The 72,089-nt window shown below is 42.0% G+C and overlaps 3 non-coding genes across 3 annotated transcripts; 2 read left to right on the plus strand and 1 right to left on the minus strand.

Moving 5' to 3' along the window:
- Nucleotides 1-19,401: 19,401 nt before the first annotated feature.
- On the plus strand, nt 19,402-19,508 carry LOC120267136. Its single transcript, XR_005538408.1, has one exon. It is a non-coding gene; the product is annotated as a small nucleolar RNA R71 (small nucleolar RNA).
- A 3,593-nt stretch (nt 19,509-23,101) lies between these two features.
- LOC120266805 lies at nt 23,102-23,208 on the plus strand. The gene has a single exon (XR_005538285.1). It is a non-coding gene; the product is annotated as a small nucleolar RNA R71 (small nucleolar RNA).
- A 21,964-nt stretch (nt 23,209-45,172) lies between these two features.
- LOC120266844 lies at nt 45,173-45,279 on the minus strand. The gene has a single exon (XR_005538291.1). It is a non-coding gene; the product is annotated as a small nucleolar RNA R71 (small nucleolar RNA).
- Between the last annotated feature and the right edge of the window lie 26,810 nt (nt 45,280-72,089).

The raw sequence follows: 72,089 nt of genomic DNA on the forward strand, positions 1-72,089 counted from the left end.
GCCACTCCACAAGACCATCGACATAAATATCGAGGGGGTTTTCTTATGGAACCCTTATTTTTACTTTTGATTTCATTGTTGATTGTATTGTGCTCCATGGAGATCTAAACCCCCTAGTGGTTACTTGGATTTTGTAAAGCCTAGGATGTTATTATTTCTTTGACCTTTTATTATGCTTTTCTTAATTGATGTCTTTAATTGAGTTCCAATCTTGAAGGCTTGTTGAATGGTTTTTCCCTTAGAGTGACACTAGGGTTAAGAGTCCATCTTGGTAGCCTTTGTGGATGAGTGACACACCATGAGGTTTAGACAGTGCTAGATTAGAAAGGGTTGAGAGGGTGAGTCAAGAGGTAGCGGAGTGTCCCCTTTCCCCTCCGGTGTGATTTATCCTATCTTCTTTTCCTATAGTTTTTTGTGGTCACAATAGAGTGAAGTGCTAAAGGATGAACTCCGTTGGGGCTTAGTTGCACGAGCAACAAAGTGAAGTGTTGAAGTGACTTTAGTATCTGGGCCTTAATTATAAATAGGGGCCTTTTGCCTGGACCAAAGGGTTAGGTATATACGTAGGAAGAGGGTTTATCACTTGGACTCCCTAGAAATCCATCCAACTTTACACTGTGTGAGGTGTTGAGACTGAGTGATTTCTCTGCCGGGACATAGTGTAGAGTTAATCATGGTTGACCTTAGATTTGGGATCGTGTGCTTAAGGATTTCCACAACTCATTGAGCATTGATTAGGAAGTATAATAGTTAGTCTTGTACTTGAAATATTAATTCTAGGGGGAGTATTATCAGAGTACCCCACTTCTATCGATTGCCTTACCTCTCAATTTCATTGTGCCTCTCGTTCTTATTTGTTTTATCTCTTTTTATATAAATCTCATTCATCATAGCATCGATTTATTCTCATAATAGTTAGATAGCAATCGTTGTGTTTCTATTCACTATTCACTATGGATATGATACCCACTCATCTCGGATTTATTACTTGGACATTTGTGCACTTGCGGTTTGCACGCATATTCAGGAGTTGTCACATACTCATGAACATTCATTTCTGCAGAAATGAAAATCTAAACTAGAAAACATGTACAAACTTGGGTTGCCTCCCAAGAAGCGCTTGTTTTACCTTCTGGATGCTTCAAAAGAGTGTGTTCCTCCCGACTAGACATTGCATAGCTACTTCCTTTAAACCAAAAATCTAGTTGTTGGGGTGTAATATTTATTGGAGAGTCCAACCATTTTACCTTTGGCCTCCAAGGAAACAATTTGGGTTGGGAATTGTCCAAGCTTAGCATAGGTGGGTTATTGGATGGCTTCAATCTCCTACTCACATCTTCTTTCCTTCCCAAAACCTCTTTCTTGCATTGTATTAGTTGATCAATCCCAAAGAGAAGTGCTTGTTCAATTACCTTAGGGTTTGCTTCTTCTTGTGTGTTTTCAACTTGAAAGGAGCATGACACTAGCAAATCCCTTTGAAAATTTTCTCGCTCACAAGAACAATCTTCATTCACACAATCCAAAATCTCAAAATAGTTTCAACTTCTTTTTTTTCATTTTTTGCACCAATGTAATTAATTTGCCCAACTTCTTCAATGTTGTTCATGGCCTCATCATGTCCCAGAGACACTTGCCTTGCTTGTTTAAATTCTTCTTTTTTCCTTAGCAAGCATGTCCAAGATCTCTAGTATTTGATGCTCAAGGTTTTTTATTGAGATCTCGTGACAACTTAATGTGGCCTCAATATTTTTGAAACGACCATTGGTTGCTTTAACGAATCTAGGTAGTACTCTTTCCAACCGAAGTACATCCTCTTCAATCTTCTCATCCTATTGAAATTCTTGTTGACGTGCTTGCCAATGTTGTCCATCAATATCCCATAAGAGATCATGGTAGCTCCTTTGAGTTGGATGATATGTGGTGTGATATGGATTGTATTTTTGATAAACACTAACAAATTGATCAATTTTTCTAGTGACAGCATCAACCTATAAACATAAATCTATAAGTGGATCAATCATCATTCATGTTCAATGCAAGAAAAAGTAACACAAGACAAAATAAAACAAATGTGAACGGAGGAAGAAGATAGAGTGAAATAGACAAAAACAAAAAAAATACTGATGAGAATGATGGAAGAAAAAGAAAGTGTAAAATAGACAAAACAAAGAAAAAGATAAATGTCTAGAGCAACGAAGTCCTAGCGTTCGCAGTATCCTTCTCCCTGCCAACGGCACCAAAATCTTGACACTTCCGAATAAGCATGTGTGTACCACAAGAGCACTGGAGTTGAAGTAATAAAATACCCGGTGAGTCGAGTAATTGAATCTATAGGGGATAGGGCTATTAGTAATAACTTCTTCTCTACTATCTAGCCTAATGATAAATGGAAAGGTGTGGTAATATAATGTGCGAATAAATGAATACCGGAGACGAATATGCAAGTATAAAATAGAGGGAGATGTCAATTAATAAAGATGAGGTACCCGGGCAATGCTCCCCCTAGGATCTAACATGAAGTTCAAGACTTGATAAATGCCTCTAAAACAAGTCTAATGTCGAGGTAATCTAAGAACAATCAGTCCGAGTCTCCAAGCAACCGGTACTAGTCCCCTACAACGTCTCGGTGGAGAAATCACTAGATCTCAACACCTCACACCCAATATGACTGCAATAAGCTCTAGGGATATGACACGTCCGAATATGCATGTAAACCGCAAGTGCACGGGTGTCGAAGTAATAAAATACCCGGTGAGTCGGGTAGTTGAATCCACAGGGAAGAGGGCTACTAGTAATGACTTCTTCTCTTCTTTCTAGCCTAATGATTAATGGAAAGGTGTGGTGATCTAATGTGCGAAGAAATGAATACCTTAGACGAATATTAAAGGATGAAATGGAGGGAGATCTCAATCAGTAAAAGTGGGGTATTCGGGCAATGCTCCCCCTAGGATTCAGGTATTAGGTACTGAATGAGCAAAGTGTTTCTATGACGAGTAAGTTAAGTCATGGAAATCCAAATATAATTAGATCTGGCCTCCCGATCACCGATACTAGTCCCCTACGAGGTTCCGCTGGAGAAATCACTCAATCTCAACACCTCACACCATATATGACCGCAAAGCACTCTAGGGATTCCAAGAGGTGTATCCAATTCCTAAAGATTGATCCAACCCTAATTCCCGGCTAAGGATCTTAACCCCCTACAAGGTCTCGGCGGAGAAATCTCTCAATTTCACGCCTCACACCAAATATGGTTGCATAGATCTCAGAGAACGGAGATAAAATACACCAATCGGAGGAGAAAGGGGATGCTCACTATCTCATGACTCGCCCTCTCAACCCTCTACAATCTTGAGATTCTAACCCTAATGGAGACCTCTCCCTCACCAAGGTAACAAATCATGCAAACTAAATAACCAAAAGATCAATAAGGCAAGCAAGCATTAGACAATCAAGATTAAAACTTAATCAAACTCGGATTAAATAGAAACACTAAGCAAATCCACAAAAGATGATAATCCTAGGATTCACAAGCCCAAATACCCTCTAGGGTTTTAGCTATCCATGGAGTAACATACAAAACACACCCTCAATGAATGAAAGTACATTAAAACCATAGAAATAAACCCCCTTATATATGAACTGATGGCCTTAATGGAGAGCTTCGACGTCTTGAAGGACCCACTCCGAAGCTAGGTTCACCGGTGGTTTCCTTGATGCTATGACGGAGGAGGAATCGATCAAAGTTGGTGACGAAGTGCCTCTAAAGCCGCAAAGACCTCCTCTACAAATCCTAGCCGTCTCACCCCTCAAGAGCCGCAGAAAAGATGAGAAAGAATACAGCAAAACGGCTATTTATAGGCCTTAGACCGCGTCTATCACGTGCCCCCACGGGTCCATGTGGATTTTCCACGCGCCCACGCGGGCACGAGGAATTTCCACGTGGGCGTGTGAACAGTAATTTGGATACAGTAAAGTTGCTACAATACTTTTCACAAAATGCGGTCCAAACACTCTTCACTTTAGGCCACATGTCCGGGCACACGTTCATGTTGTAGGCTATAAAACTTCTCTTCATCGACGTATCTTTGAGAGGTCTTGCAATCTTCACAAAGAGAAGGAACATGAAGATGTTGCTGCCTTTGTGCCCTCCCAACTAGTGAATTGACTTGAATCTTCTTGGAAGTTGGTACACATGTCCACGTTTATGAACTCCTCTCATGTCTTGGTCCTTGAATTGAACAAGAACTCCCAACATTGTGTCTTTATAGCCTATCTTTGCTTCCTTTTTACTCTTCAGGGCATTCACAACCTATATGCATAAAAGAACACCAAATACACAATATTAGACATAAACCATGGTAAAAATGATGATCAATGCATGTAAAACATATATAAAAATATGTCTACTCAAGTACTTATCAGGATACCTAAGAGTAAAACCAATTCCTAAAGATAGATCCAACCCTAATTCCCGGTGAAGGATCCCTAACCCCTTACAAGGCCCGGTGGAGAAATCTCTCAATCTCCTGCCTCACACCAAATATGGTTGCATAGAGTCTAGGGAATACGGAGATAGGAAACACTTAATTGGAAGGGAAAAAGGATGCTCCACTATCTCATGACTCACTCTGTCAACCCTTTTTAACCTTGAAGTTCTAACTCTAATGGAGACCTCTCACATCAAAGTAATAAATCATGCAATGTAGATCAATCACAAAGATCAATAACACATGCAAGCAATGAAATCACAATATTAAAACTCAAATTAACCCGGATTAACTAAAAACATAAAGCAAATCACTACAAAAGAATAGATATTAGGGTTCACATACCCAAGTACCTACTAAGGTTTAGCCCTCAATGGGGCAAGTTACAAAATAATGATTAATACAATGAAAAGTAACAAAAGCCATAGAGAGAACCGCCTCGAATTTGTGATGATTGGCCTTGATGGGTAGTTTAACGTCATGAAGGATTCCTCTCCGAGCTAGGTTGTCGGTGGCTTCCCAAGTGCTATCACGACAAAAGAAACTATCAAAGTTGATGAAGAATACCCTCCAAATTGGCAAAGACCTCCTCTCCAAACCCTAGCCATCTCAGTCCTCAAGAGCCACACAAAAGATGATAAAAATAGGGCAAAATGGCTATTTATAGGCCTTAGACCGCGTCAGTCACGTGCCCCCACACGACCAAGTGGATTTTCCACGTGCCCTTGGGCTGTAGGAATTTACATGCGGTCACCTGGAATTTCCACGCGGGCACGTTAAATAGTAACTTTGATATAGTACTACTGCAGTAAAATTGCTACATTGTTTTCCACAGTCCTGTGCTACTTTGTTTTTTACAAAACACGGTCCAATCATTCTTCTCTTGAGAGCACATGGTCTGGCACACATCCATGTGGTAGTTTATAAGACTTTTCTTCATCGATGTGTCTTTGAAAGATCTTGCAATCTTCACAAAGAAAAAGAACATGAAGACGTGACTGCCTTTATGTCCTTCCAACTAGTGAATTGACTTGAATTTTCTTGAAAGTTGGCACACGTCTCCATGTTCATGAACTCCTCTCGTGTCTTGGTCTTTAAATTGTACAAAAACTCCTAACCTTGCGTCTTTATAGCCTATCTTAGCTTCTTTTCAATTCTTCAAGGCATCCACAACCTAGGTACACAAAAGAACACCCAATACATGATTTGAGACATAAACCATATATAAAATGATGGTCAATGCATGTAAAACACATCTAAAAACTTGTTCACTCAAGCACTTATCACTAATCACTTCACAAGCAAAGAGTAATGAGTCTTAAAATGCAAAGTGCTGCTCTAATGAACAAGTAAGATCCTTCTAATTCTTAAACTTGAACTAGCATCCATTTTTCTGCTCAGAACCTCTAATAGGCAGTCAAAAAGATCACTAGGGTTTTTATTTTCATTTCATTTCATTTCATTTATTTTTTTTTGAGTCCGACTAACATAGACTGCACAAAAAATCTTTCTGGAGGGTGCACATGCTAGTTAGGCACAAGAGACACACAACTACTCGATTACAGTCTTCATAGACACATTCATGCATCATTAGCAAAGTAATACTGACATAGACTCCTTTTTCTTTATCTCTTTTCATCATTTTTTTTCACATTCATCCTTGATCACATCTTCAAACTACTCTACAAGCCACAAAACTAGGGCTAGCTCAACAAGACTTTGAAGTTCTTAAGAGTTCATTCAAAGATAGAACTTAGTGTTCTAAGGCCAAGTACTCAATGTTGTGTGTTAAGCATACAAGAGTGATAGAGTAGTCAAGTTGGCTATTCCCAGGGCATTAATAAAAAATTCAATGCACAAGACAATATTAGAGCTGAAACAAGATTCAATAAAGGACAACAACAAATATGTAACTCAAACCAATCATTAATCCATGCTAGAGAGTCTTACAATAATGAACAAGTCATCATGGGTAGCATTAGCATGCAAATAATGACCCTAATACATGAAAGACACCCATCCCCACACCTAGTGTTGTACATTGTCCCCAATGTACACTAATAATGAAAGTCATGGTAATATATGCAATGAAAATAATAGATGAGGGTGAAAACGAATTTCCCAAGTTTATCTTGTGCAATTGGGAAAGAGTGACCCGAGCACAAAGTATGGCGAGCTATACATGTCGGGTCTGGCTCCCATGGTATGTGGAGAGGCTCACCAAGCTTCCTTAATGGCCTACAAGGCAAAAAGGGACATCATCATTCCAAATAAAAATTTTAATTCAAAAAAACTAAAAACTAGGGAGCAATCAAACACACAAACTAAAGAAAGCAAATAAGGTCTTACACAAGTTTGGTAGGGCATCACCTTTCCCAACTTATTAGAATCAAACAAAGACACATGGAGAAAGTAAAGATAAACAACAGGTACAAAAATAAAACAAATGTCTATGCTCAAAAGCATAACAGATCATCAAAAGCTGCAGAAGATGGGGCAATGGAATCGGAAGCGGTGGTAGTCTGTGAGGATAATCCACGGGAGAAGATGGCATACTGATTGAAGTGCTCTATGAGCTATTGTTGTCTCTCTAGGATTTGGTAGATCTGACCTCACATTTCACATTGCTCATAACGTATAGCATGAATGCAATCCTCCATAGTCTTGAAATGAGAGTCGAAGTCTGATGGAAATGAAGTTCCAGGAGTAACATGAGTAGGTGGCTCATCATAATCGGACTCCGACTCATCTGGTTCAAGCTGATTAGATTCTCTCGTAGTCAAGTCTTTAGCAAGTCTGTATGTGCCACCATTCTTTTCCAATAACCCAATTGCTCGCAAGATAGGCGCTCCAAGATGTGCCACATCACCGACTATAGTCATACCTCCAGTGCGGTACAATAAGATCATACCACGAATCAATCTAGTAATTTAGGGTCATACAAAGGTGGCTCCCAGACGAACACACTGATCCTGATGAATGAATGCTTCATCTACAAGAAGCCCAAGATGGATGGGGTGTTGCTCAAGAATGCCATACATGGCGAACAAGTCAGATTGTGTAACCACTCCAGTGCTATCCTTCCAACCCCCAATAAAATGTGTAATGAGAGCATGAACATATCCGTCTACATAGTTCAACATATGAGTTGCTTTCTTTGTATTTTTTGTGTCACTAGGTGCTAATGAAGTCCAATACTGGCCTGCACTCATGCATGGTGGATAATCAATGCGGGGTCGATTAACTAGCGATATGACAATCAATTCATCATCATAAATACCCAAATATTTTGCAAATTCCAAGTGATTCATTTCATGAGACCTTCCAAAAGCTTGAAACATTATGGCATCTTTTCTTCGAGTAATGACACTCCTTTCATCTTGCTTCGCCTCAAAGGTGCTCAACACCTCCAATGTAAGTTGGCAAAAAGTAGGATCATCTATTGAGAACAAATTCGCCCAACCATTATGAGATAATAATTCCTTCACTTGTTCATCAAACCCATAATCCCCTAGAATACTCCAGTAAATATGATGAAAGGTACCGAAAGGTTTGGTCTTCAAAATGTCTTATCTTGCTTTGTGGATTGATAAACGCCTAAATGTATGTATTTTATATGTATTAATCGTGTATTATTTGTGAACATGTTAATGAATTGATGCCCGTTTTATGTCTAAATTGGTTATTTCGAGTGTTGCGGGTCTTAAATGAGTCAAACGATGCTCAAAAAAATGTAAATCGGATGAATTCGACATCAAAAAGCGGCATTTTTTTGGGGTCCCGACGATCATGTAGCGGACTGTAGCAGGCCATTGTTCTTCTTTGCGGGCATTTGGTCGGGAGTTTTCACGGGCTCCATGCGCCCGCATGGATGCCCGTGAGGTTCTTCGGAAATTCTCAAGGCTCGGTATTGTAGAAAAAAACACCGTAGTATAAATCCGTAGTAAATTCAGTGGTGAGTCTTTGTAGCACCGACATGTTTTTCACGGGCGTTTGGGTCGTGAGCTTCACGGGCTCCATGCGCCCGCATGGAGCCCGCATGGACTGACGGAATTTAAATAGAACATGATTTTTTAGGGCAAAGGGAGAGCTTTTTTTGGGGAGGTTTTTCTCTTGGGCCTCTAGGGCCGCCGCCCCACTCTTCCCACCGGCGATCTACTGCGCAAGGCTTCACCAAGAGGGAGACAAACTTTGAAGGAGAAGATAGGGAGAAGATCCTAGGTATCAAAAAGTATCATTTGAGGGGAGATCTCTTCAAATCTTCAAGATCTTCACCATCTAAGGGGATCTAAAGCTAGAGGGAGTAGTTCTTACTTCTTTTCTTCTTTATTTGTTCCTTGGATTTGTATGAGTGGTCCTCTTTCATGAGGCACTAACTTATTTGTGATTTGGATATGATGAACTCTAGGGTTGATTGTTTGTAATTTGGATGATCATCTTTATTGATGTATTGTTGGATGTTGTATTTCTTTTTATGGAAACTTGTAGTTTGTGGTTCAAGTCTTGTGTACTTTGATGTGTTGATTTGCATGAGAACTACGTATTTCAACTTCTAGGTTGTACTTGGTTGCGTGACCATCGCCCTTGTACTAGACACACTTGGCTTGGAAGGGATCCATGTACAAATACACCGTGACCATCGGGTATTTTTGTACCCCTCCGAGCAATTAGGGTTGGACCTAGTTTGAGTATCGACCACGATTAGAGATTTCCACGAGTGTAATGCAATCATAAGAGGATTTTGGGGCGGAGCGATTCGACCCAATACTTGTATGGGATTAGGGTTCAATTGCCGTGACCATCGGGTTGAGCTAATTTAGGATTCTCTTGGCCCCAACTACCATCTCGCATTTCATCCTAAATTCAGGGACCTAATGACAACCCTAGGGGATTCGTTGTCCAAATCACTCCCTTAAGCTGTTTGATTCTCCCTTGAGTTCGTATTGTGTGTAGTAGTACCCCGGATTTCATTGTAGTTAATTCTTTCTCTTTTTATAATTACTATTCATCTTTCGGAGTGTTAGGCTAGGAAATAGACGAAAGGGAAGTAATAGTAGCTCCTTGGGCCCAGGGAATACGACCCTCTCGTGCTCGCACGAGAGGTATTACTTGACGACTCCGTGCACTTGCGGATCGCACTCATCATGGATAGCACTAGAGAAATAGGATTCTTCAGGGGTGTGAGAATCATTTCTTAGTCGTTTGGAGGCGAGTTTCTTGATGTTCGGCGTTCCTACATAAAGAATAAATCATATAAGGCTTAATGGAATTCAAGAGAATGCAAAATGTGGTATGAAAAGGGTAAGACAAATGAGAAAATAAATTGAATATGATCCATACGGCGGTATGGAGGCCATATGGATACTATTCAACTTGCAAGAGGTTCCCATCATCATGAAAATCGAAAATTGTACATAAAAGCAAGAAATTCCATAACCATGCTGTTCATACCACACAAGACAAGCTAAAATCTTGAAACATTCCACAAACAAACCCAAGAAATCAAGAAGAAATGGAGAAAATAAAACTAGGTCATCAAAGTTCTTATCGACAAAAACTTGAGAAAACTTGAGTGAAGCTTGGAGAAAACCACTAGATCAACTTTTGAAAGTGATTAGGAGATGATCTAAAACAAGAGAGGAGAAGATTTGTCCAAGGTTTGATGGAGAAAGAAGAAAGAAATTCGGTTGGAGAAGAAGAATAGTGAAGAGAGAGAAAAGGTGGCAAAGATCACATGGAAAACCCGACTTCATACGGCCTTAATAAGGGCCTCATTGAGGCCGTATGAAGTAGCTTGACATCTTGATTTAGGGCAGACAACCTCAATGAGGGCCTCATTGAGGTCGTATGCCCTAAGTATTTCTATCTGAAAGGGGCAGACGGCCTCAATGTGGCCCTCATTGAGGCCGTATGCCCCGTGAATTAATTTTTAGGGTTTTAAACAATTCTCCAAATGCATGGGAATGGCCATAAGGTGTTCTAAAACATCTCCAACATGAAATAGTTGTTTAAAAGTTTGATCTAATGCATGAAATGACAACCAAAACACATGTTTCTCATTAAGATAAAGCGAGTAAAAACAACATAGACGATAATAATGAAGCACAAAGCAATGTGAGATTGGACTTATTTAAATTCAAAAATCTAAGAAAATATGACAAGAACATTAACATGAACACATGAAAATAAACTCCCGAATGCTTAGGTTGCCTCCCAAAAAGCGATTGTTTAATGTTACGAGCCTAACTTACCTTGTCACTTACCATACGGAGGTCAGATACTTTGAAATTACCCCCGGTCATTTTTAAATTGTTGTTGTTTCTCCCCAGTAAATTCAATGACATCAATGAATGAACTACACATTTTTCAAGAATAAAGAGAGGTGAGAAATGTATCTTCTTTCCTTGAGATGTTGGATGAGAAGGGGTAATACCTTTCTTCTTATTCCCACGGACCGTCCTCCAAATTTTTTTCAACATTGAATCTTTTTTCTTTTTTTCTTTGGCATTAGTGCATATAACTTTCTCCTTTGGTTGCTTCAAGTTGTGACTTGGAAGAGGAGGGTGAGGTTCTTCTTGATCTTCATTTTCTTTCTCTTCCAGGTACTCGTCCAATGGGTTCAATCATAGTATCTCCCGCACACAATCAGAAATTAAAAGTTCAGTTTGATCAATAAAATAAAGCATGTCATAATGGCTTAATGAGTGTTTTATTGCCGTCGGTAGAGTGTACACTGCTTCTTCTTCTCCGACCCTTATTGTTAATTTTCCTCATTCAAGGTCGATTTGTGCACCGGAGGTAGTGAGAAATGGTCAACAAAGAATCAATGGTGTCTCCACATCTTCATCATTATCCATGATGACAAAATCCACACGAAATACGAATTTGTCCACTTGGACAATCACATCCTCCATAATCCCACGAGGTTTCCTTGTCGATCGATTTGCCAATTGTAAAATCATCCATGTGGGTCTAAGTTCATCAAGACCAAGTTTCAAATACATGGTGTAGGGCATAACATTAATGCTCGCCTCTGAGTCTACTATGGCATTTTCTTGAACTCCACCCTTAAGTACACATGAAATTCTGAAGCTTCCCGGATTTTTCAATTTTTGTGAGAGCTTCTTCTTTAAAATAGCTAAGCAATTTCCCGTGAGTCCAACTATGCCTTATTCTTCTAATTTCCTCTTGTTTGTGAGTAGTTCTTTTAAAAACTTTGCATATTTGGGCATTTGAGTTAAAGCTTCCTAACAAGGTCCCCTTGCATATATCCCGCAAGTGCACGGGTTTGTCGAAGTAATAATCCCGGATGAGCGGGTATCGAATCCACAAGGAGAGGGAATAAAAACACTTAATACACTTCTTAGCTATGTGAAAGATTAGGAGTGATAAGTGTGACAATGATTCAATTCTCAAAAGTAAAAACAACAAGTAAGAGAGCACGAGTAAAGGAGGAGGTAAGGCAATCGATAAAGATGGGGTACTCGGATAATGCTCCACCTAGGACAATCATTCAAGTGCAAGAACCCTCTATTATGCTTCCTAATCAATGCAATGGTGAGTCATGTAAATCCTTAAATACATAGTCCCAAATCTAAGGTCAACTATGCCTAACTCTATACATGTCCCGGAGGAGAGATTACATAACCTCTCAACCTCGCACTCGAATAGAGTTGCAATGAGCTCTAGGGATTCCAAGTGATAAATCTCTTCCTAATTATAGACCTAACCCTTTGGTCCAGGTGGAAGGTCCCTAACCACGATTAAGCCTTGGATACTAAGATCACCTTAACGCTTTACTCCGTTGCACGCGCAATTAAGCCCCAGCGGAGGGTCATCCCTTAGACCATTCACTCTATTATGGCCGCAAAGAACTCGAGGAATGGAGGTAGAATCTATCACGTTAGAGGGGAAAGCAGACGCTCCTATACCTCTCGACTCACCCTCTCAACCCTCTCCAACCTAGCTTTGTCTAACGCTCGTGGTGTGTCACTCACTCGCAAGCTTATGAACAAGAACTCTCAACCCTAGTGTCACTTTAGGGGAAATGTTCATACAATGAAGTATTCAAGGTTATAACTCACAACAAACATCAATTAAATGAAAGCATAATAAAGAGATTCAATGAAACAAATACATCCTAGGGTTCACAAATACCTAAGTACCCACTAGGGGTATAGCTCTCCAAGGAGCTAAGTACAATCAAAGAAATAGAATGTAAAAGCAATGAATCCATAGAGAAACCATCTCGATAGTCATGTCGATGGTCTTGTGGAAAGTCCTCTACTCGTCGTCCAAGGATTCCCTTGTCCAGTATAGGATATGCTCGACGGAAGCTCCCCTACCAACCTTCTTCCAAAAGAATGACGATGTCGTAGCCATAGAACCTCTCCAAAACCCTAGCCAATACCTCTCAAAACCCTAGCCAAAACCCTCTCTCAAATTGGGGAAAAGATGGAGAAAAAAATGCTGAAATCGGGGCTGAATCGGCTTTAAATAGGGTTGGAATCAGGAATCCACACGTCCCTGTGGCGACCCTGTGGAATTTCCGCACGGGCATGGGAATTTCCACACGCCATGTTTGCTACAGTGATTTACTACAGTACCTATTACAGTACTCTACCAAACAAATACTCCTGAATCCACTTTTCATCGAGATAACATAAACGGGCACACGTTTATGCCATGGATCGCTTTGCTTCTTCAATGATGGATAAGTTGATGGAAATCTTGTTCTATATGCATAAGTCGGAGTGCTTGAGTATGACTGCCCTTGTGCCCCTCCAAATGGTTAAGCAAACTCAAATATGGGGAGGTGGGCACACACTCTAGCATCTTGCACCCGACTTATATATTCGCGTTTGAATTTGTGCATTGTGATCCACATTGGCTTATTTCCTTCATATATTTGCGTTTGATCCACATTGGCTTATTTCCTTCATAATTGGTTTCACAACCCTACTTGCATAAAAGTAACATAAAAACACACATATTAGTGTAAAAACCCGAGAAACGTAATGCTCAACATAAGGAAAGAACGCTTCACATTCATATCGCACAAGCACTTATCAAACTCCCCCACACTTAAGTTTTTGCTTGTCCTCAAGCAAAAATTAAACATTCTGTGCATCAATGAAGAAAATATTGAAAGTGCTTGGCCTTAGGTTCACCAAAGTATACAAAGAGAGTATTCTACAAGTAAGGGAAATTTCAACACTAAATATGAAAGATCGAAGCTCTAGTTAAAAACTTGAATAAAAAAGGACAACAAACCCAAAATCGTGAAAGTGTGTGGACTTACTAAAGTCAGCCCAAGGTATACTCCTCAAAGCTCTAAGTATAAGGGACTTATTTATCTACAGCAAGAAAGTAACAAAAATTTGAAGATGGTAGTAGCTTCACACATTCTCTAAGGTAGCCCTTTCCCAAACGGCCTCTAAGGTGGCTTTCACACTTTCGAGGTGGAAGCTCTTTCTACCAGAGTGGTAGCTTTCACTCATCCTATGAGATAGCTCTTTCTCTCATTAGGGCATAACTAGTATTTGACTTATGAGAGTAGCTTCATACTACATAGGTGGTAGCTCTTTATACCCAAAATGCAAAACAAACAAGATAAGTATTTTGTTCCTTCTTTTCATCATTAATTTTTTTTCCATAATTTAACACAAGAAACAACTATAACTAGTCCCTTTAACATCGAACATGAGTTTCCAATAGAGTTTAAAGAGTGACTAGTGCACTGAGTGTAATTTGGGCAAAAATTCCTAAAAATTCAAATAAAACTAGAGCATGAAGATATTCAATGTTAAAAATTCTCCTAAACTCAAGAATACAATCATTGCAACTAAGGTGAACAGCCATTAGCTATGTGAGCATGTATATCAATCAAGAACAATAAAAAGGATGTGTGCACTATGAAAACTCCCCCCCACACTTAAGTTGTGCATTGTTCCCAATGTACATATGCAAGCTCACTTATAATGTATATCAATGAAGAATATATGTCAGAGAAGCAATCAAAACAATACTCCCCTGACACCTAGTGTTGCGTTTGATGAAGCTAAATCGTTGGGAGTAGTGTTCTAATAGGTTGTGAAGCTCACACGGTCCAGTGCCAAAGAACTTTGGCCGTGCCCATGACAAAGTCTCAATTCCGCAAGTGACAAGACCATCTGCACGCATATACGAGTGGGTTAAGTGAAGCTCAATAAAAACAAAATAACTCGAGTATATATAAAAGATAGACAATGAATACAACTCGAGATGCAAAATGAAAATAAACTCAGAAGGATAATCCTTTCTGAGTAAACAAGTCTAAAATAAAATGCAAAATAAAGAAAATGTAGAAAAATAAAGTCAAATGTCGATGCCACGCTCTGTCGGCTCCTCTGCTACTGCTGGTGGTGGGGAAACATAAGGTGGATCCACCGGTGCTGGTATAGGAGATGGGGGTGTAGGAGATGCTGAGGGTCTGGATCTCAATAGATCTTGTAGGATGTTAAAACGGGCCAGAAGATCTGTACACTGAGTTGACTGTATCGCCCGTAGCTCCGCTACCTCGATCTGAATCTCTCTCACATCGCTCTCAAGCCTCTCAATACGATCATAAGCTCGAGGCCCCTGTGTTGCACGGGATCTGGGAACCAGTCTGGAATCCTCCACTGTATACCTCCGCTCCCGGCTGAGTCTCGGGATAAGTCGAAGCAATAATATAGACCCCTGGCCCACATCTACGTACCAACCCAATCATCCTGATCATATCAAACGCAAGAGGTGTAGGCACAACTATCCTCTCAACACCACGTAAAGCATCTACCAAACCCATCCCCAAGATGAGTCTGGTAATGTAAGGGACAGCAAATAATATTCCCACTCTCGCAGACTGGCTGTGGTACCTCGGAACATCCGCCACTATTCACCAGAAATGAATCAGCACATTGCGGGCCATGGAGTATAAAAAGAATAAGTCCTCCCTGGTCAGAGCAGCTGTGTTATCGCCTCGACCTGACACAGACCTGCTGAAGACCGTGTGCAAATACCTGTAGCTCAACCGGGATAGGCTGGTGGCCTTTGACATTCCCAGTTCAATCTGCCCATGTCCACATAGGACCCTATACACATAGTCTGGAGTCACTGATACTGGAAAATCCACAGGTAAACGTCCATACTCCTCTGTACTGTTATATGCGACGTCGTACAGGCCCATCCAAATCGAAAACTCAGTGACACTCATGGAAAATGGATGTCCGAATGCTCAAAATTGTATAGCATCCATAGTGTCAATTCTCCCATACCTGAACTCAAAAGACGCTAAAACCTCGAGCTTCAATGCGCGGTAAGCCGGCTTACAAATCGTCAGCAACCTCCTCCAGCTTCCTACTGCTAACATATTATCGATCTCATCAGCTAGCTCGTGACACCGCCGAATATCTCTCAATGCTTGCAAATCCACAAAACAAGTCTGACCAAAACCAAGTGCTGAAAGTCTCTCAAATCGAGCTTGATGCTCGGGATTTGAGAATTCCATGTGTATTGGCTCGGGTGGGATGACTCTGAGACGCTTTACTTCATTATTCTTCACTCGAGGTGTCATACCTGTAGTACAAAAAGAGGAAAATGATCAAAGAAGCTCAAAAGTAGTATACTGCAGAATTCCACAAGGGCTTATAGAAATTTCCCAATCCCGTGTGGATCTGAAGGGCGTGAAAAAACCCTCACGGGTGCAAAACAATTCTCAAGAATTTAACTTAAAAACACGTTTAGACGCTTTCTAAACATGCACCATGCATTGTAAAAATGAAAATTCGCACTTACAAATATTTAATCTGTGAAAAACAAGAGTTGGCGAAGAAAAGAGGATAAAAAGGTTACCGATGAAATAAATGCGAAAACTCTGAAAATCGGCACGATATGAGAAGAAAAATCCTCCAAAATAATAATAAGAGGTCGGTAATATGATCAGAAACGGTTTTCAGGCAGTTGAAGATGAAAAGGAAGAGAGCATGCAAGGATTTTTTATAGGAAGACTCGCGCCTCTTGGAATTCTGCGCAATTGCACGGTCATGTGGAAATTACGCACGCCTGTCCGCCTCATCAAGAGAGCTCCACATGGGCAGATGCATGCTCCTGTGCGCTCTCGGGAGAAACTCGCACTGTCTCTGAACGCACCTCCAAGGTCGGGCGAAAATTACGCACGCTCGTGCGCCCGACAAACAGGGGCAGCCCCACGCCCCTGTGGTTTCTCTGCATCCAAGAGAAAATCTTTAAGTGTTTCACGCGCTCGTGCGGGAATTCGGCACGGGCGTGGAACTTTACAGGCTCAACTCACAGGGGCAAGCACGCGCCCCTGTGTCTTCTCGGGATGGAGAAAACTCGTCTGCAGAGATTCGCACGGGCGTGCAGAAATTACCCACGCCCATGCGGTTTTCATAAGGTCGCCGACAAGAGTGAATTCACGCCCATGTGCACTCTCGGGATTATTTGATAAACTCTGCAGGAAATCACACGGCCGCGCGGAAATTACCCACGGGCGTGCGATATTCGCATGGTCATTCACAGGGGCAGCCACATGCCCTTGTGCCTTCTCTAGATGAGCTCGCAATACAAATACATGGGCGTGCGGAAATTCTATACACCCGTGTGTTTTCATTGGATGCCTTAGAAAAACCTACGGGCTCTGCAGAAAGTTTCTGAACATGTTTACACACTCAGAGCCTGCCCTAGTATGCAAGTTTTACCAGCGAAAAACATGAAATAAAGCTCAAACGACATAACTTCACCAATTCCATGTGAAAACACCTGATGAATACTCAAAGCACACAAGAAAATCTCAGCACAAGCATCTAAAAATCAAGACACCAACACTTAACAAATTATTCATGCAAACAAACTAAACTAGAAGATTAGAAAACAGTAAACACTTGGGTTGCCTCCCAAGAAGCGTTTGTTTAACATTACTAAGCTTGATGTAACTTGTCTTACCTCACGGGGGTTCATAGATGATGGTTGCCCTCTTACCCATGACTTGAAAGCATGATGTGCAAAGTCTCTTGAGGATGGAGGGTGAATTATCGGGCTTCGGACCACCTAGCGATGGTTCATCCAACTCCTTTATTTTACGGACGTCCCAATAGCCTTGGAGTATTTCCGGTGGCATCTCCCAGCCCTCTTCATTTTCCAGAGCACCTTCTTCAAGATCCCCAGGGTAGATGGTACTTCTTCCATCGAACCAAGCATCATTACTTCTTCATAATCCTCCTCTTGGTCGAACAAACCCTCGTATAGGTCCGGATTGAACATTTCCTGCATGTATTCATCAATAATCCCATCAGTAGTGTCTAGAAAGTATAAAGTATCATCGAAATCAAGAGAATGCCGCATGGCTTCAGCAAGGCAGTATGTGAGCTTGTCATCTCCAACTTTTAAAGTTAGCTCTCTGCCATCCATGTCAATCAATGCCTTGGAAGTCCGCAAGAACGGTCTCCTAAGTATCAAAGGTACATCCGCATCCTCATCAATGTCTAGCACTACAAAGTCAACCAGAAAAATGCACTTATCCACCTTGATAAGCATGTCTTCAATGATGCCTCTCGGATGTCGCACTGTTCGGTCCGCTAGTTGCAAACTCATCCGAGTAGGCCTAGGCTCGCCCAAGCCTAGCTTTTGAAAGAAGGTGTATGGTATAACGTTGATACTAGCCCCTGAGTCCGCCAATTGCATTTCCTCACCTAGATTGCCAATATTACACGGAATGATAAAGTTTCCCCGGTCTTTCTTCTTGTTCGGCATGTTCTTTTGCAATACCGCCGAGCATGGAGCATCTAAAATCACTGAAGCACTTTCCTCCAACTTCCTCTTATTAGTCAATAAGTCTTTCAAGAACTTCGCATACTTAGGCATTTGGGCCAATGCCTCAATAAAAGTAATATTGATGTGGAGTTGCTTGAATAAACTCAGGAACTTCTTGTACTGTTCATCCCCTCGGTCATTTTTAAATCTAGAGGGATAAGGGATTCTTGCCTTGAAAGGTGGGGGTGGCACCTCTTTCTCTTTGCTTGTTCCCTCTTCTACCTCTATAACCTCAAGTACGTGTTCTTTTGGCTTCTCACTCGGAAGCCTACCTTCAACCTCACGACCATTTCTCAAAGTGATCGCCTTCACGTGCTCTCTAGGGTTGGTCTCTGTATTGCTCGGCAAGCTTCCATGTGGCCTTTCAGAGATAGACTTTGCAATTTGCCCCACCTGATTTTCAAGGTTATGCAAAGAGGCGGTGTGGTTGCAAAGTGTAGCCTCAACTGATTCAAACCTTGTATTTACAGATTGCACAAATCTAGTCAAGTGCTTCTCTAAGTCATTCATTCGGGTTTCCAAACATGAGACTCTATTTTCCACCTGAGGGGCTTGTTGTTGTTGTTGGAAACCCGGTGGCCTCATGGCCTTTTGTGGACCCTGATTACTCCATGAGAAATTGGGATGATTCTTCCAACCCGGATTGTAGGTATTGCTATATGGGTCTCCTTGAGGTCTTATGCCATTACCTACAAAATCAACGTTCTCCACCGAAGAAACATCACCGATAGAGATCGGGCAATCGGAAGGAGCATGTCCTCCACCACACCAGGTGAAATTAGTCACGGCCACCACTATATTTGAAGTTAGAAGATCTAACTTCTTACTCAAATTTTCCACTTGAGCCGTCAATGAAGTTACCGCATCTATTTCATGGAGACCGGCCACTTTTTTCTTCTCCCTAGCATTCCACTGGTAGCTGTTTAACCTCATATCTTCAATTAACTGACGGGCCTCATCGGGGGTCTTGCTACCTAAGGTACCTCCTGCTGCCACATCCAAGAGTTGACTTGTACTCGGATTCAAACCATTATAAAAGGTCTGAACAATCATCCACTCCGGGAATCCGTGTTGCGGGCACTTTCCCAGGAGCTCCTTGAACCTTTCCCATGTCTCGAATAGAGACTCCAATTCCAACTGAACAAAGGATGAGATCTCGTTCCTAAGCTTTGCTAATTTTCCGGGAGGGAAATAACGGACCAGAAAAGCTTCTACTATCTCCTCCGATGTGGTAATTGACGCTCTAGGTAATGACTGTAGCCACAGCTTCGCTCTCCTCTTTATGGAAAATGGGAAGGCTCACAACTTGATTGCATCATCTGTCACCTTGTTTATCTTCAGCATATCACACACCTCAAGAAAGCTCTCTATATGACTGTTTGGATCTTCATCGGCCAAACCATTGAATTGTGCAGATTGCTGCAACATGTGGATGAATGCAGGCTTCAGTTCGAAGTTCTGAGCTGTAATCGGGGGACGCACAATACTCGACTGTGTCCCCAACACTGAAGGTCTGGTATAATCGGATAATGTTCGATGTTGCTCATTATGTTCTGCCATGTTTTCAGATTTTTCCACTTCCAAATCAGCTAACTTAGACTGTTCTTGCACAGACTCTTTCCCTTTTCTTCTAAGTGTACTTTCAAGCTCAGGATATCGTTTAATCAATATTGAGGGATTCCCTCTGGTCAAAACCTAGAGCTGCATCCAAAAAAGAAAGAAAAAGAAATCAGAACAATGATAGAATAAGAAGATATGAAATAGAATGTATGGTGAAATAGCTAAGAAAACAAAGTGCAAAGTATCTCTAACTGCCTATTCCCCGACAACGGCGCCAAAAACTTGATAAGGTTTCCTTGCGTATATCCCGCATGTGCATGGGTTTGTCAAAGTAATAATCCCGGATGAGCGGATATCGAATCCATAGGGAGTAGGGAATAAAAACACTTAATCCGCTTCTTAGCTATGTGAAAGATCAGTAGTGATAAGTGTGACAATGATTCAATTCTAAAAAGTAAAAACAACAAGTAAGAGACCACGAGTAAAGGAGGAGGTAAGGCAATCGATAAAGATGGGGTACTCAGATAATGCTCAGTCTAGGACAATCGTTCAAGTGCAAGAACCCTCTATTATGCTTCCTAATCAATGCAATGGTGAGTCGTGAAAAACCTTAAATACATAGTCCTAAATCTAAAGTCAACTATGCCTAACTCTATACATGTCTCGGAGGAGAGAGATTAGATAACCTCTCAACCTCGCACTAGAATAGAGTTGCAATGAGCTCTAGGGATTCCAAGTGATAAATCTCTTCCTAATTAGAGACCTAACCCTTTGGTCCAGGTGGAAGGTCCCTAACCACGATTAAGCCTTAGATACTAAGATCACCTCAATGCTTCACTCCATTGCACGCGCAACTAAGCCCCAGCGGAGAGCCATCCCTTAGACCATTCACTCTATTATGGCCGCAAAGAACTCGAGGAACGGAGGTATAATCTATCACGTCGGAGGGGAAAGGGGATGCTCCTGTACCTCTCGACTCACCCTCTCAACCCTCTCAACCTAGCTTTTGTCTAACGCTCGTGGTGTGCCACTCACTCACAACCTTACCAACAAGAACTCTCAACCCTATTGTCACTCTAGGGGAAATGTTCATACAATCAAGTATTTTTCAAGGTTGGAACTCACAACAAACATTAATTAATTGAAAGCATAATAAAGAGATTCAATGAAACAAATACATCCTAGGGTTCACAAATACCCAATTACCCACTAGGGGTTTAGAGCTCCATGGAGCTAAGTACAATCAAAGAAATAGAATGTAAAAGTAATGAATCCATAGAGAAACCCCCTCGATATGCCTTGAAAGTAATGAATCCATAGAGAAACCCCCTCGAAAGTCCTCTACTCGTCGTCCAAGGATTCCCTTGTCCGGTATAGGATATGCCTTGACGGAAGCTCCCCTACCAACCTTCTTCCAAAGGAAGGATGATGTCGAGGCCATAGAACTTCTCCAAAACCATAACCAATACCTCTCAAAACCCTAGCCGAAACCCTGTCTCAAATTGGGGAAAAGATGGAGAAAAGAATGCTGAAATCGGGGCTGAATCGACTTTAAATAGGGCTGGAATCGGGAATCCACACGCCCCTGTGGGTAATTTCCGCACGGGCGTCGGAATTTCCACAAGCCCTGTTTGCTACAGTAATTTGCTACATTAACCTGCTGCAGTACTCTGCCAAAAAATACTACCGAATCCACTTTTTATCGTGGTAACATAAACGGCCACACGTTTATGCCGTGGATCGCTTTGCTTCTTAAATGAAGGATAAGTTGATGGAAATCTTGTTCTATATGCATAAGTCAGAGTGCTTGAGTGTGCCTGCCCTTGTGCCCATCCAAATGGTTGTGCAAACTCAAATACGGGGTGGTTGGCACACACTCTAGCATCTCGCACCCGACTTATATCTTCGCGTTTGAACTTTAGCAAGATTTCCTCCAAAATCGATGCATTGTGATCCACATTGGCTTATTTCCATCATAATTGGTTTCACAACCCTACTTGTATAAAAGTAACATAAAAACAAACATATTAGTGTAAAAACCCGAGAAAAGTAATGCTCAACATAAGGAAAGAACGCTTCGCATTCATATCGCACAAGCACTTATCACTTCCACTATCGGGATGTTTATGTGGAGTTTTTTGAAGATGTTGATGAATTTTCTTAATTGAACATCTTCCTTATCTTGCTTCAATCTGGTCGGATAGGGGATTGCAGGTTTGTACTCAGATGGCCTTGATGATCCCTTTGGTTGAATTTCCTTGTTTTCTCCTTGCTTGCTTTCTCAATAACGTTTTCAACTAAATTGGGGTCTTCCACTTCGGCTACCCAAGTTTCCATGACACTTGGCTCCAGTTCGACCATTATTTCAACTTATCTTCCATTTCTAAGGGCAATTGCCTTCAAGTGCTCCCTTGAATTCTCTTCGGTGTTGCTAGGAAGACTGCCTGAAGGTTTCTTAGAATTTTCTTTAGCAAGTTGCCCCATCTGATGCTCAAGTGATTGCACAAAAGCTTGAAGATTTCTCAAGATGGAGCCTATCTCGCTGAACTATCAGGCATGCTGAGCAAGCTGAGCATTTACTTTGCTAAACTGAGTATCCATATTGCTGGTTATGTTATTAAACCTTGATTCAGTGTTAATCATGAACTTGGTAAGCACATCTTCAGTAGTTAATCTCTTTTCTAGTATTGGTTGTTGTACTTGGGTATCTTGAGAAGGTGCAGCTTTTGTTATTGCAATTGATTCCATGAGAAGTTTGGGTGGTATTTCCACCCTGGATTATACGTTGAGCTGTATGGATTCCCTTGTGGGCTTTGTCCTCCAATATGGTTAACATTCTGAATTGGTGCAACGGAGGAGCTAGCAATAGGACATTGGGTAACTCATGCCCACCACCACAAGTGCTGCAACTCATCACTGATTTTGACTTTGAATTGCTACCCATGAGCATGTCTAGATTATAAGACAACAAGTCAACTTTTGCGGCAAGAGCATCATTAGAACTAACTTTATAAATCCTAGCTCATTTCTGTGGTGTTCCTTTTGAGGCCCAATGAGACTCATTGCTTGGCATAGATTCAAAGTGTTGCTCAACTTTGTCGGGGTACTTGTTGCTAAGGGATCTACGAACTGCAGCATCAATTAATTGATGAGTTGCATAGTTTAACCCATTATAGATGATCTGCACCTGCATCCAAGAAGCAAAACCATGATGGGGGCATCTTCTAAGGAGATCTTTGAATCTTTCATAAGCTTCAAATAATGTCTCAGACTCTCCTTGTTTAAACGCCGAAATTTCTTGCCTTAGCTTAGCCGCTTTGTGACACATCCGAATATGCGTGTATGTACCGCAAGTGCACGGGTGTCGAAGTAATAATTACCCCGGTGAGTGGATAGTCGAATCCACAGGGAATGGAAGTATTAGTATTAACCAATTCTTAATTATCTAGTCGAAATCAATGGATATGATGAAATGAACTAATTGCAAGAGAATTAATAAGCAAGCAAGCGAGCAAGAAAATGAGTAAAGGAGATCTCAATCAATAATGATGAGGTATCCGGGCAATGCTCCCCCTAGGATCTAACATGAAGCTCACGATTCACTAAATGCTTCTAAACCGAGTCTAATGAGTCGAGGTAATCCAAGAACAACCGGTTCTTGCCTCCAAGCCACCGGTACTAGTCCCCTACAAGGTCCCGGTGGAGAAATCACTCAGTCTCAACACCTCACACCCCATATGACCGCAATACGCTCAAGGGACACCTAAGAGTGAAACCGATTCCTAAGGATAGATCCAACCCTAATTCCTGGCGAAGGATCTCTAACCCCCTACAATGTCCCTGCGGAGAAATCTCTCAATCTCACGCCTCACACCAAATATGGTTGCATAGAGTTTAGGGAATACGGAGATAGGAAACACTCAATCGGAAGAGAGAGGGGACACTCGACTATCTCATGACTCACCCTCTCAACCCTCTTTAACCTTGACGTTCTAACTCTAATGGAGACCTCTCTCACATCAAAGTAACAAATCATGCAAATCCAATCAACCTCAAGGATTAATTAAACAAGCAAGCAATGGGAATACAAGGTTAAAACTCAAATCAACTCGAATTAATAGAAACATAAAGCAAATCATTACAAAAACATAAATCCTAGGGTTCACATGCCCAAATACCTACTAAGGTTTAGCCCTCCATGGAGCAAGTTACAAAACAATGATTATTACAATGAAAAGTAATGAAAGCCATGAAGTAAAAGATCCTTAAATTCGTGATGATGGCCTTGATGGGTCGCCCAACGTCTTGAAGAATCCTTCTTCGAAGCTTGGTCGCCGAAGGCTCCCTCTTTACTATGACGGAGAGAAGATCGATCAAAGTTGGTAATGGACGCCCACCAATATCGCCAAAGACCTCCTCCAAAACCCTAGCCGCCTTGCCTTCAAAGAGCTCGCAAAAACCCTCGCAAAAATCTCTTCCAAAATAGGGCAAACGGCCTATTTAAAGCCCAAAATCACGGCTGTCACATGCCCTCACGCGCCCGTGTGGATTTTCCATGCGGCTGCATGGGCTGCAGAAATTTCCACGCGGGTGCGTAAAAAGTAACTGTGCTACTACAGGAAAATTGCTACAGTACTTTTCGCAAAACGCGATCCAAATACTCTTCTCTTGAGGCCACATGTCCGGGCACACGTCCATGTGGTAGGCTATAAAACTTTTCTTCATCGACGTATCTTTGAGAGGTCTTGCAATCTTCACAAAGAGAAGGAACATGAAGATGTGGCTGCCTTGAATCTTCTTGGAAGTCGGCACACATCTCCACGTTTATGAACTCCTCTCGTGTCTTGGTCCTTGAATTGAACAAGAACTCCGAACATTGTGTCTTTATAGCCTATCTTTGCTTCCTTTTTACTCTTCAAGGCATTCACAACCTATATGCATAAAAGAGCATCAAATACACAATATGAGACATAAACCACAGTAAAAATGATGCTCAATGCATGTAAAACATATATAAAAATATGTCTACTCAAGCACTTATCAAACTCCCCCACACTTAAGTCTTTGCTTGTCCTCAAGCAAAATTAAACATTATACCTATGGAAAGAAAAGAGAAGTGCTTGGCCTTAGGTTCACCAAATGAGTACAAGAATAAAATTCTACAGTCATGGAGAGAATCAAACACTAGACAAAACAATCAATGCTCTAGCAAACAATCCAATAAAAATTGAATGTGATAAAATCCGAATGCGTGTGTGTGTGTAAAACTCAACTCATGTCAACACTATGTCCACTACCAAGTTCTTATTAACATGGGACTTATTTATAAACAGAAAGAATAGGTAGTAGCTTCACACAACCTCTAAGGTAGCCCTTTCCCAAGATGCCTCCCGAGTGGCTTTCACACTTTCGAGGTGGTAGCTCTTTCTACCGAGGATGGTAGCTTTCACACATCCCATGAGATAGCTCTTTCTCTCATTAGGGCATAACAAGTATCCGACTTGTGAGAGTAGCTACATACATCATGGGTGGTAGCTCTTTCCATACCCTATGTACAAACAACAAACAATTTCCATTTTTTTTTTCTTTTTAATAGAAACTAGCACACTAAAGTCCCAAACATAATGAACTAGAGTCTTCATAGGTCTAATGAGCGAGAAAAGTGCAGAAAGAGGAATCGGACAAAAATATTCAATAAAATTGGATGAAAACTAGAGCAAGATAAATTCCATGTTTATAACCTCCAAAAACTAAGAATTAAACTCTTAACCCTAAGGTGAACCTTCCTTGGCAACAAGAGCATGCTCATGAAAACACAAGTAAAAGTCATGTACAAGGTGAACACTCCCCCACACTTAAGAAGTACATTGTCCTCAATGTACGCATGCAAGCACAATAAAAATAATAACAATGGAAGCATAATGTGTGTGGGAATGCAATTAAAACAATACTCCCCTGAACTCCTCATTAATCATTTGGTGAAGTCTAACTCATGGGCTTGTTGTATGGGTTGTGAAGCTCACACGACCATGTGACAACATCACATGATCATGTCTATGACTAAAACACCATCCACCTCACTCTCAAGGCCATCTGCACGGAATATAAGGGGTTCAGTGAATCTCAAAAAAATGTAAAAGAAAATACGAGTTCAGACAAATAACATATTAGAGCATATACTCGCATAAAAGAAGACAAGAAGATAACTCTCAGAAGATGAAGCCTTTCTGAGTACAAAAGTCTAAATACTACTAACAAAGCAACTAAAAGCAAGAAACTAAAAGAACAGTCTCATGAGTGTGACGCCTCAAGCGTCAGTAGCTGGAGCTGGTGCTGGCACAGAAGCGGAGGAGACCTCCTCGTCAAGAGTCTACTGAATACGATCAAGACGTTCCAGAATCCGTGCCTGGTTCTCAAGAATGGTAGCAACGGCAGCCTCGAGTTGAGCCAGACGCTCTTGAACTCGAGGAGAAAATGACTCAAGATCGGCTGATGCTGCCGTGGCTGCCTCGGTGACTATGGGCTCGGTTGCAGGTGGTGCCTTTGTAGCCTCAGCAGGCTCCTCATCGTCCCAAGATGACGACTCTACTAGTGCATATCCGCCCGAGCTTGTACGTCGCACAATGCCCATCAAACGGAGAGTGGCCAAACCCAATGGTGTCGGAGTACTGACTCTCTCCTCTCCTCTGACCGAACGGATAAGACCCATCTTGAACATAAGACGAGTGATATAGGGTCCTGCAAACAATGCTCCCAATCGCAAGTACTCACTCTGATGACGAAAGTAGTCGGCAACCACATATCCTAAGTGGAGAGGGGCTCCATGGATCATGGAGTAGATGTACAACAGATCTGTCATGCGAAGTGAACCAGTACCATCCCCCCGACCTGTCACGGACCTGCTAAGAATAGGATGGATGTACCTGTGGGCCGGTCGAGTAAGCAATGAGGCCTTAGACTGACCTGCGGAATACTGACGACCACCACATAGATCATGGAAGACCTGGCTCGGAGTGAGATTAGAAGGATAATCGGTGAGGAGCTCAGTGTACTCGATAGTATCAGCATAGGTATGATCGTATAAACTGAGATTTATCGAGAACTGGGTCAAAGACATCCTATGCGGCTGACCGAAAATGCGGAAACAAAGGGCGTTGGGAACGTCAAAACTGATATCAACTGAGTCACGGTCAAAAGAAAATGAGGCAAGAACTTCCAAGGTAATATCTCGCCTGACGGGCTCCTGAATGGAGAATAAAAGGTCCCAACCTCCAACACTAACAAGTGCTCTGATCTTCTCAGCAAGACCAATGTCCTCTAGTGCATCCCAGTCGATAAAACGCGATTGTCCAATCTTCGATTCTTTGGAGACGCTCAAACCGCTGCTGATGAACGGGGTCAGGAAATTCGATTACCGGTGGTGGGATCGGCTCCCTATCATGGCGAGAACGTTTCTGAGCTAACCTCTTGGTCCGTGGTGCCATAATCTGCGAAGAAAGCACTTAAAAACATCAGTTCGGCATGAATACAGTAAAACTGGGCACGACATGCGCAAGAACAGCGAGCCAGGGGAAAAATAAGGCCAACTAGCCTTTTTTTCCAGCCCACGCGAGCGTGTGGGAAAGCCACGCGCCCGCGTGGCGCGTGTAGCTCGGCCGAGCGCCGCGCACGCGCGGGCATGCCACGCTGGCTCGCGAGCTGCGCACTGCAGCAACGCGCCCGCGCGGGCGCCAGCGCGGGCGCGTGCTTGGCTCGGCCGACAGCGCGCCCGCTAGGGCATGCCACGTGGGCGCGAAGCTGCCTGCGCAACCACGTGCTGCGCAGGCTGTGCCCCGCGTGGTTGACCAGGGCACCGCTAGCCTAGACGCGCGATTCGCGCCCAGCCCACGCACGCGCTGTCGGGTGCGCGGCCCTGCCGTGGGCTCACGCGCGGCGTGGCCTTGTGGCTGCGCTGCGTTCAGCCCTACGGTCGCGTGGGCAAGCCGCTGGACCGTATGGGCGCCGGACTCCGGAGTTTTCGCCGGAGTTGGGCTCCTATACTTCACAAAAATCATTCTCATGTATTGAACAAGTGTCTAGCATGATTCCCTATGAGAACTATCATCAAAATACTAAGAAAACTCCATGAAAATGACCTTGAAAAACATGGAAAAGGGGAAAAGAGAGTGAAGGCTTACCGGAGCTAATCGGAGAAGAAAACTTAGTGTAAACTCCGGCAAATTACCTCTAATCATCCAAAGAGTTGAAAACAATTGGTTTTAGAGATTAAAAATTGAGTTTTCTAGGAGTGGAAGGTGGAAGATGAAAGGGTTCTTTGAAAATAGAAGATGATGAATAGTGCCCCTTCATATTTTTATAGGCACATGGGGGTGTGGATTTTCCACACCCCCGCGTGGGTACTGTACACGACCGCGTGAAAATTACACGCGGCCATGTGGACTGCAAAATTTCTGCATACAGTCCATAGAGTGCCCGAAACTCCAAATTAATACCAATTTTTTTCAACATTAAACATCAAATTCACCCTAAATCATGTTATTCACATAAACAACAATTCAAATCACCGAAAAAAAATTCCACGAAAACACCAGCGGTCAACAAAATTAATCAAGATACACACTCATGAATTTATTTCTGCAAAATTTAAATTTTGAGTTTAAAAACTAATTAAAAGCTTGGGTTGCCTCCCAAGAAGCGCTTGTTTAACGTCACTTAGCTTGACGTACCTGTTTTTACCTCATGGTGGCTCATAAAGATGAAAAACCTCTTTCCTAGCAACCTCCACATCCCCTTCGAAGTAAGGCTTCAATCTATGTCCATTTACCTTGAATGTTCCTTTCTCCGGGTGAATGATCTCAATTGCACCATGTGGAGATACTTGAGTAATCTCATATGGACCTGACCATCTTGATTTCAGTTTTCCCGGAAACAACTTCAACCGGGAATTGAAGAGTAACACTCGATCGCCTACTTTGAAATCCTTGTGCAGTCTAATATGTTTGTCATGCCATGAACGAATTCTTTCTTTGTACATTGATGCATTTTCATAGGCTCTTAGTCTCCACTCATCGAATTCATTCAACTGCAACTTTCTTTGGTCACTGGCCCGTGCAAGACTGAAATTCATTGCTTTAATTATCCAATATGCTTTGTGTTCAAGCTCTACTTGTAAATGACACGCTTTTCCATAAACAAGGTTATATGGCGTGGTTCCTATCGGAGTTTTATATGCTGTCCGATATGCCCATAATGTATCATCCAATCTTTCCGACCAATCCTTCCGATTATGCTCCACTGACTTTGATAGAATTCTCTTCAATTCCCAATTGGTTACCACCACTTGCCCACTTGTTTGTGGATGATACGGTGTGGCAAGACGATGGTTCACACCGTATCTTTTCAGAATTTTATCAAATTGGGCATTGCAAAAATGAGTTCCCCGATCACTTATGATGATTCTAGGGGTTCCGAAACGAGTGAATAATCTCTTGAGGAATTTGATTACTGTTCTAGCATCATTTGTGAGGAGAGCTTGAGCTTCCACCCACTTAGACACATAGTCCACGGCGACCAATATATAATGATTCCCATTGGAGCTAGGTAATGGCCCCATAAAGTCAATGCCCCACACATCAAAAACATCACAAAACTACATTGGATTTTGCGGCATCTCAATCCGTCTAGACAAATTTCCTGCTCGTTGACAACTATCGCAACTTTGCACAAATTGTCTTGCGTCTTGGAATAAAGTTGGCCAATAAAAACCTGTTGCTAAAACCTTTTCAGCTATCCTTCCTGAGGAATAATGGCCTCCAACCAGCCCCGAATGACAATGGGCTAGAATATTCCAACCTTCAACCCGCGAAACACATCTTCGCACTATGTGATCTGCACAAATTCTGAAAAGGTATGGATCCTCCCAAGTAAAGTGCTTTAAATCAGAAAAGAACTTCTTCTTTTGTTGAAAAGACAGTCCCCTAGGAAGGACTTTCCCTGAAAGATAATTGGCGAAGTCGCCGAACCATGGAGTTTCAATTTCTGAAATTTCTTGCAGATTATACAAATGCTCCTCAGGAAATGCGTCATTAATTTCAGTTTCCCATGACCTTTCTTCTTCTAAACCTTCAAGGCGAGAGAGATGATCTGCAGCTACATTTTCAGCCCCTTTCTTGCCCCTAATTTCAACATCAAATTCCTGCAATGACAATACCCAACAAATTAGCCTTGGTTTTGCATCGGTCTTGTTCATTAAATAACACAACGCTGAATGGTCCGTGAAAACAACCACTTGTGAAAGAATGAGGTATGATCTGAATTTGTCAAATGCATACACCACAGCCAACAGTTCCTTTTTAGTAGTAGTGTAGTTCTCTTGGGCGCTTGTCAAGCTCTTGCTTGCATAATAAATTGGTTGGAAATATTTATCTTTTCTTTTCCCTAAAATAGCCCCCATGGTATGATCACTAGCATCACACATAAGTTCAAAGGGGAGACTCCAATCCAGTGAGATGAGGATAGGTGCTTGTATGAGTTTTTCTTTTAACAAGTTAAAAGCAAGCAAGCACTCTTGATTGAACTCAAATGGGGTGTCTTTCTCTAACAACTTGGCCATTGGTTGGGCAATCTTAGAAAAATCTTTAATGAATCGGCGATAGAAACCTACATGCCCCAAGAAACTTCTAATTGCCTTGACATTTGTTGGAGGAGGTAGTTTCTCAATAGTTTCGATTTTTGCCGGATCAACCTCAATTCCTTGGCTAGAAATTTTATGACCAAGGACAATCCCCTCTTGGACCATGATGTGACACTTCTCCCAATTTAGAACTAAATTTGTCTCTTCACACCGTGTAAGTACTTTCTAAAGATTCTTCAAGCATGCCTCAAAAAAATCCCCAAACACCGAAAAGTCATCCATGAAGACTTCCATTATATCTTCTAACAAGTCATCAAAGATAGCCGTCATACATCTTTTGAAAGTGGCTGGTGCGTTGCAGAGTCCAAAGGGCATTCTTCTATAAGCGAAAGTACCAAAAGGGCAAGTAAAAGTTGTTTTCTCTTGATCTTCGGGAGCGATTGGGATTTAAAAATACCCTGACATACCATCTAGAAAACAATAAAATTTTTGACCTGATAATTGTTACAACATTTGGTCAATGAATGGCAATGGAAAATGATCCTTTCTTGTAGCATCATTCAACCTCTAATAATCAATGCAAACACGCCATCATGTGACCGTTCTTGTCGGAATTAACTCATTTTGCTCATTTTTCACTACTGTCATACCACCCTTTTTCGGTACCACTTGTGTCGGGTGATAAGTGCTTGTGCGATATGAATGCGAAGCGTTCATTCCTTATGTTGAGCATTACTTTCCTCAGTTTTCTACATTGATATGTGTGTTTTTATGTTACTTTTACGCAGGTAGGGTTGTGAGGACGAGTATGAAGGAAATGGGCCAATGTGGATCATAATGCACCTATTTTGGAGGAGATCTTGTTAAGGTTCAAACACAAAGTCATAGGTCAGGTGTGAGATGCTAGAGTGTGTGCCAACCTCCTCGCATTCGAGTGAGCACATCTATTTGGAGGGGCACAAAGGCAGTCACGCTCGAGCATTCCGACTTATGCATATAAGAACAAGAGCCCCGCCAACATGTACATCATTGAAGAAGCAAGTGATTCACGACGTGAATGTGTGCCCGTTTGCGTTACCCCGATGAAAGTTTTGAATTGGGAAGGTAATCAGGTCGAAGACTGTAGTAGAGCACTGAAGCAATTACTGTAGCAACACCGTTATAGCCGCCCGAAAAATCAGAGAAACAAAGAATCCACACGGGCATGTGGAAATTATCCACGCCCATGTGGAAATTCCGCACGGGCGCTTGTATCATCCACGGCCGTGGAGTTGCCCGATTCCAACCCTATTTAAAGCCGATTCAGCCCCGATTTTGGTATTCTTTTCTCCATCTTTTCCCCAACTTGTGAAAGTACTTCGGCTAGTGTTTCGAGGGGTATTGGCCAAGGTTTTGGAGAAGTTCTACGGCTCCGACATCGTTATTCCATTAGGAAGAAGGTTGGTAGGGGAGCTTCGATCGAGGCGTATCCTATACCGGACGAAGTAATCTTTGGACGACGAGTAGAGGACTCTCCACAAGACCATCGACATGACCATCGAGGTGGTTTCTTTATGGATTCATTGCTTTTACATTCGATTTCTTTGATTGTATTAAGTTCCATGGAGAGCTAAACCCCTAGTGGGTACTTTGATGATTGCGAACCCTAGGATGTATTCATTTCATTGAACTTCTTTATTATGCTTTCAATAAATTGATGTTTATTGTGAGTTCCAACCTTGAATGCTTGATTGTATGAACATTTCCCCTAGAGTGACACTAGGGTTGAGAGTTCTTGTTGGTAACCCTTGTGAGTGAGTGACACACCACGAGCGCTAGACAAAAGCTAGGTTGGAGAGGGTTGAGAGGGTGAGTCGAGAGGCAGGGAGCGTCCCCTTTTCCCTCCCGACGTGATAGATTCTACCTCCGTTCCTCGAGTTCTTTGCGGCCATAATGGAGTGAATGGTCTAAGGGATGAACCTCCATCGGGGCCCTAGTTGCGCGTGCAATGGAGTGAAGCGTTGAGAGGATCTTAGTATCTAGGGCTTAATTGTGGCTAAGGACCTTCCATCTAGACCAAAGGGGTAGGTCTATATTTAGGAAGAGATCTATCACTTGGAATCCCAAGAGCTCATTGCAACTCTATTCGAGTGCGAGGTGTTGAGATTGTTCGATTTCTCCTCCGGGACATGTATAGAGTTAGGCATAGTTGACCTTAGATTTGGGACTATGTATGTAAGGATTTCCACGACTCACCATTGCATTAATTAGGAAGCATAATAGAGAGTTCTTGCACTTGAAGCGATCATCCTAGGTGAAGCATTATCCGAGTACCCCATTCTTTATCGATTGCCTTACCCTCTTCTTACTTTTGCTCTTTCACTTGTTGTTTTTATTGTTGAGAATTGAATCAATTTCACACTTATCACTATTGATATTCCACATAGCTAAGAATCAAATTAAGTATTTTCACTCCCTACTCCCTGTGGATTCGACCCCGCTCACCCGGGATTATTACTTCGACAAGCCCGTGCACTTGCGGGATATAAGCAAGGGGACCTTGACATCGGGCTCACCCACGCGCTATCCGAAATGGGGTAAATAATTCCTGCGTCAAGGAGCTTTACCATCTCTGCTTTTACCACTTCTTTCATGTTTGGGTTCAATCTTTGTTGAGGTTAAATCACAGTTTTGTAATTATCTTCCATCAAAATCTTGTGAGTGCAAAAGGAGGTTGATTCCCTTGATATCTGAAATTTTCCAAGCTATGGCTGTTTTGTGCAACTTTAGTATAGCAACCAGCTGCTCTTTTTGCTTCGAAGACAGACTTGAAGCTATGATCACTGGCAATTTTGATCCTTCGGCTAGAAAAGTGTACTCCAAATGTTCCGGTAATGATTTTAGCTCCAACTCGGGAGGTTCTTCCACTGAAGGCCGTAGCCGATTAGCTTGTTTTCTATCAATTTCTTCAAACCCCTCGGAAGTTTCTTCTAATTCTTCCTTGAGGATCCCTCGTTCTGGGTTGTTTACCCCAAGGATATCTAAACTGTCTTCATCTTCCACTTGATTACTGAACCCACACACCTCAATTGATGAGATTGACTCGATACAAATTTTTGCTTCATCTTCTTCAACTTCTTCCTCGGATTCACACCCAACAAATTCTGTTGTGAATGCCAATGAAAAAGACAAGGGAGTTTCCTCCAATTAAAATTCAGCCTCATTCCTAAAGGATATAAACGCAGACTTTTCAAAGCATTCCAACAGCATTGACAATTCAGAACCTTGATATTGCGTTCCACTCTCTTCACTCATCATATGTGGCTCAACTATCCGTAGACTCAGCCCCTCATCATGTTGCTTACCCGAATAAAATCCTGCCACTAATTGTTCCATTTTTCTCTCATTGGATACCATCCTATCCTTCAATGTCTCCATAATTGATGCTTCGTTCAACATGATCCTGAAATGGAAAAGAAAACAGAAATTACTGTTCACCCAGTAAAAATAGGAAAAGAAATGAAAGATAGAATGAAAAGAGCGGCGAAAAAGATAAGTGAAGTGGAAATAGAAAATGAAAATGTGGATAAATAAAGTAACCAAGTCCTAGCGTTCCTAATATCCCGTTCCCCGGCAACGGCGCCAAAAACTTGACACGTCCGAATATGCGTGCATGTACCGCAAGTGCACGGGTGTCGAAGTAATAATTACCCCGGTGAGTGGGTAGTCGAATCCACAGGGAACGGAAGTATTAGTATTAACCAATTCTTAATTATCTAGTCGAAATCAATGGATATGATGAAATGAACTAATTGCAAGAGAATTAATAAGCAATCAAGCGAGCAAGAAAATGAGTAAAGGAGATCTCAATCAATAAAGATGAGGTATCCGGGCAATGCTCCCCCTAGGATCTAACATGAAGCTCACGATTCACTAAATGCTTCTAAACCGAGTCTAATGAGTTGAGGTAATCCAAGAACAACCGGTTCTTGCCTCCAAGCCACCGGTACTAGTCCCCTACAAGGTCCCGGCGGAGAAATCACTCAGTCTCAACACCTCACACCCCATATGACCGCAATACGCTCTAGGGACACCTAAGAGTGAAACCGATTCCTAAGGATAGATCCAACCCTAATTCCCTGCGAAGGATCTCTAACCCCCTACAAGGTCCCGGAGGAGAAATCTCTGAATCTCACGCCTCACACCAAATATGGTTGCATAGAGTTTAGTGAATACGGAGATAGGAAACACTCAATTGGAAGGGAGAGGCGACACTCCACTATCTCATGACTCACCCTCTCAACCCTCTTTAACCTTGACGTTCTAACTCTAGTGGAGACCTCTCTCACACCAAAGTAACAAATCATGCAAATCCAATCAACCTCAAGGATTAATTAAACAAGCAAGCAATGGGAATACAATGTTAAAACTCAAATCAACTCGAATTAATAGAAACATAAAGAAAATCATTACAAAAACATAAATCCTACGGTTCACATGCCCAAATACCTACTAAGGTTTAGCCCTGCATGGAGCAAGTTACACAACAATGATTATTACAATAAAAAACAATGAAAGCCATGAAGTAAAACCCTCTTAAATTCGTGATGATGGCCTTGATGGGTCGCCCAACGTCTTGAAGAATCCTTCTCCGAAGCTAGGTCACCGAAGGCTCCCTCTTTGCTATGACGGAGAGAAGATCGATCAAAGTTGGTGATGGACGCCCACCAATATCGCCAAAGACCTCCTCCAAAACCCTAGCCGCCTTGCCTTCAAAGTGCTCGCAAAAACCCTCGCCAAAATCTCTTTCAAAATATGGCAAACAGCCTATTTAAACGCGGGTGCGTAAACAACAACTGTGCTACAGTACTGCTACAGTAAAATTTCTGCATTATTTTTCACAAAACGCGTCCGGGCACACGTCCATGTGGTAGGCTATAAAACTTTTCTTCATCGACGTATCTTTGAGAGATCTTGCAATCTTCACAAAGAGAAGGAACATGAAGATGTGTCTGCCTTTCTGCCCTTCCAACCAGTGAATTGACTTGAATCTTCTTGGAAGTCGGCACACATCTCCATGTTTATGAACTCCTCTCGTGTCTTGGTCCTTGAATTGAACAAGAAATCCCAAGATTGTGTCTTTATAGCCTATCTTTGCTTCCTTTTTACTCTTCAAGGCATTCACAACCTATATGCATTAAAGAACACCAAATACACAATATGAGACATAAACCACAGTAAAAATGATGCTCAATGCATGTAAGACATATATAAAAATATGTCTACTCAAGCACTTATCACTTTGCTCAGAGGAAAGTATCTTCCCATGAATTTTTCAAAAATATCTTTCCATGTTTTGATCGATCCCGATGGTAAGGATGTGAGCCACCGATATACCCCATCTCTCAAACTAAATGGGAATAGTCATAACCAGATCCCATCATCTATCACTCCATTTATCTTGAAAGTGGAACTAATTTGGAGAAAGCAAGCAAGATGGCCATGAGCATCCTCATTTGCAAGACCATTAAATTGCACTGAATTCTGGATCATGCCGATTGTGCTAGCTTTGATTTCAAAATTATTTCTTACAATGGATGGTGCTTGAACACTGAATTCTTCACCCATGAATAGTGGCCTTTCAAATTCGGATAAGGTGCATCTTTCCTCGGCTACGATTATAGATTCTCTACCCTCAATTTTGATGTTTCGTTCACTTGAGTCTTCACCCAATTCTCTTAGTCTTTGATGCAAGGTTCTTTCAATTTCACTATCCGATACAACTAGGTTTGATGGGTTTGCTTGTGTCATGCATAGTACCTTACAAAATTAACAAAGATAAAGAAAATTAAGCTCAAAAAGAGATAAATAAAAGTAAAGGATAAGAAATAAAAGATAAGAAAATGGCTAGAGCAATAAGCTAGGAGTTTCCTAGAATTCTTTAAGTCTCCAGCAATGGCTGCAAACAAATTGATTGATTCCCCGCAAGTGTACAGGATCGCCAAGTAATACCTTATGCAGGAGCACAAGGACCGTATTCCACGGGGCTAAGGAGCTCCTATTACTCCTCCATCACCTATTATCCAACCTTACAATTTAAGCATGGTAAACTACTTTAACAAGTGCAAAAGTGTAAGCATATTGCAAGTATGAGAATTATAAAGCCACACAAGAGATCCTAAGAGAAATGATGAGATAAAGAGGCATAGGGATTAGGATTCCCTTGAGTGGTCATTGATGTGAACTCGTCCGCAAGCGCATGAAGTCATCAAGTAATATCTCTCGTGTGAGCACGAGAGGATCATATTCCTTGGGCCCAAGGAACTACCCTTACTTCCTCTTTGCGTATTGTCTAGCCGAAAGATTTTAAGGGGTTCTTTAAACTATTAATTCAAATAAAAAAACTACAAGTGGAGTCTAAAATAGGGCAAGGGTATAAAATTAACGGAATGAAATGGTCGTGGATGCGGATTCCCTAGGGGCTACTAAAGTGCAAAGGATGCTAAGAATGTTATGTAATTGAAGGGTTGGACCTAGAGATTTCCTAAATTAGATCAACCTGATGGTCACAACAATTGACCCCAAATCCGGTATAAATATTAATATGGAATTTCTTTCAATCAGATCCTAATATCATTGCATTAACAAAGGGGGAAATCTCTAATTAGAGCAGGAACACAACTTGGCCTAGCCCTAATGTTGGAAGGATACAAAATACCCGATGGTCACGGCATATTTGTACATGAATCCCTTCTAAACTTGCTGTGTCTAGTACAAGGGCGATGGTCACGCTACCAAGTACAACCTAGAAGTTGGTTTATAGAGTTCTCATGTAAGCAACACGTCAAATACACCAAGAATGAATGACAAACACACAACAATTGCAATATACTTAATTAAATCATCCAAATACACAAGTTTACCCCAAGGTTCACCGTCATCCGGTGACCTTGGGGTCTACTCGTCCATGCAAACAAATACAGACAATAGGTCCATGAAAACAACTACAAATGGCATAAGAAAAATCCCTCAAACAATGGAAGTGCGATGACAAGCCAAGTTAGGTGGAAAGCTTCCACGGATGCCGCGATTGGGGCGGCTTCCCTCATCATCTACAAGCTCCCAAAGGAGATTGATGAAGATCTGGCCAAACCAAGCTTCTCCCTTTGATTCCCCTTCTCCAAAACATGTGATCTTGCCTCCTAAGAACTGGTGGAAGTCGGCTCCAAGAACTCGCCAAAAAGCTTTTCCCAAAAAACATCTCCCTTTGCCCTAGAAATTCAGTCAAGTATATACCCCATCAGGTCAATACGGGCTCCATGCGGGCGTATGGATGCCCATGAAGCTCACTACCATTTTGCCCAGAAAAGGTGTCGGTGCTACAATACTCAGCTATAGTGTTTTCGCTATAGTGTTTTTGCTAAAGTAACTGAGAATTGTGAATTTCCAGCAAACCTCACAGGCACTCATGCGGGCGCATGAACCCCGTGAAGCCACAGCCGAATGCCTTGCAGCATGAATAGTGACTCTACTACATTACCGCTCCAGTGCCTGTTATAGTGCCGGAACCCCAAAAATGTTGTTTTTCGGTGTCGAATTCGTCCAATTTGTATTTTTGAGCTTCGTTCAGTGCTTTTAAGATCTGCAACCCCGAAATAACCAATTTAGACTTAAACAGGCATCAATTCACTAAAATATACACAAATAATACAACATTAATACGTATAAAATACATACATTTAGGCGTTTATCACTCATCATGATATATGGATGCGCAGTAATAACATAGCAACGGTGATTTAGATCTAAGGATCTCAAGATTAGTCCAACCCCAATTTCTCATCAATTGAACCCTAATCCCATACGAATGTTGATAAGGATCTCTCCTTAATCAAATTCCTACGATCGCATTAAGTATAGGAAGATCCCACAATAAGGACATACTTACCCTAAGTCTATTTTTATGGTTCGGAGGGGCTACCGACATCCAATTTCTCGACATGTCGATACAAGTATACCACTTCTACTTCATTAGGAATCCAATACATGTGAGTAGATCATATCTACGCATACAAATCAAATAAGGACTACGGATCTCTCCATTAAGTAGATCTAGGCATGAATAATAATGAACCAAACCATAAATCAACCCAAGCATTTAAATTAATAATAAGGCATCCAAAATACATGATGAACCTAGCAAGGTTCACCTCCATCCTGTGGCCTTGGGGGTCTTGTGTGCCATCATACAAACAAACATGATAGAGACAAGAAAAACAAGAAACAAATGCATAAGTGACACTCCCTAGTCCAAATGATGATGAAGAAGAAGAAGAAGGCCGACTAAATGTGCTTCCTCTAGCAGAATGAATGCCGAATTACCTCCTTGACTACTCTCCCCTTGATGGTGAAGCTCTCCCCTTGAGGTTCCAAGCCCTTGATCACGTGTCAAGCTTCAAGAAAAAACCTCCAAAAGATGTCTTCATTCCTCTTTTCCTTCCCCTAGTTGTGGCTGCCAAAAAAACTCCCTTTTCTACCCCTCAAATGTGCTTTTATACATCCCAAGTATCTCGGCCGTAAGGGGGCCGTATAGGGGTTAAAAAGAGACCAAAATCCATCAAAAACTAGCCATCCCGGTGTCAATCCAGGGGTCTATGATGGGGTCAATAATGAACTCATTGAGGCCGCATGAATCAAGCTAGAAGATGGTTTCTCTTGCTACAGTATCCATCCCCAGGTCAATCCAAGGCAGCATTGAGGCCGTATGGCCTGGGTCAAATCCTGACTCAAAAATATTGTATGTGCTACAGTTGTTGCTATAGTGATCTTGCTACAAATCATATCTTCATTTCTTCCAAACCATATCTTCGTGTCTTCCATATCATATCTTCGTATCTTCTAAACCATATTTTACTACAGTGATCTTGCTACAGTATTGTACCCTGGTTTTCTTCTCTTTTTTTGCCTAAATCATATATTCATGTCTTCCATGGCTCCTCCGTGCCTTACAATGCAAATAATACACGATTAAGCACAAAACGTGCATCAATTCTTATAAAAATACATGTTAGATATATCAAATACATATACTAAAATACATATATTTAGACACATATCTAGTCACACAGGCCAGTGTCCTTCTGGCTGAGCTAGACACGCACCCACACAGGCGCTTGAGCTAGGACAGTGGCCCAGTGGCTTGTTTTCTCCCCTTGCTCTCTGCCCTCGCGTGCGTGCTACCCGGTTTACATTGTCTTCATGCCGAACTGATGTTTTTAAGTCTTTTCTTCATAGATATGGCACCACGGACCAAGAGATTGGCTTAGAAATGCCCTCGCCATGATAGGGACCAACCCCACCACTAGTAGCCAAATTTCCTGACCCCGTTCGTCAGCAAAGGTTCGAGTGTCTCCAGAGTCTCAAGATTAGACAGTCACGCTTTATTGGTTGGGATGCGTTAGAGGATATTGGTCTTCCTGAGGTGGTCAGCGAGCTTGTTAATATGGGAGGTTGGGACCTACTACTCGCTATCGAAGAGCCCCTCAGTCGAGACATTACCTTAGAGGTTCTTACCTCATTTTCCTCTGACCGTGACGCTGCCGACACTAACTTTGGTACGGATGATACCGTTCATTTTTGAACCTTCGGTTAACCACATGGGATGTCTTTGACCCAGCTCTTGATATATTTTGGATTATACGATCAGGACTATGCTGATACTATCAAGTACACTCAGCTCCTCACCAAAAATCCTCATGATCTCACTCCGGGCCAGGTTTTTCATAATTTTATACGGCGACTACAAGTATGTTCCAGGCTAGTTGAAGGCATTTTTTCTCATACAAGTACTTTCATTCTATTCTTAGCTGGTCGGTGAAAGGTCGTGAAGATGGCACAGGCTCACTTCACAGGACATATCTTTTGTATCTCCACTCCATGGTGCATTGATAAAAACTTGTGTGCTAAGAATGCAAAGTATTCTTTCCTTACGATTAGCATTACTTTTATCAGGTTTAAGCGCTAGTACTTCTGTATTTGTGTTCTTTTTCGCATGTAGGGTTTTGAAGATAAGTATTAAGAAAAGAAGCTAAAAGTAGATCGTGAACACACTATTTGGTGGAATCTTGGAAGGAACAAATGCGAAGACACAAGTAGGGTTCTAAGATATGTGAATGTGTACCAACCTCCATGTATTCAAGTAATTACAATGAGTTTGAGGGGCACGAAGGTAGTCACATTTGCGTATCCCAACTTGTGCATTGATAGCAAGATCTTCACCAATGAGGCCTTTGATTGAAGAAGAGTTGCGATCTATGACATAAACGTGCGCCTGTTTATGTTACCTTGATGAAAAGTGTGGAATTGGGAGTCTTTTGGCAGAATACTATAGCAGGTTATTGTAGCAAATCACTACAGTAATATACTATTGCAGTTACTGTTCAGAGCCTGCCGAAAATCATGTTCCCAGAGAATCCACACATGCATGTGGAAATTCCCCACGCCCGTGTGGATATTCCACAGGCCCGTGTGGATGCCCGATTCCAGCTCTATTTAAGCCGCGATTCAGCACGATTTTGAGGGATCCTTTTCACCCTTCTCTCCAACTTTTCTCTATCTTTTGGGAGGCCATCGACTAGGGTTTTGAGAGGCTTTTGGCAAGTCTTTGGAATGGTTCTATGGATTTGACACTGTGCTCTACTTGGAAGAAGGTTGTTGGGGGAGCTTTTGTCAGCATTGATCCTGCGAGGTGTGCCTGAGGCCGGACAAGGGGACCTTTAGAGAAGACGAGGCTACTCCACAAGACCATTGACACGAATACCGAAGGAATTTTTCTATGGATTACTTGTTTTTCATTCGATTTCATTGTTGATTGTAACTAGCTCCATGGAGAGCTAGACCCCTAGTGGGTACGTGGATTTCTGAACCCTAGGATGCATTTGTTTTATTAATCTTCTATTATGTTTTCCTTAAGTGATGTCTTTAATAGAGTTTCAATCTTCAATTATTGTTGCATGATTTCTCCCTTAGAGTGACACTAGGGTTGAGAGTCTACATTGGTAAACTTTGTGAGTGAGTGACACACCATGAGGGTTAGATATTCCAAGATTGAAGATGGTTGAGAGGGTGAGTCGAGAGATAACGGAGCATCCCCTTTCCTCTCTGATGTGATTTATCCTACCTGTACATTTTAAGAGTTCGTTGTGGTTATAGTAGAGTGAATAGGCTAAGGGATGACCTCCGTTGAGGCTTAGTAGCACAGGTAAAAGAGTGAAGCGTTGAAGTGACCTTAGCACCTAGGGCTTAATTGTAACTAGGGGTCTTTCGCCGCGACCAAAGGTTTAGATCTATACATTGGAATAGGGTTTAGTACTTGGAATCCCTAGAGTGTCTTGCAACCCTACACAGTATGAGGTGTTGAGATTGATCCATTTCTCCGCCAGGAAATAGTGCAGAGTTAGTCACGGTTAACCTTAGGTTTGCGACCATGTGTTTAAAGATTTTCAAGACTCATTAAGCATCAATTAGGAGATATAATAATTAATTTTGTACTTGAAGCAATTGTCCTAGGTGTAACAATATCCGATTACCCCACTTCTATCAATTTCCTAACCTCTCATCTATTTGTCCTTCCCTCTTTCTTGTTTCTCTTATTCTTACTTCATTACATTTTATCAACAAAATCATTATTCTGCCTTTACTTAGTTAGATAGAAATCTTGATATTTTTATTCCCTACTTCCTATGGATACGATACCCACTCACTTGGGATTTATTACTTTGACAAACCCGTGCACTTGCAGGTCACACACAAGGGGGTTGTCAAGTTTTTGGCGCCGTTGCTGGGGAGTAGGCATTTAGAGATACTTTGCACTTTGCTATTGATAATGCCCTTACATATATCCCCCAAGTGTACGGGTTTATCAAAGTAATAAATCCCAGATGAGTGGGTATCATATCCACAGAGAGTAGGGAATAAAAACACTTAAATTGTTTCATAACTAAATAAAAAGTGAATAATGATTTGTGTGATAAAATGTGATGTAACAAAAGTAAAAGAAACAAGAGAAAGAGTGCAAGGCTGCGGGAGAAGACAGATCTGAGGGGCAAATCGAAGGGGGAAGAAGGTTACACTCAAGGAAAATGATCTATGAGCTCGCCTGTGCGGATCCAACGAGTTCTCATCACCACCTTCTAGTCTTCATCTTAGGGGAGGTTGCTATGAGCTTTTCTTTGTATCTCTTATCTCCTACACTCGCTCCTTTGTTGATGATGAACTAGACTCCCAAGGTTACTGGGCATCCTGTGAACCTTGGGACGAACTTGCTTGTATGGATGCTTGATTTACATTTATGGTATTTGTGTGGTTTATGATCCTTGCTTGGTGCTCTTTGATGTGTTATTTTACATGAGAACTCTATGATCCAACTTCTAGGTTGTATTTGGTGCGAGACCATCACCCTTGTACTCAACACACCTTGCTTGGAAGGGATGCATGTATGAATACACAATGATCATTGGGTATTTCATACCCCTCCAACTATTAGGGCTGTACCTAGGTTGAGTTTCAGCCTTAATTTGAGATATTCCTACTTGTAATGCGATAGTAGGAGGATTTGGTTGGAAGAGATTCCAAGCCAATACTCTTATTGGATTAGGGATTACCGCCGTGACCATCGGGGTGATCTATTTTTGGATGTCTCTTGGTCCAACCACCATTGTCTCTGTAATTCTAACATCCATCTAGCTTTAGTAGTCCTGAGGAGATCCTCGCCCGTGGACCTCGCACTTTCATTGTTACTTGCTTCCTTAGTATGTTTATGTGGTAAGCCTTAGTCCATGTGTTTATAGTTTTCTCCTTGTTATTTTCCTTATCTTGTTTCAGTCCTATATTTGGTAGATTAGATAGTGCCGTCTAGGAGGGAGTAATAGCAACTCTTAGGACCCTAGGGAATATGACCCTTGTGTCACGCACAGAGTATTACTTGATAACCCGTGCACTTGCGGACTCATCAAACTCCTTGCGATTCTGTACGAGTGTGGGGTAGAGAGATTGTTCAATTTCTCCTCCGGGACATGTATAGAGTTAGGTATGGTTGGCCTTAGATTTGGGACCATGTATTAAAGGATCTCCATGAGTCATTAATGCATTATTTAGAAAGCATAATAGAGGGTTTTGCACTTGAAACAGTTGTCCTTGGCAGAAAAATATCCAGGTACCCCATTTATGTCGATTTCCTTACCTCCCCTTTACTTGTGCTCTTTTTCTTGTCTCATTTACTTTTGTTACATGACATGTTGTCACACAACTATTATCCACTTTTTGCCTAGTTAATAAACAATTTAAGTGATTTTATTACCTACTCCATATGGATACGATACCCACTCATATCTGATTTATTACTTCGACAAACTCATGCACTTACGCAAGGGGCAACAGAGTGAAGCATTGAAGTAACTCTAGTGTTTGGGGCTTAAATGTGACTAGGGGCCTTTTGCCTGGACCAAAGGTTTAGGTCCATACATAGGAAGCGGGTTTATCACTTGGATTTCCTAGAACACCATGCAACTTTACACAGTGTGTGGTGTTGAGACTAAGCGATTTCTCTGCCGGGACATTATATAGAGTTAGTCATGGTTGACCTTAGATTTGGGACCGTCTGCTTAAGGATTTCCACTACTCATTGAGCATTGATTAGGAAGTATAATAGTGGGTCTTGCATTTGAAACATTAATCCTAGGGGAGCATTATCCTAGTACCCCAATTCTATCGATTGCCTTACCTCTCACTTACTTGCGCCTCTCATTCTTGTTTCTTTTATCTTTTTTCACATTGCATTTTATCGACACTATCATTGTTCAATTTCAAGTGGTTAAGTAGCAATTTAAGTATTTTTACTCCCTATTCCCTGTGGATACGATACCCCACTCACCTGGGATTTATTACTCAATAAACCCATGAACTTGCAGGTCACACGCAAGAGGCGTTGTCAAATTTTTGGTGCCGTTGTCGGGGACTAAGTATTTAGAGATACTTTGCACTTTGCTATCTTACCAATTCATTAATATATTTTTCTATTTCATATCTTCTTATTCTTTCAACGTTCTGATTTGTTTTTCTTTCTTTTGTACAGTGCCATGTTATGACCCGAGGGAACCCTTTGACATTGCTTGAAGGTGATCCTTAACTTGAACGTATACTCCGAAGAAAGGGTAAAGAACCAGTGAAAGAACCATTGAATCAAGCTGAAATAGATATTGAAGGGTTTACAAACATGGCCAAACAGAATGAACAATAGAGAACACTTTTTGATTATGCCAGACTATCAGTATTGGGGATACAATCTAGCATTGTGTAACCCCCAATTATAGCTCTGAACTTTCTGCTGAAGCCAGCATTCATCCAGATGATTCAGCAATCAGCGCAGTTCAATTGTTTGGCCGATGAGGATCCAAATAATCACATTGAAAACTTCTTGGGAGTTTGTGACATGCTAAAAATCAACGTTGTTACGGATGATGCTATTAGATTGAGGGATTTCGCATTTTCTCTAAAAGGAAGAGCAAAGCGGTGGTTACTTTTTTTACCGCGAGCATCCATCACGACCTAGAATGAGATGGTTGAAGCTTTCTTGGCTAGGTACTTCCCTCTGGTAAAGTCAGCAAAGCTTCGGAATGAGATTTCATCGTTTATTCAGATGGAGCTCGAGTCCTTGTTTGAGACATTGGAGCATTTCAAAGACCTTTTACAAAAGTGTCCACAACATGGATTCCCTGAGGGGATGATCATTCAGACCATTTACAATGGGTTGAATCCAAGTACAAGACAACTTTTAGATGTCACCGCAGGAGGTACAATGGGGAATAAGACCCCCAATGAAGCCCGATAATTAGTAGAAGAAATGACCATGAATAGATACCGATGGAATGCAAGGGAAATGGTAGAAATTGGCTGGACTCTATGAAATTGATGCGGTTACATCATTGGCGGCCCAAGTAGAGGCATTATGTAAGAAGTTAGACACTCTAACTTCTCTTAGATTGGCGGCCGTAATGAATTGTGATGGATGTGGTGGAGGACATGCCCCATCCAATTGCCTAATAGCCGTTGGTTGTACTTCAACTGTTGAGCAAGTTGACTTTGTGGGTATTGTAATGAGAAACCAAGGCAATCCATATAGCAACACCTACAACCAAAGGTGGAGGAACCACCCCAATTTCTCATGGAGTAACCAAGGGCAGCAAAAGGCCATAGCACCACTAGGTTTCGAACCACAACAAGCCCCGAACATGGAGAATAGAGTTTCAGGCTTGGAGACCCAAATGACCAATTTAGAGAAAGACTTGACTAGATTTGAAGATGTGAAGGAGATTACTTTGAGAAGTGGTCATGAGGTGGAAGGCAAACTTCCTAGTGAGAAGACCAATGTTGAGGCACCGGAGGTCGTGCAGGTTGAGGAAAGAATTAACAAAGAAAAAGAGGTGGCACCCCCACCTTACAAGCCAAGAATCCCTTATCCTTCAAGATTGAAGAATGACCAAAATGATCAGTAACACAAGAAGTTCTTGGGTCTATTTAAGCAATTGCACATCAACATTCCTTTTGTAGAGGAGTTGTCTCAAATGCCTCAGTATGCTAAGTTCTTGAAAGATCTTTTGACCAACAAGAGGAAATTAGAAGCGAGTCCATCGGTGATCTTAGATGCATCTTACTAGGCGGTCTTGTAAAAGAATATGCTGACTAAGAAGAAAGTCCAAGGAAGCTTCATTATCCCATGCAACATTGGCATTTTGTGTGAAGAGATGGCATTTGCGGACTCAGGGGCTAGTATCAACGTCACGCCATACTCTTTCTTTCAGAAGCTAGGCTTGGGAGTGCCTAGGCCCACTCGGATGACATTGCAATTGGTGGACCGAACAGTGAGACATCCGAGGGTCATTATTGAAGACGTGCTTATCAAGGTGGACAAGTACATATTTCATGTAGACTTCGTAGTGTTGGATGTCGATGACAATGTAGATGTTCCTATGATACTTGGGAGGCCATTCTTGCACACTGACAAGGCATTGATCGACATGGACGGTGGGGAGTTGACACTGAGGGTTGGAGAAGACAAGCTCACATACCGCCTTACCAAAGCCATGCGACATTCTGTTGACTTTGAGGATACTTTATATTTTCTTCACACCACTAATTAACTTATCGATGAATACGTGTAGGAAATGTTGAATCGATACCCATACGAGGTGCTGCTAGACCAAGACGAGGAGAACGAGGAGTTGATGATGCTCGGTCTAGAGGAGAAAGTACTACATACTCCAGGGATCATGAAAAATATGCTCCGGAAGATGAAGCGAGTGAGAAGACGCCACAAGAAATGCCCCAAGGCTGTTGGGAATATGCATGAAAGGAACAAAGGTGACAAGTCCTCAAGTGGTAACAAACTCGACAACTCTCCCTCTACCTTCAAGAGGTTATGATCATCATGCTTCCAATTCATGGGTAAGAGGGAAACCTTCATTTATAAGCCCCCGTGAGATCAGGCAAGGTATGTCAGGCTTAGTGACGTTAAACAAGCACTTCTTGGGTGGCAACCCAAGTCTTTACTATTTTTTTAGTTTTTAGTTTAGTGTTTGGATAAATAAGGTTTTGAGTGTTGGTGTCATGATCTTGAGAAGTTATTGCTGTGATTTTCTCATGGAACTTTGGTGTACATGCTTGTTTAAATGAGCATGGCGAAGTTTTTGGTCGTTTGAGCATGTCGTGTTTTTTTGACTGGTGTAATTGCATGATAAAAGCAGGCTCTGAGCGTTTTTATTTGTTTAGGAATATTCCGCAGAGATTGCAGAGTTTTCTAAGGCATCCAGTGGTCTCTACTAAGAGCTCATCCAGTGAAGGCACAGGGGCATGGACTCGGCCCTGTGAACAACTTTGTGAGATTCACACACCCATGGGTAATTCCCACACGGGCGTGTGTCTTCTTGCAGAGACTTAGAGATTTTTCTTGAGAAAACACAGGGGCGTGGACTCACCCCTATGGATTACCCTGTGATAAACACACGAGCGTGGATAATTTCTGCACGCCCGTGCATATCTCTGTAGAGGAGCTCTCTTTTATCTCGAGAAGATACAGGCGCATACGAGTGCCCCTGTGAGCTTGCCCTTTACATGTCCAAGCCCATGGGGAAGTTTTGCACGGCCATGTGAAACACTTAGAGTTTTCTCGGGTTGGACAAAGAAGACACAGGGGCGTGGATCTGCCCCTGTGGGTCAGGCGCACGGGCCTGGGTAATTGCCGCATGCTCGTGTGGTTGTGTCCAAAGAGCATTAGTTGTTTTCCCGACAGTACACAGTGGCTTGCGTTCGCCCCTGTGAGTCTCTCTTGTAGTGTCTCACGGACATGGGTAATTTTCACACGCTCGTGTGGATCCGCAGAATTTCAAGAGACGCGAATTTTTCTTTAAAATCTCTTTGAGATTTTTCTACATTACACCTTCAATCACTCGAAGAGCATTCTTCATCATTTGCCCGACCTCACATTGCTGGGTTAGAGTGTTTTTATTTAATTTCCATGCCGATTTTGAAGTTTTCATACTCATTTCATAGGTAAACATTTTACCCCATCTCTTATTCGCCATTTCTTGTTTTTGTTTTATTAAAAGTCATAGTGTGGTGCAATTTTCACTCGAGAATGGCTTATGCATGTTTAGAAATAGTTTAGATGTGACATGCGGCCGTGCGATTTTCACGCCCAGCAGATCCACACGGACGTGGGGAATTTCCATACGACCGTGTGGAATTCTACAAGATCTGTTTCTTTAGCTTCTTTGATAGTTTCTTCATCAATTATTATTGGTATGGCACCACGCTCGAAGAAGCAAGAGGGCAAGTGTCCTAGGGAGATTCCACTTGAGCTAGCACATATTGAATTCTCGAATCCCGAGCATCAGGCTTGATTTGAGAGGGTATCGAGACTGAGTCTTGGACATTCTCGCTTTGTGGATTTAAGTGTGCTAAGAGAGATTCAGCGGCGTGATGAGTTAGATGATGAGATCGGCAAGATATTAGTAATGGGAAGCTGGACGAGATTGTTGTCGATCTGAGAGCCATCTTTCCACGCATTAATGCTGGAAGTGTTGGCATCCTTCAGTTTTGCATGAGTGTCACTGAGTTCTTAGTTCGGATGGGCTTGTATGATGAGACATACACAGATAAAAAGGAGTATGGACGCTTGTGTGGACAAGGGCATTATGAACCCTGACTCCACAGCAAGCATACCGAGCTTTGTGTGGACAAGGGCATTATGAACCTGGAGCGTATAAGGCCTCATGGTTATCGCGGCTGAGCTACATATATTTACACTCCGTCCTCAGTAGGTTTATGACTGGCTAAGGTGACAACACAGCTGTTTTGAGCCGGCAGGACCTACCCTATGTAGTGGCAGACTTTTTGATGCACTAGAGCCAGTTTGCTAGAGTGGGAGTTTTATTCGCTGGCCCCTACGTCACTAGACTCATCCTTGGGATGGTTTTCTGGACGGTATCCGAGGTGCCAAAAAGGCGGTCGTTCCTGAGCCTGGGTGTGCACCGATGGAGACCGGAGCACCCCTTACAGCATAAGAGACAATCTAGAGCCCGGTTGACGACACCCCTTGCGTATATCCCGCAAGTGCCCTTGTTTGTTGAAGTAATAAAATCACAGGTGAGTGGGTATCGTATACACAGGGAGTAGGGAGTAAGAATACTTAAATTGTCTCTTAACTAAGTGAAATATGAATAGTGATTTGTGTGACAAGATGTAATGAAACAATAGTAAAAGAGGCAAGAGAGAGCACAAGTAAAGGAGAGGTAAGGCAATCGATATAGATGGGGTAGTTGGATATTGATCTGCCTAGGACAATCGTTTCATGTGGAAAAACCCTATATTATGCTTCCTAACTAATGCATTAATGAGTCGTGGTGATCCTATAATACATAGTTTCAAATTTAAGGTCAACCATGCCTAACCCTATACATGTCTCGGAGGACAAATTGAACAATCTCTCAACCTCGCACTCGTATAGAATTGCAATGAGTTCTAGGGATTCCAAGTGATAAATCCTCTTCCTATATGTAGATCTAACCCTTTGGTCCAGGCGGAAGTTCCTTAGCCACAATTAAGCCCTAGATGCTAAAATCACTTCAACGCTTCACTCCATTGCACTCGCAACTAAGCCCTAGCAGAAGGTCATCCCTTAGCCCATTCACTCTACTATAACTGAAAAGAACTCAAGGAATTGGAGATAGAATAAATCACACTAGAGGGGAAAGAGGATGCTCTCCTACCTCTCGATTCACCCTCTTAACTCTCTCTAATCTAGATTTATCTAACTCTCGTGGTGTGTCACTCACTAACAAGGGTTACCAACAAGAAATCTCAACCCTAGTGCTACTCTAAGGGAGTATTCATATAATCAATGCATTCAAGATTGGAACTCAATAAAAACATCAATTAACGAAAGCATAATAACAAGGTTCAATAAAATGAATACATCCTAGGGTTCACAATCCAAGTACCCACTAGGGGGCTTAGCTCTCCATGGAGCTAATTACAATCAATGAAATCAATTATAAAAGCAATAAATCTATAGAAAACCCCTCGATAGTCATGACGATGGTCTTGTGGAGAGTCCTCTACTCATCCACAGGTTCCTTTGTCCGGCCTAGGATACATCTCGCCAGATCAGTGCCGACGAAAGGTCTCTCACTAACCTTCTTCCAAACAAAGCAGGATGTCAAAGCCATAGACACTCTCCCAATCCCTAGCCAATATCTCTCAAAACCCTAGCTGCTGCCCTCTCTCAAGTTGGGGAACAGATGAAGAAAAGAATGCTGAAATCGGGGTTGAAATCAGCTTTTAAGGGGCTAGAATCTGGAATCCACATGCCCCTGTGAATATTTCACATGGCATATGTGGAAGTAACGCAGGGAAGTGTGGAATTTCCACATGGCCGTGTGGCTTCTCTGGACAACTCCTTCTTCGGCCGGCTATAAACAGTATCTGCTACATTATGTTTTACAGTGTTGCTACAGTGCTCTGCTATGGTACCGGTCCAAAACACTCCCGAAACCATGCATTCATCGAGGTAATGTAAATGGGTACACGTTTACGTCGTAGATCATTTTGCTTCTTCAGTGAACGGCTGCGCTGGTGAAGATCTTGTTACACATGCACAAGCCGGAATACTTAGAGTGTGACTGCCTTTGTGCCCTACAAATCATTGTGCTAGCTTGAATATAAGGAGGTTGGTACACGTTCTAGCATCGTGAAGCCGACTTATGTATTCACGTTTGATCCATCTCAAGATTTCCTCCAAATTGTGCACTCATGATCTATATTGGCTTCTTTCTCTAAGATTCAGCTTCACAACCCTTTGCATTCTTATCAGATGTATTAGTAACATAAATTCACACGTATTAGTGTTAAAACTCGATAAAAGTAATGCTCATCATAAAGAAATAACACTTTGCATTCTTATCACACAAGAACTTATCACCGGTACATATTTTTACTTCTTCTCGAGCCCATGATCGATCTGAGAGGCTCAAGAGTGCTGTGGGTGAGCTTTGGACTGAGATTGCTAAGGTCCAGGCTGTACAGGTTGCACAGTACATGGGGATGATGGCATTTCTTGACACCATACTACAACTATTAGAGCGAGATGCATCCTCGCCTATCATTAGGAGACCGAGGACCCCTCCACCCCACCAGCCTCACCATCGCCTGATCTACCGGCACCTTTCGACTATCTAGTGGCAGATGTAGAGCTGACACCAGACGACACCGACACTTGATACATTTTTCTTCTTTAACTTCTGCATTTTATTTTAGACTTGTATACTCAGAAAGTATTCTCCTTCTGAGTTTATCTTTTATTTTCATTTTTTTGTCTCAAGCTGAAGTTCAGTGCTCTATCTTTTATATATACTCGACTTATTTTTATTTTTATTGAGCTTCACTAAACCCCCTTGTGCATGAGTGCAGATGTTCTTGTCAGTATGGGAAATGAGAACTAGTCATGGACACGGCCAATGTGGGTCGTGTGTGCTCACAACCTGTTGGAACTTTACTCCTAAGGATTTAACTCCATCAAACGCAACACTAGGAGTTAGGGGAGTATTGTTTCAATTGCCGCTGCCACATTTATGATTGATTGATTTATTTTATATTATGCTTACATGGTACATTGAGGACAATGTACATCTTAAGTATGGGGCGGTGGGGGGAGTTCACATTGCACATGTCCTTTATATAAATTTTGATTGACATACATGTTCACGTAGCAAATGGTGGTTCACCTTAGTTGCAATGATTGTATTCTCGAGTTTAGGAGAATTTTAACATTGAATGTTTTCGTGCTTTAGTTTGTTCTTGATTTTCTAGGAATTTTTGCCCGATTGATACTTTTTGCACTACTCACTCTTGAAACTATTTTGGAAACTCAAGTTCTATGTTTAAGGGACTAATTAGTTTTTTTTCTTGTGTTATTTTCTAAAAAAATGAAAAAAAAAATGGAACAAGAAAAGGAAGAAAAAAATAGATATATTGTTTAGTTGTGCATTTTGGGTGGGAAAAGCTACCACCTATGAAATATGAAGCTACTCTCATAAGTTGGATACTAGTTATGCCCTAATGAGATAAAGAGCTATATCATGGGATGAGTGAAAGCTACCACTCCGGTAGAAAGAGCTACTACCTTGAAAGTGTGGAAGCCACCTTAGCGGCCGCTTGGGAAGAGGCAACCTTAGAGGATGTGTGAAGCTACTACCATCTTTTTATTTTTTTTGTGCTTTGTAAATAAATAAGTCCCTTATAATTAGAACTTTGAGGAGTATACTTTGGGTTGAATTGAGTAAGTTTACACACACTTACACGATTTCGGGTTGGTTGTCCTTTTCTATTCGAGTTTTTAGCTAGAGAATTGTTTTTTCGTATTTAGTGTTGAAATTCCCCTTACTTGTAGAATGCTCTCTTTGCATGCTTTGGTGAACCTAAGACCAAGGATTTTCAATATTTCCTTCTTTTATGCGTCAATGTGTTATTTTTGCTTGAGGACAAGCAAAAGCTTAAGTGTGGGGGAGTTTGATAAATGCTTGTGTGATAAGAATGCGAAGTGTTCTTTCCTTATGTTGAGCATTACATTTAGTAGGTTTAAGCGCTAATACATGTGTATTTTTCTACTTTTGAGCATGTAGGGTTGTGAAGCTAAGTATTGAGAAAAGAAGCCAAAAGTAGATCATAAACGCATTATTTGGTGGAATCTTGGAATGAACAAACTCGAAGACACAAGTGGGTCTCGAAGATACATGAATGTGTGCCAACCTCCATGAATTCAAGTCACTATAATGAGTTGGAGGGGCAGAAAGGCAGTCACATTTGTGTATCCCGACTTTTGCATTGATAACAAGACCTCGTCCAATGAAGCTTTTGATTAAAGAAGACATGTGATCTACGGCATAAATGTGTGCCCCTTTATGTTGCCTCGATGAAAAGCATGGAATTGGGAATGTTTTGGCAGAGTACTGTAGCAAGTACTGTAGTAGTTATTTTTCACAGCCAGCCCAAAACAAGATTTCCTGAAAATCCACACAAGCATGTGGATATTCCCCATGCCTGTGTGGAAATTCCACAAGTTCATGGCGAAAATCCACTGGGGTGTGTGGAATCCTGATTTCAATTGTATTTAAGCCGCGATTCAGCCCGATTTTTGGGATCTTATTTTCCCCTTTTATCCATCTTTCATCCATCTATCGAGAAGCCATCGGCTAGGGTTTAGAGAGGCTTTTGGCATGTCTTTGGAGTGGTTCTAATGATTCAACACCATGCTTCACTTGGAAGAAGGTTATTGGGGAAGCTTTCGTCAACACCGATCCGGCGAGGTGTGCAATAGGCCAGACAAGGGGACCTTTGGAGAAGACTTGGCTACTCCACAAGAGCATCGACACAACTACCGAGGGGGTTTTCTTATGGAACACTTGTTTTTACTTTTGATTTCATTGTTGATTGTATTATGCTCCACAGAGAGCTAAATCCCCTAGTTGATGCTTGGATTTTGTAAACCTTAGGATGTTGTTGTTTCATTGATCTTTTATTATGCTTTCCTTAATTGATGTTTCAATTGAGTTCCAATCTTGAATGCTTGTTGAATGATTTCTCCCGTAGAGTGGCACTAGGGTTGAGAGTCCATCTTGCGTGGCCTGGACAGAGGCCGAATGGCCCTGTTTTCCCTCCGACTCGCTGCCCTCGCGCGCGCGGTGCCCTGTTTACACTATATACATGCCGAACTGATGTTTTTACATGTTTTCTTCGTAGATATGGCACCGCGGACCAAGAGATTGGCTCAGAAACATCCTCGCCATGACAGGGAGCCGACTCCACCACCAGTAGTGGAATTCTCTGACCCCGTTCATCAGCAACGGTTCGAGCGTCTCCAGAATCTCAAGATTGGACAGTCACGATTTATTGACTGGGACGCACTAGAGGATATTGGTCTTGCTGAAGAGGTCAGAGAGCTAGTTAGTGTGGGAGGTTGGGACCGATTGCTTGCTATTCAGGAGCCCGTTAGACGAGATACCACCTTGGAGGTTCTTGCCTCGTTTTCCTTCGATCGTGATGCAGTTGATACCAGTTTTGACACGGAGGATGCCATTTGTTTCCGAGCCTTTGGTCAGCCGCATGGGAGGTCTTTGACCCGGTCTCGATATATCTTGGGTTATACGATCAGGACTATACTGATACTATCGAGTACACACAGCTCCTCACCGATTACCCTCATGGTATCACTCAGGGCCGGTTTTCCATGATTTATGCGGCGCCGTCAATATTCTCCGAGCGACCGAAGGCCTCTTGCCTCACTCGACCCGGGCGCACGTGTACATTCACGCAGCTTCATCGGCCGATCGATGTGTCGGGGAGATGGTACTCGGTTCACTTCGCAGGACAGATCTTTTGTACCTCTATTCCATGGTCCATGGAGTCCCTCTCCACCTAGGATTTGTGGTCGCCGATTACTTTCGCCATCAGAGTGAGTACCTGCGGTTAGGAGCATTGTTCGCGGGTTCCTATATCACTCGTCTTATGTTTAAGATGGGTCCGATCCGCCTCGGTCGAGGCGAGGAGAGGGTCGATGAGCTCAATACCATTGGGTTTGGTTACTCTCCGTTTGATGGGCATTGTGAGACGTACAGGCTCAGGTGGATACGCACTAGTGGAGTCGTCATTAAAGGACGACGAGGAGCCTCGCCGAGGCCCGCTGAGGCACCATCTCGCAACTGAGCCCGTGATCACCGAGGCAAAGACCGAGTAGCATCCACTCGATCCGAGTCATCCACCTCTCGAGTACACGAGCGCTCGGCTCGACTCGAGGCGCTGCTGCTACCATCTTGGAGAACCAGTGCGGATTCCGGAGCGACTTGATCGTATTCGAGAGACTCGACGAGGAGGTCTCATCCGCTTCTGTACCAGCATCCGCGCTAGCACTAGCACCAGCTCCAGATGCCGACGCTTGAGGCGTCACATTCATGAGACTTTTTATTTTTTTCATTTTTATGTTTTTATGTGTTTCATCTTTAGTTTGTGGACTTTTGTGCTCAGAAAGATTTCACCTTCTGAGAGTTATCTTTATGCTTTCGTTTTGTTATTTGTTTGCATTCGTATTCCCTTTTCTATTTTGTTGAGATTTACTGAACCCCTTGTATTCCGTGCAGTTGGCCTTGAGAGTGATGTTGTTGATGTTTTAGTCATAGACACGATCATGTGCTTTATTCCATGGTCGTGTGAGCTTCACAACCATTACAACGCGCCCTTGAGATAGACTTCACCAAATGTCCATGAGGGATTCAGGGGAGTATTGTTTTAATTGCATTCCCGCACACATGTTGCTTTCATTGATACTATTTTATTGTGCTTACATGTGTACATTGAGGGCAATGTACATCTTAAGTGTGGGGGAGGGTTCACTTTATACATGACTTATACTTGTGTTTTCATGAGCATGCTCTTGTTGCTAATGAAGGTTCACCTTAGGGTTAAGAGTTTAATTCTTAGTTTTTGGAGGTTGTGAACATTAGATTTTATCATGCTTTAGTTTTCATCCAATTTTCTTGCATATTTTTGTCCGATTGCTCTTTGTGCACTTTTCTCGCTCATTAGACCTATGAAGACTCTAGTTCATTATGTTTGGGACTTTAGTGTGCTAGTTTTAGTAAAAAATAAAAAATAAAAAATCAGAAAAATAAAAAATAAAAAAAAAAAAAAAAAGAAATGGAGATTGTTTGTTGTTTGTACATAGGGTGTGGAAAGAGCTACCACCCATGATGTATGTAGCTACTCTCATAAGTCGGATACTTGTTATGCCCCTAATGAGAGAAAGAGCTATCTCATGGGATGTGTGAAAGCTACCATCTTTAGTAGAAAGAGCTACCACCTCGAAAGTGTGAAAGCCACTCGGGAGGCATCTTGGGAAAGGGCTACCTTAGAGGATTGTGTGAAGCTACTACTTTTTCTTTTTTTGTTCATAAATAAGTCCCGCTTTTCATAAAAAAACTTAGTAGTGGACATAGTGTTGACATGAGTTGAGCTTTTCACACACACACGCATTCGGATTTTTATCATATTCATTTTTTTATTGGATTGTTTGCTAGGGCATTGATTGTTTTTTTGTCTAGTGTTTTTATTTTTCTCCATAACTTTAGAATTTCATTCTTGTACCCTCTTAGTGAACCTAAGGCCAATCACTTCAATTTTCTTCCCATGAGTTTAATGTTTAATTTTGCTTGAGGGCAAGCAAAGGCTTAAGTGTGGGGAGTTTGATAAGTGCTTGAGTGAACATGTTTTTTTATGCATGTTTTTACATACATTGAGCATCATATTTTATACGGTTTATGTCTCATTTTGTGTATTGGGTGTTCTTTTATGCATATAGGTTGTGAAGGCATTGGGATTTCAAAAGGGAGCTAAGATAGGCTATTATGGCATAATATTGGGAGTTCTTGTACAAATCAAGTTGGAAGACACAAGAGGAGCTCGTGTATGAGGAGATGTGTGCCAACTTCCATAGTTTTTTTGCAAGCCAGTTATTAATGGAAGGGCACAAAGGCAGCCATGTTCCACATTCCTCCTCTTTGTAAAGATTTCAAGACCTTTCAAGACGCATTGATGAAGGAAAAGCCAGTATAGCCTACCATATGATCGTGTGCCCGATCGTGGGCCTTAAGAGGAGAATGTTTATCGTCGTAGCGTAATCATCGTAGTAGAATTATCGCTGGAATTCATCGCTCACGCCGCCGTGAAATTCCGCGCGACCGGGTGGAAAATTTCGCAGCTCACGCCGGGCGCTGGAAAAATCCACGCGCGCGTGGGGGGCACGTGATGCACGCTGCCAGAGGCTATAAATACACCTTTGGCCGATTCTAAAGGGACTTTTTATGGAGCTTTGAGCATAGACATTGAGAGAGAGGCGGCTAGGGTTTGAGGAGAAGGTCTTCGACGATTGATAGGGAGTTCTTCACCAACTTTGATAGATTCCTTCGACGTCATAGCATTTTTGGGGAGCCATTGGCAACCTAGCTTCGGAGAGGAATCCTTCAAGAAGTAGAACTACCAATCAAGGCCAATCCGCCAATTCGAGGGGGTTTTTCTATGGGTTTTTATTGCTTTTTCATTGTATTGATTATTGTTTTGTAACTAGGCCCATGGAGGGCTAAACCCTAGTAGGTATTTGGGCATGTGAACCCTAAGATTTATATTTTTTTGGATTGATTCTCTTAATGTTTCTAGTTAATCCGAGTTGTCTTGAGTTTTAATCTTGTGATTTAATTGCTTGCTAGTGTTGTTAATCCTTGTGGTTGATTTACATTGCATGATTTAGTACTTTAATGTGTGAGGTCTCCATTAGAGTTAGATTTCCAAGATTAAAGACGGTTGAGAGGGTGAGCCTTGAGATGGAGGAGTGTCCCCTTTCCCTTTCGATTGAGTGTTTCCCTATCTCCGTATTCCATATTCTCTTTGCAACCATATTTGGTGTGAGGCATGAGATTGTCTCGATTTCTCCGCGGGACCTTGTAGGGGGTTAGGATCCTTCACGGGAATTAGGGTTGGATCTACATTTAGGAATCGGTTTCACTCTTTAGGTTTCCTTAGAGCATATTGCGGTCATATGGGGTGTGAAGTGTTGAGATTGGTCGATTTCTCCACCGGGACCTTGTAGGGGACTAGTGCCTTTTGCTTGGAGACAAGGATTGGTTCTCGTTGGACTACCTCGACTCATTAGACTTGATTCTAGAGCATTTAGTGAATCTTGAGCTTTAAAGAAGATCTTTGGGGGATCATTGCCCGAATACCTCATCCTTAGTGATTGAGACTCTTCTACTTTATTTCTTGCATACTTGTTTGCTTTGCTTGCAATTAGTTCACTTCATTATATTAACTGATTCCGACTAGATAATTGAGAAGTGGTTATTACTAGTACTTCTGTTCCCTGTGGATTCGACTACCCGACTCACCGGGTAATTATTACTTCGACACCCGTACACTTGCGGTTTACGCACGCATATTCGGACTTGTCATTTTTACATTCGATTTCATTGTTAATTGTAACTAGCTCCATGGAGAGCTAAACCTCCTAGTCGGTACTTGGATTTGTGAACCCTAGGATGTATTTGTTTCATTAAACCTTCTATTTTGCTTTTATTAATTGATGTTTTATTTGATTTCTAATCTTGAATGCTTGATTGATTAAATTCTTACTTAGAGTAACACTAGGGTTGAGAGTTCATATTGGTAACCCTAGTGAGTGAGTGACACACCACGAGGGTTAGACAAAGCTAGATTGGAGATGGTGGAGAGGGTGAGGCAGAGCGTCCCCTTTCTCCTCCGATGTTATTTATCCTACCTCTATTTCCTTGATTTTCTTGCAGTTATAGTAGAGTGAATGGGCTAAGGGATGACCTTCCACTGGGGCTTAGTTGCAGAGGCAACGGAGTGAAGCGTTGAATTGATTTTAGCAACTAGGGCTTAATTCTGACTAGGGGCCTCTCACCAGGACCAAAGGATCGGGTCTATATCTAGGAAGAGGGTTTATCACTTGGAATCCCTAGAACTCCATGCGATTCTATCCGAGTGCGAGGTGTTGAGATTATTCGATTTCCCCTCCGGGACATGGTATACAGTTAGTCATGGTTAACATTAGATTTGGGACCGTGTATTGAAGGATTTCCATAAGTCATTAATGTATTAGTTAGGAGGCATAATAGTCAGCTTTGCACTTGAAATGATTGTCCTAGGTGGAACAATATCCGAGTAACCCATTTATATCGATTGTCTTATCTCTAACTTATTTGTGCTTTTCTTTCTTACTTCTTTTATTCTTGTTTACATTACATCTTGTCAACACAATTGACACATCCGAATATGCGTGTGTGTACCGCAAGTGCACGGGTTTCAAAGTAATAAATACCCGGTGAGTCGGGTAGTCGAATCCACAGGGAACAGGGCTACTAGTACTAACTTCTTCTCTGCTATCTAGCCTAATGATAATGGGATAGTGTGGTGATCTAATGTGCGAAGAGATGAACACCGGAGACGAATATGCAAGGGTAAAATGGAAGAAGAATCTCAATCGAGAAAATGGGGTATTCGGGCATTGCTCCCCCTAGGATTCGTGTATTAGGTACCGGATAAGCAAAAGTGTTTCTATGATGAGTAAAGTTAAGTCGTGGAAATCCAAACATAATCGGGTCTATCTCTAGATCACCGATACTAGTCCCCCACGAGGTCCCGGTGGAGAAATCGCTCAATCTCAACACCTCACACCACATATGACCGCAAAGCACTCTAGGGATTCCAAATTGTGTATCCAATTCCTAAAGATTGATCCAACCCTAATTCCCGGCGAAGGATCCTAACCCCCTACAAGGTCCCGACGGAGAAATCGAGCAATCTCACGCCTCCCACCAAATATGGTTGCATAGAGCTTAGGGAATGGAGATAGAATACACCAATCGGAGGGAAAGGGGATACTTCACTATCTCATGATTCACCCTCTCAACCCTCTTCAATCTTGAGGTTCTAACCCTAATGGAGATCTCTCTCCCACCAAGGCAACAAATCATGCAAAACCAAATAACCATAAGATCAATAAGGGAAGCAAGCATTAAACAATCAAGAATGAAACTTAATCAAACTCGGATTAAATAGAAACACAAAGCAAATCCACAAAAAGATGAGAATCCTAGGGTTCACAAGCCCAAATACCCTCTAGGGTTTTAGCCCTCCATGGAGCAACATACAAAACACACCATCAATGAATGAAAGTACATTAAAACCATAGAAATAAACCCCCTTATATATGAACCGATGGCCTTGATGGAGAGCTTCGACGCCTTGAAGGACCCACTCCGAAGCTAGGTTCACCGGTGGCTTCCTTTGATGCTATGACGGAGGAGGAATCGATCAAAGTTGGTGACGAAGCGCCTCCAAAGCCGCAAAGACCTCCTCTCCAAACCCCTAGCCGCTCTCATCCCTCAAGAGCCGCACAAAAGATCCAGAAAGAATAGGGCAAAACGGCTATTTATAGGCCTTAGATCGCGTCGCTCACGTGCCCTCACGCTCGCGGTGTATTTTTCCACGCACCGCGTCGGCAGTGAATTTCCACGCCGGTCGCAGCGGAATTTCGCGCGTGAGCGATGAATGAATCTGCTACGATGAATTCCGCTACAAGTATTTTCGCTACACAACGATAAACATTCTCCTCTTAAGGCCACACGATCGGGCACACGATCATATGGTAGGCTATACGGCTTTTTCCTTCATCAATGCGTCTTGAAAGGTCTTGAAATCTTTACAAAGAGGAGGGATGTGGAGACATGGCTGCCTTTTGTGCCCCTTCCATTAATAACTTGGCTTGCAAAAACTATGGAAGTTGGCACACATCTCCTCATACACGAACTCCTCTTGTGTCTTCCAACTTGATTTGTACAAGAACTCCCAATATTATGCCATAATAGCCTATCTTCGCTCCCTTTTGAAATCCCAATGCCTTCACAACCTATATGCATAAAAGAACACCCAATACACGAAATGAGACATAAACCGTATAAAATATGATGCTCAATGTATGTAAAACATGCATAAAAACATGTTCACTCAAGCACTTATCAAACTCCCCCACACTTAAGCCTTTGCTTGCCCTCAAGCAAAATTAAACATTAAACTCATGGGAATAAAAGAGAAGTGATTGGCCTTAGGTTCACCAAGAAGGTACAAGAATGAAATTCTAAAGTTATGGAGAAAATAAAACACTAGACAAAAACAATCAATGCTCTAGCAAACAATCCAATCAAAAATGAATATGATAAAATCCGAATGCGTGTGTGTGTGAAAAACTCAACTCATGTCAACACTATGTCCACTACCAAGTTCTTATTAAAACGGGACTTATTTATGAACAAAAAGAATAGGTAGTAGCTTCACACAATCCTCTTAGGTAGCCCCTTTCCCAAGATGCCTCCCGGGTGGCTTTCACACTTTCGAGGTGGTAGCTCTTTTCTACCAAGGGTGGTAGCTTTTCACACATCCCATGAGATAGCTCTTTCTCTCATTAGGGGCATAACAAGTATCCGACTTATGAGAGTAGCTACATACATCATGGGTGGTAGCTTTTTTTCCACACCCTATGTACAAACAACAAAACAATTTCCATTTCTTTTTCTATATATATTTTTATCTGATCTTTTTCAAGTAAAAAAACTAGCACACTAAAGTCCCAAAACATAATGAACTAGAGTCTTCATAGGTCTAATGAGCTGAGAAAAAGTGCACAAAGGGCAATCGGAGAAAAAAATATTCAATAAAAATTGGATGAAAACTAGAGCATGATAAAAATCCATGTTTATAACCTCCAAAAACTAAGAATTAAACTCTTAACCCTAAGGTGAACCTTCATTGGCAACAAGAGCATGCTCATGAAAACACAAGTAAAAGGTCATGTATAAGGTGAACCCTCCCCCACACTTAAGATGTACATTGTCCTCAATGTACGCATGCAAGCACAATAAAAATAATAACAATGGAAGCATAATGTGTGTGGGAATGCAATTAAAACAATACTCCCCTGAACTTTCATTAATCGTTTGGTGAAGTCTAACTCATGGGCTTGTTGTATAGGTTGTGAAGCTCACACAACCATGGGACAACGCACATGATCGTGTCTATGACTAAAACACCATCAACATCACTCTCAAGGCCATCTGCACGTATATAAGGGGTTCAGTGAAGCTCAACAAAAAGAAAAGATGTACGAGTTTTTATAGGTAAACATATGAAGCACAAACTCGCACAAACAAAAACAAAAACACAAAAGTTAACTAAAGTCTAAAAACAAACAAAAAAATAAATAAAATAAAATAAAGAAAAACTAAAAAAATGAAAACAAAAAGTAAAGAAAAACTAAAGAATCATGAGTGGGACGCCTCAAACATCAACGCCGTCTTCCCGGTGTTGCCGTGTGCCAAAAATAATCTTCTCATCCAAGGTTAACCGTGATGAAATTCAAGCATTTCGAACAAGTTTTTTTCGGTCCTTGGTGTCATACCCGCAAATAAAGCTTCAAAAGGAGTCGAGCTACATGAATTTGATGAGTCAGTGGCTCCACGCGGGCGGAGGGCAAGACAAGCACTTTTCCGCCTTATTGGGTACTTTTTCCTGCCCCACGCGGGCGTAGGGGAAGCCACGCCCGCGCGTGTGTCTCGTTCGCCCGGCACCACGCGAGCGGCGAGCGCCACGCCCAGCGCATGAGTTGGGCGCTACCGCGGCGCCTAAGCGACGGTCGGCCGTACCCACGCGGGCGCGTGCGGTCGCCGCTGGCTGCAGCTAGTGGTCGGGCCAGCCCCACGCGGGCGCTGGGGTCGGCCGCTGCACGCTGGGCGCAGTACCGAACGGCCGTCACCACCCACGCGAGCGCTGGGTCGCGCTGCCCGCCGCGTGAGCGCAGCTGAACGGCCGGGTCCCGCCCACGCTGGGCGCGTAGGCTGGCCACGCGCCTCGTAGGCACCTCAACCATGGCCAAGAAGCCATGATTGGGCTCCAACGCTCCAAAAAAATTTCCGATCCATACATTCTAAAGTGTCTCTACAAGATTTTTCCATGAAAAACAACACTTATAAAACAAATAAAACTCTATGGATTGGCAAAATAAGGGCATAGAGAAGATAGGGGAAAATGAAGTTTACCGAGCAAATCGGTGAAGGAAACTTAATGCAAATGCCGAGCAAAAACACTTTTAAATCTCCAAGGAGTTGAAGAAAATTAGTTTTTTGTGCTCAAAAGTTCAGATTCTTGAAGATGGAGAAGTGGGAGAAGATGGGTGTAAGTGGTGAAGATAATGAAAAGTGACCCCTCATACTCTTATAAGCCACATGGGGGTGTGGAAATTCCACACCCCGCTGCAGTATCAGACACGGCCGCGTGGAAATTCCACACGACCGCGTGAGCTCGCAAAATTTATGCAGCATACCCACGCAAGGTTCCAAACTTCAAATTAACACTAATTCTTCAACTATAAACATGAATTACACCCTCAACCATGCCACATACACAAAAATCAATTTAAATCACCAAAATTTTCCATGAAAACTTCAACACCAACAAAAAATCATCAAAGCACCCACTCATCAATTTATTACTGAAGAAATGAAATTCTAAACTAGGAAACATTTAAAAACTTGGGTTGCCTCCCAAGAAGCGCTTGTTTTACGTCACTAAGCTTGACGTACCTCTTCCTTACCTTATGGAGGCTTGAAAAGAGTGTGTTCCTCCCGACTAGACATTGCATAGCTACTCCCTTTAAACCAAGAGTCAACTTGCCGGGATGAAGTATTTGTTGAAGAGTCCAACCATCTTACTTTTGGCCTCCAAGGAAACAATTTGGGTTGGGAATTGTCCAAGATTAGCATAGGTGGGTCATTGGATGGTTTCAATCTCCTACCCACATCTTCTTCCCTTCCCAAAACCTCTCTCTTGCATTGTAAGAGTTGATCAATCCCAAAGAAAGATGCTTGTTCCATTAACTTGGGGTTTTGCTTCTTCTTGTGTATTTTTCAACTTGAGAGGAACATGAGACTAGCAAATCCCCTTGAAAAATTTCCTCGCTCACAAGCATAATCTTCATTCACACAATCCAAAATCTCAAAATGATATTCAACTTCTTTCTTTTTATTTTCTACATCAATGTACTCAATTTGCCCAACTTCTTCAATGTTGCTCATGGCCTCATCATGTCCCGGAGATACTTGCCTTGCTTGTTCAAATTCTTCTTTTTCCTTAGCAAGCATGTCCAAGATCTCTCCTAATTGATGTTCAATGTTTTTGATGGAGACCTCGTGACAACTTAATGTGGTCTCAATATTTTGGAAACGGGCATCGGTGGCTTCAATAAATCTTGGTAACACTCTTTCCAACCGAAGTACATCATCTTCAAGCTTCTCATCCATCTGAAATTCTTCTTGAGGTGCTTCCCATTGTTGTTCATCAATATCCCACAAGAGATTTGGGTAGCTCCTTTGATTTGGATGATAGTTGATGCGATATGGATCGTGATGTTGATGAACATTAACAAATTGATCAAGTTTTCTAGTGAGGGCTTCAACCTGAAAATATAAGTTTAAAATTGGATTAATCATCATTCAAGTTCCATGCAAGAAAAAGTAAGTAAGACAAAATAAAACAAAATAGAACGGTGGAAGAAGATAAAGTGAAATGGATGAAAACAAAATAAAAACCGATGAGAATGATGGAAGAAAAAGAAAGTGTGGAATAGAAAAAAATGAAATGACAAATGGATAAATGGCTAGAGCAACAAAGTCCTAGCGTTCCTAGTATCCTATTCCCCGGCAACGGCGCCAAAAACTTGACACATCCGAATATGCGTGTGTGTACCGCAAGTGCACGGGTGTCGAAGTAATAAATACCCGGTGAGTCGGGTAGTCGAATCCACAGGGAACAGGGCTACTAGTACTAACTTCTTCTCTGCTATCTAGCCTAATGATAATGGGATAGTGTGGTGATCTAATGTGCGAAGAGATGAACACCGGAGACAAATATGCAAGGGTAAAATGGAAGAAGAATCTCAATCAAGAAAAAGTGGGGTATTCGGGCATTGCTCCCCTAGGATTCGTGTATTAGGTACCGGATAAGCAAAGTGTTTCTATGATGAGTAAGTTAAGTCGTGGAAATCCAAACATAATCGGGTCTATCTCTAGATCACCGATACTAGTCCCCTCACGAGGTCCCGTGGAGAAATCGCTCAATCTCAACACCTCACACCACATATGACCGCAAAGCACTCTAGGGATTCCAAATTGTGTATCCAATTCCTAAAGATTGATCCAACCCTAATTCCCGCGAAGGATCCTAACCCCCTACAAGGTCCCGACGGAGAAATCGAGCAATCTCACGCCTCCCACCAAATATGGTTGCATAGAGCTTAGGAATGGAGATAGAATACACCAATCGGAGGGGAAAGGGGATACTTCACTATCTCATGATTCACCCTCTCAACCCTCTTCAATCTTGAGGTTCTAACCCTAATGGAGATCTCTCTCCCACCAAGGCAACAAATCATGCAAACCAAATAACCATAAGATCAATAAGGGAAGCAAGCATTAAACAATCAAGAATGAAACTTAATCAAACTCGGATTAAATAGAAACACAAAGCAAATCCACAAAAGATGAGAATCCTAGGGTTCACAAGCCCAAATACCCTCTAGGGTTTTTAGCCCTCCATGGAGCAACATACAAAAACACACCATCAATGAATGAAAGTACATTAAAAACTATAGAAATAAACCCCCTTATATATGAACCGATGGCCTTGATGGAGAGCTTCGACGTCTTGAAGGACCCACTCCGAAGCTAGGTTCACCGGTGGCTTCCTTGATGCTATGACGGAGGAGGAATCGATCAAAGTTGGTGACGAAGCGCTCCAAAGCCGCAAAAGACCTCCTCTCCAAACCCCTAGCCGCCTCACCCCTCAAGAGCCGCACAAAAGATCCAAAAAGAATAGGGCAAAAACGGCTATTTATAGGCCTTAGATCGCGTGATGTCACGTGCCCTCACGCCGTCTGCGTGGATTTTTCCACGCCCGCGTGGGCTGCAGGGAATTTCCACGCCGGTCGCGCTGGAATTTCGCGCGGCGTGAATGCACTTGGCTACAGTAATTCCGCTACAGTATTTCTGCTACACAACGATAAACATTCTCCTCTTAAGGCCACACGATCGGGCACACGATCATATGGTAGGCTATACGGCTTTTTCCTTCATCAATGCGCCTTGAAAGGTCTTGAAATCTTTACAAAGACGAGGGATGTGGAGACATGGCTGCCTTTTGTGCCCTTCCATTAATAACTTGGCTTGCAAAAAAACTATGGAAGTTGGCACACATCTCCTCATACACGAACTCCTCTTGTGTCTTCCAACTTGATTTGTACAAGAACTCCCCAATATTATGCCATAATAGCCTATCTTCGCTCCCCTTTTGAAATCCCAATGCCTTCACAACCTATATGCATAAAAAGAACACCCAATACATGAAATGAGACATAAACCGTATAAAATATGATGCTCAATGTATGTAAAACATGCATAAAAACATGTTCACTCAAGCACTTATCAACAATCATTATTCATCTTCACTTGGTTAAGAAACAATTTAAGTATTACTCGACAAAGACGTGAACTTGTGGACATACGCAAGGGGCGTTGTCAAGTTTTTGGCACAGTTGCCAGGGAGTAGGCATTTACAGATACTTTGCACTTTGTTTTCTTAGCTATTCGTTCATTAATTCTATTTTGCATCTTCTTTTTATATCATCGTTCTGCTTTGTTCTTTTTCTTTGATTATAGAAAAATAATTGAAATGCCCGAGTTATTCGACACTGTCACGTGAATGGTTAAAAATGTGGAACAGAAAGTTCAATTATTTGCAGTACAAGACACACTGTGCTATCTCTTGCAAGAGGCATACACTATTCAACAGACGGTGAAAGAATTGGTCGAAGATTACGTTGCCATAATTCAAGAGCGGAATTGCTAATTAGATAGTGTGCTTAATCAGATTGAGAAATCTGCACTGGCATCGATGATTAATCACTTTGAAGAAAGTTTGGACAGAGTCCTCGCTTAGTTTGACTCGTCTTATCATCCACAAAGGTAGGAACTTTTCTCTGTGGGTGTGTCTTTGTCAGGAAGGGAAATTTATGGGATGGAGGCATTGATAGCCGTTGAATACCACACAGAAACACATTCACTAGGAGAAGAGGGGGAGAACGATTTTGAACGGGAGGGAAACAACTTTGCAAAGATTGGCAGATTAAAAGAGAGCAGGTTGCACCCATCAATTGATGAACCACCGGAACTAGAGTTTAAAACCTTGCCAGCATATCTAGAGTATGCCTTTTTGATGGAAGAATCAAAACTACCGGTGATCGTGTCTTCAAACTTGTCTGCAGATCAAAAGGGCAAGCTTGTTAGTATGTTGGAAAGACATAAGTCGGCTATAGCATGGAAGATTTCCGATATTAAGGGAATAAATCCATCATTTTGTACTCATAAAATTATAATGGAAGATGACAACAAATCTGTTATCCAACCTCAGCGAAAATGAAATCAGAACATGAAGGAAGTCATCAAGGAGGAGATGGTGAAGCTTCTTAATGAGGGATTATTTAGCCCATATCTGATAGTGCGTGGGTGAGCCCAACTCAAGTGGTTACGAAAAAAGGGGGAATAACCATTGTGAGAAATGAAAAGAATGAATTGATTCCAACCGATGACGATTGCGTGGATGGTGAGTCTGCATTGACTATAGAAGATTAAATGATACCAATCGAAAAGATTATTTTACATTGTTTATTGATCAGATGTTGGAACGATTGGCAAGGCATCAATTTTATTACTTCCTTGATGGCACATTGGGATACTTTCAAACTCCTCAGAGTCTGCAAAGATCAAGAGAAGACCATATTTACTTGCCCTTACTATACTTTTTGCTTACAAAAAGAATGCCTTTCGGGTTGTGTAATGCACCAAAGAACATTCCAAAAGTCAGTATGATCGGCTATTTTTTTGATGATCTTCTAGAAGACATTATGGAGGTGTTCATGGATGATTTTTTGGTATTTGGAGACTCTTTCGATATTTGCTTAAAGAATTTGGAGAGAGTGCTAGTGAGATGTGAAGAAACAAACCTCGTCCTCAATTGGGATAAATGTCACTTTATGGTCCAAGAAGGCATTGTCCTTGGATATAAAATTTCCCAAGCAGGTACCAAGGTAGATAAGGCGAAGATTGAAGTCATCGAAAGCTTCCTCCACCTACAAATATAAAAGGGATCCATAGTTTCTTGGGGTATGCAGGTTTTTACAGAAGGTTTATCAAGGACTTTTGAAGATCATGCAATCGTTAACCAAACTCATATAAAAAGATGCTCCTTTTCATTTTGGGGATGACTGTTTGAGTTCATTCAATTTATTGAAGGAGAGATTAGTTCAAGAACCAATTTTACCAATACCGGATTGGAACAAAACCTTTGAGCTCATGTGCGACACAAGTGATTATGCTGTTGGAGCAGTTTTGGGCCAAAGTAAAGATAAGCAGTTTCGACCGATTTATTATGCTAGTAAGATTCACACAAGTGCTCAAGAGAATTATACAACCACCGAAAAGGAGTTGTTAGCAGTGGTGTTTTCTTTTGACAAGTTCAGGAAATACCTCATCTTAGCTAGGGTCACAGTATTTACAGATCACTCAGCACTCCGTTATCTCATGAACAAGGCTGACGCAAAGCCGAGATTTATTCGTTGGATCTTATTGTTATAAGAATTTGATATGGAAATAAAAGATAAGAGGGGAACCAAAAATCTGGTTGTAGATCATCATTCAAGATTAGAAGGTTGTGAGGGGCAAGAACCTGCAAGCAAGGAAATTGATGATTTCTTCTCAGAAGAACATTTGTATGCAGTTCAGGAGTCAGAGTCAGAGGATACTCCATGCTTCACGGATTTTGGAAACTACTTGTTTGGAAAGGTATTGAAGCAAGGCCTCAGTTTTCAACAGAAGAAAAAGTTTTTTAGTGACTTGAAGAACCATTTTTGGGATGATCCCCACCTGTTCCGTGTTTGTGCAGACCATGTGGTTCGAAGATGTGTTTCTAGGGAGGAAGCTTGGAACATTATTGCACGGTGTCACTCGGGGCCCGTTAGGTGGCATTATGGTTGGAGCAGAACTGCTGAGAAAGTTTTGGCCGCTGGTTTCCATTGGCCCACTTTATTGTTTGATGCCGATCAGTTTGTTCTTCAATGGGTAGTTATCAAAGGGTTGGAAACCTATCGTGAAGAGATGAGATGCCTCAGAATCCAATGCAATTTTATGAGGTGTTTGATGTTTGGGAAATTGTCATCATTGGGCCATTTCTGAAGTCCAATGGTAATCAATATATCCTGGTGGCAGTTGACTATGTTTCTAAATGGGTGGAGGCTCAAGCTCTTCCAACCAATGATGCTGGAACCATGTTGAAATTTTTGAACAAGGAAAGCAGGATTGGTTTTAACGTTTGGATGCCACACATTGGGCTCATAGAATAGCGTACAAAACTCCAATAAGGACCAATAGCTATAATTTGGTGTATGGAAAATTATGTCATTTTCTTGTGGAGTTAGAGTATAAAGCATATTGGGCAATCAAGGCTATGAATTTTGACTTGAGAAAGTCGGGGGAACAAAGAATGCTTCACCTCAACGAGCTAGATGAGTGGAGATTAAAAGCATATGAGAATGCAAGGATTTATAAGGAAAGAGTTCCAAGTGGGCGATCAGGAGTTACTATTCAATTCTGGTCTATGGTTATTTCTGGGGAAGCTCAAGTCAAGATGGTTTGGCCCTTATAAGGTAACCGAAGTTTCACCTCATGTGGCTATTGAAATTACCCATCCAGAAAGGGTACATTTAAGGTGAAAGGACACACGCTAAAACCATATTATGGAGGAGAGGTGGGTAATGACGACAAGGAAGTATTTTTCCTTCATAAGCCCCCGTGAGGTAAGACGAGGTATGTCAAGCTTACTGACGTTAAACAAGCACTTCTTAGGAGGCAACCCAAATGTTTACTATTTTCTTAGTTGTTAGTTTAATGTTTGTACGAATAACACTTTGAGTGTCGGTGTCTTAATTTTTAGATTCTTTTGTTGTGATTTTCTTGTAGATTTTAGTGCCATCTTGTGCTTAAATGTGTTTTGGCAAAGTTTTTGGTCATACGGGCTAAGTTCTCTTGTTTTTGCTGGTGTATTTTGTATATTAGGCAGGCTTTGAGTGTTTATACATTATTAGGAATTTTCTGCAGAACCTGTAGAGTTTTCCAGCCATTCAGAGAAAACACACGGGGGTGTGGAATTTCCGCACGCCCATGGATCTTCACTATAAGTTCGTCCAGAGAAGGTACAGTGGCATGGACTCACCGCTGTGAGCGACCAAGAGACATCCGCACGCCCGTGGGTAATTTCCGCACGGGTGTGCGTCTTGCTGCAGAAACTTAGAGATTTTTCCAAGAGCACACAAGGGCTTGGACTCGCCCCTGTGGCCAATCCTGTGATAAACCCATGGGCATGGGTATTCTCCGCATGCCCGTGTGGATCTCTGTAGAAGAGCTCTTCTCCATCCAGAGAATACACAGGGGCGTGCGTCTGCCCCTGTGAACTGCCCAGTAATGATCCACGCCCATGTGGAATTTTCGTAGGGCATGCGAAACACTTAGTGGTTATTCTCAGCTGGACAAAGATTCCACACGGGCATGGGTAATTTCCGTACACCCGTGCGAATATGCAGGAATCATAACGATGTGTTCCCTCTTTATAAATTTATGGAGCCCTTCTCTTTAACATTCCTCCAAGCACTCAGGGAACGCTCTCAAGCACTCTCCCAACCTCCCATTGTTGATTTTGAGTAGATTATTTGAGTTTCTTGCTGATTTCAAGTGTCTTAACTTCATCTCATCAACAAACCCTTGTATTATCTTTTCTTCGTTCATATTTGATTCTCTTCGATTTTCTTTTATTAAACTATTGATTGCAGCTCGATTTCCTACTAAAATAGTTATGGTATGTTCTTAATGAGCTCTAGAAGAGAGGGAAAGATGTATTCATGGGTTTAGCCAAAGGGTCGTGCGGTTGTCACGCCCCTTGAATCCACACGGGCGTGTGGAATTTCTAGACGACCGTGTGGATTCCTGCAATATTATGTTAGCAGTGAATTTGATCAATTTTCCATCGATACGTGTAGGTATGGCCACAGATCGAACAAAACAGTTGGTAAGCGTCTTAGAGAGCCTACACCTGAGCCGGAAAGCATGGAATTTGCTCTTCCCAAACATCGAGCTCGATTTGAGCGGCTGGCGAAGTTTAAGTTTGGTCAGACACTGATACCGGATGTGAGCTCACTTATGGAGGTGCAGTTAGCACATAGCATGGCCGATGAGGTTGAGGAGTTGCTGCTATCCACCTACTCACATTGGAGGTGCTCTCCTTATTTTAGTTTGACCGCTCTTCAGTTCAGGGCTTTTGGAGAGCATCATAGTATGAGTGTCACGTTCTCTGTTAGACTTCACTTATATGATGAGGAGTTCACTAAGACGGAGGAGTATAATGGGCTACCGACTGACTATTTGGGAAGCTTAACCCCCCAGAGAGCCTATAGAATACTATATGGTCAAGGTCGATATGAACCAGGAGTGTCCAAGGCTACATGCCTTTCTCGACCCATGGCATCCTGAGTAGATTAATGAATGGTCACGGTGATAGCACGGGAGTCCTTAGCGGGTAAGAACTTTTATATTTGTACTCCATTGTGTAGAGCGAGCTGATTTATGTGGGACATATTTTAGCAGAGTATCTGAAGCATCAAAGACAGTATCCCAGGCTTGGTGTCATTTTCTACGGCCCATACATCACTAGACTCATCCTGGGGATGGGCCTATGAGATATGATCAGAGGGGCCGAGAAGATGATTGTACCAGCACCCCTCAGGTTAGAGTCAATAAGGCTCATGGGTATGATCAAAAAAATATCCGGACAGTGTTTATGTGCTGAACATGCCCCCACCAGAGCCATTGTGTCCACAAAACCTGCAACAGAGGGGTCTCAGCCAGCTTTAAAGTCACAGCCTGAGCAAGATCAAATAGAGGTAGCCCCTCCAGCACATGAGCCCCCAACAGCGCAGATATTTTCTCTGACTCGAGCCCATGATCATTTTCAGAGGCTCGAGAGTGCTGTAGGGATACTGCAGTAGAATGTGGCTAAGGTTTACGCTACACAGGTCGCGAACCATATCGAGTTCATGGAATGTTTTGACACACTACAATAGATTCTTAAGCGAGACATTGCCTCATGGTCTGTTCTGCGACCGCGGACTCCTCCAGTTCCTCCGACATCACCATCACCTCATCTACCGGCACTATTCGATTATCCAATAGCAGCAGCAGAGCCGACAGCTGATGATA

This window comes from Dioscorea cayenensis, chromosome 1 (assembly GCF_009730915.1).
Source record: "Dioscorea cayenensis subsp. rotundata cultivar TDr96_F1 chromosome 1, TDr96_F1_v2_PseudoChromosome.rev07_lg8_w22 25.fasta, whole genome shotgun sequence".
Taxonomy (NCBI): domain Eukaryota; kingdom Viridiplantae; phylum Streptophyta; class Magnoliopsida; order Dioscoreales; family Dioscoreaceae; genus Dioscorea; species Dioscorea cayenensis.